At 39.0% G+C, this 72,089-nt stretch overlaps 1 long non-coding RNA gene across 1 annotated transcript; it reads right to left on the reverse strand.

Moving 5' to 3' along the window:
* Positions 1–5,437: 5,437 nt before the first annotated feature.
* LOC141415014 (uncharacterized) lies at positions 5,438–36,140 on the reverse strand. Its single transcript, XR_012440033.1, has 3 exons — positions 35,836–36,140; positions 14,126–14,249; positions 5,438–5,730 (listed from the first exon to the last, which is right to left on the reverse strand). It is a non-coding gene; the product is annotated as an uncharacterized lncRNA (long non-coding RNA).
* Between the last annotated feature and the right edge of the window lie 35,949 nt (positions 36,141–72,089).

Genomic DNA, 72,089 nt, shown 5'->3' on the forward strand with positions numbered 1-72,089 from the left:
CTTTCTCTTCATCATCATCAAGCCAGTCTTTCTCATCATTCAGCTAAGCATCGCCTCAGCACAGCCTTCTGTGGCCACACCTCCTAACATAGTCACAGCATCCACATTTCATTACGTTCTGGATTTTAATCTTCTGTACAACTCTTACCATATTGAATTTTTCATGTTTACTTACTTCTATATTCCCTATATAATTTTATTGCTGCAAAACAAACTATCATAAATTTAGCAGCTGAGAACAATACTCGCTTATTAGATCACAGTTCTGTAAGTCAGAAGTCTGGTCACAGAGTTGTTGAGTTCTCTGCTCAGAATTCACAAGGCTGAAATTGAGGCACTGAATGACTATATTCTCATCAAGAGGTTGGAATCCCCTTCCAAGTTCATGAAGTTGTAGATGTTTTAGTCTGTCTTCTGTTGCTAATAACAAAGTACCACAAGTTAGGTAAGTCATAAAGAAAAGATGTTTATTTTGGCACAAAATTCTGGTCCAAGGTCAAGGGACCACAGCAGGTGATGACCTTCTTGCTGGCAGAGACCCAAGTGGCACAAAGCATCATGTAAGAGATAGGGAGTACCTACTATCTCTTCTAGTTTCTCTCTCAATCTCTCTCTCTCAATCTCTCTCTCTCTCTCTCTCTCTCTCTCTCTCTCTCTCTCTCTCTCCTTATAAAGAATTCAATCATGGAGGCTCCACCCCAATGGCCTTATATAATGCTAATCACCTCCCAAAGTCTCCACCTCTTAGTGGATTAAGTTTCCGTTCTCTTAATACTTCACAATGGGGATTAAATCTTGAAATGCATTTTTGGAGGGAACAAATCATATTTAAACCGTAGCAGGCAGGTTTTCATTCCTTGTGGTCATAGGACTAAGATTTCCATGAGCTGCAAGGTCTTCCTTGCCTCAGGGCCCCTCCAACTTCAAAGCTAGAAACACAGAATCTTCTTCACATGGAATCCCTCTCACATTTTTAATATTTTCCTCAGGAAGGGGTCACTCCCTTTAAAGGAATCACCTGATTATGTCAGGCAAACCCAGGAAAATCACCTTTAAAGACAATCTTGCCATACAACATAGCCTAATCACAGAGTGACTATCCTCTCATATTCCCAGTTCATGACCACACTAAACGGAGAGGGTTAGATGTACACTATTTTGCAGAAATGTTGGAGTCCATCTTAGAATTCCGTTTGTTATACACCACTTAAGTACAACTTTGCCTGACTTATTATCTGTGCAACCAATGTCTAGAATAGTGCTTCTAACCACACAGAAGATGTGTAGAAAATGAAACTATTACACAGCACAGTGAGATAAGCCAAAAAGATTGCTCAGCAGTTAGAGATGACCAAGGCCCAGGAAGTACTTGGGCTAGCCAGTCCAGCTCAGGGATCAAGGAAATCAAAGTCTGGAAGCCTCTGGATTGAAATAATCCCAACACATAAAGATGCTCATTAGATACATTTTATTGTTTATTAATGAAATGAAAAGGAAGAGAGCAATCTCTTCTGGAAACTAGAGATCTAAATAATTGGAAGGACTGGGTTGTGGATGGAGCAAATAAGAGCTGTGAGCCAATCAAGTGCCTCTTGTCCCCTTTGCTCAGAACCCACCCAACATCCACCTGTGCCCAAGACCCAGGTCACCTACAACTCGATCTCTTGCAGGAAGCTTCCTCTAATGCCCCAACCAAGATCCTCTGCACTGAATGCCTCCCTAACTCATGTGGCTTTTTTTAAGGGCTGGCTTTTGACATCCATTTCCTATTGTGGAACAATGAGTCAAATTCTATGCCTGTGTCTTAAGTGCCTCTTTCAGCTATATCTCCTTGAAAAAGTTATCCTCACCTAGTGCAGAGGGAGCACATTCTAGCTTTGCAGACCACTCAGGACCTTCTCAGTGCTTCAGAATTGAAAGGTGCTGCAAGCAAGACTGGGAGTTAGTCTGGGTTGGAGTAGTCGTGAGACAAATATGCCAGGGGAGGGAGAATGGAGATAGAGGGATTCCACGGTGCTGTGCAGGAAGCAAGAGTACCATCTGTGGTTCCTGGAACCCAGGAAAAGGAGCGAGAAAGGCCAGACAGTCAATAGAGGACAAAGAAAAGGAGAACAATGAAATCAACCAGACTAAAATGTGATTCTGCCTTAAGCTGATCCCCATTTGAGGGATGTGAGCATCCACATCCAACCAAGATGGCATTTCCATAACTGTAGGTTACTTACTTTGTCAAAGGATGTCAAGGAGCTACAGGCACCAGAATCATCTTTCCTCTCCTTTTCCTTACTTCTGGAGTGGCAGTGGTCAATATTGGTACAAATGAAATGATTCTGGTGGGGATGACACATTTTGCCCTGAACAATCAAGGGGAGTAAAGAAAGGTGACCATTTCCCACAGCAGAACTATCACTAACACCTCAGTCCCACTTGGGTTCTTGAACAGGAAGGTAATGTTCGTGACATGAGTTCCAGGAAGACTCACTATATCTAGTATGGAGCAGGAGCGCACTAGGAGTTTACATGTCTCATCTGGGCTCCCCATGGGGGAAACACACTCAGAGGGAATCAGAAGGCAGCCTCAAATGAGGAAAGCAGAGGGACAGCAGGGCCTGGGAGAAAAGGAAGCTGGGATTATTCATTGGGAAAGACAAGCAGGCAGGATTTCATACAATCTTCAGGTATCAGAAGAGTTCTTAGGCAGTGCAGACTAAGTCTTGGCAGTGGCTACTGAGGATAGAATAAGAAAAGGAGCTTAATCCCCAGCATAAGGGATTTAGGATAGCTATGGGGGAGAATTTCCTGATGGTGAAAGTTGTTAAAAGTTGCAATGAATGGTCTCGAGAGAGATTCAGGACTGCTCTGGAAGCTTTTACAAGTAGAAGAGATTATCCTCTAGCAGGGGCAGCTTATCACTAATCCTGCCTGAAGGCAGGGGAATGGACACAATGACCTCAGGGTCTCCTTCAGACTTGTAAAGCAGGCCTTCCCATCTGCAGGCCAGCCAGCACTGCTGAGCAGGTGATGTGCTTTAAGGAAGGCCCTGAGTGTTCCCAGAAACAAGAAGGAGCCAAACATAGGATATCTCCTCTCCTTTTTTTCTGTTTTTTAATCACAGCTGTCTTGAAGCAAAGGCCAAGGTCCTCTTTAATCTTAGGTCTAGTCAAGGGCACCATAGGCAAGAAAGCCAAGAGCAGCCATAGACCAGAGCAGAGGTAGCTTTCTCCCTGTTCTGCAAAGCAGCCCATGGGGCATGGCTGTGGTCTTCTCCAGAGAGGGCTCTGCATTTAACAATTTTATGGCACTCCAAGCAATACCAATGGGAAATCTGAAGGTGTTCCCAGGCAATCACAGCCTGCTGAGATGGCAAAAAAGGGCTGTGCTAGCTCCAGCAATCTTATGTTGCAATTCTACTGCTTCACAGCCAAGAGACAAGCCTACTGATCACTTCCGTATTCAGCTGTCTACCATACAGTTCAGCAAAGAATAGCACATCATTTCATGCATTATATGAAGAATAGCCACAGAAGCATGGTGCTGACTGAAAGGTTAGCAAGCAGGCAGAGCACTGCCTTGGACACCCTTAGAAGACTTCTGGTCTGGGCAAGGATTGAAGGAAGAGAAAGATTTGAGCAGAGAGGAGACCAGCGGCCACTGAAGCATTTTCAAAAGTGCTGTCTGAGCATGGGAAAGGCTCTAAGAGCTACAATTAAGTCAATGCTTTCAGCAAGTTAAATAATCATATCACTGACTTTCTGGAAACTGGGATCAGCTCTGTATAGTAATCAAAGCTACTGATAAGGTTGGAAGTGGACGTGTCTTTTATCTTCAGGTCTGTCTCCTGATTAATCCCTAACTGCTGTATCTTCACTGGTTCTAGAGAGGTTCTTCCTGATATTTCTTTCTTAAAGAACAGCAAATTGCCCTTCTGGTGCCTTAATCTTGTCCCCTGTATCTCTGGTCAAGTCTTTGGCAGGATTTTCCCAAGCACCATTACTGCAAATCCACTATCCTATACCTTCCCCACAAACAGGGCACTAAGGCCAGTGTCTTCCCTTCAAGGATAGCTTTGCTTCTGAAAGATTAATACCCCAGCCTTCTGAACATTTCTACAAGACTGTACTGCCCTTAGCACAGGTCTAGAGCTGGAGAAGTGAAGATGAATATGGAGGAGAAGGAAGCATGGAAATGTGTTATTCCATCCATTGCATATGCTAGAAACAGATAGGAACTTGTTGCAAAAGCATATCAAGCATGCAATCAGCAGCATTCTCATGCCCAAATAAAGCTATTTTCATTTCATAAAGCAAGAGAGCAAGTCAAGTCATTAGGGAAATAGAAATGGGGAACTTAAATGCCTAATTGGAAGCTCTATTGCACTTGCAAAGTACCTTTGGTTTTTCTAAAAATTCAAGGGAAATACATTGAGCTTATAATTGCAGAGAGATCGATGGCATGTTCCTTCCTGCATTAGCACTGAAGGAGAGTCCCTTCCTGTTGGCTCATGCCAGGGCCATCTATGCCGTGTAAATAGCAGAGAGCCCAGAAGGAAGAGAAGGGCTCTTGGATCAAGGACTATGGAAAGGACAGCAGAAGCCCTTCCCCTTTTCCATGAAGCAAAAAACATCGATGGCACAGTTCCATCTCTTTTAGTATAATTCTTCTACCTCACAGTTAAAAAGACACATTGGCCATTTCCTGTGGATTTATTGTCCATTTCCTACGTGCATGGTACAATGGGAAGCTAAACCATCTTTTTGAGCCTCAGTAACTTCGACTATAACATGCAAGGGTTAAATGCTATCAGTTGTTTTCGTCCTAGGATTGCATAGAACAGCCTGGGGAGCTGCCAAGGGGAGGGGAGCACACGGGCATGGGCAGTCGAGGAGGGAACCAAGTGGCAGGATTCACATTACTCAGCCCTTACCCCTCTTCAGTGAGGTGACCCAACTGGTATCTGCTTAATATTTTTTGTTTCCACATCAAGTATTATTTGAATGGGGAAGGTTTCTGTTGCATACACACACGTAGAATCCATTGAGCTGGACAGTCTCTAAGGTACAGGTGCCTGCCTAATCTGCAGAAAAGAGAGAAGCTCCCATTCAATAATAGCCTGCCAGCTTGGTCAGAGAGCTCAGTTTCTCACGAATTCTCCAAGGTACATATGTTTCCCAAGAGTTTAGAGCATAAAATGTCAAGTATCGTGTGTCCTGGGAGAGTCAGATTTGACCGCTGATTGGTCCTGCATGTGTGACTGCTTTGAGGCAGATCAAGAGCAACTCTTGCATCAAGTGCTTTTCATGGAAAATTCAGTGAAACTCATCTTTCCCTAGCTCATGTAAATCATGGCTCCTGTGAGATAGGGAAAGGAGAGCACACAGATATTCCTAGATTTTCATTGAGATTATGGGCTCCCCTTGTTCAAGAAGTCTCCTTAAGATAATTGAGAGAGGACATTTATTAACATAGGACCCTATAATGAAATCAGCACTGGGAGAATATTCATCTCAGAGCTGACATGATGATGTTTCTGAAATTTTCCAAAGAGACCCCCAAGCCCAAAGGAATGCAACTGTACTGGTTAAATATTGAGTTCTCTGCATGTGGATAAGCAGAACTTCCAAAGCCTCTGTGTGCCCTTGACTTTGTCTTCGGATCCCTAGGATGGATTTAGGGTCCATTCTGGTAAGCATCTTCCCCACATCGTGGAATGTCTGCAGCCTCTTTATCTTACTAGAAGAGAAGACAAGAATATAAAAATTAGACAGTCTATTCTACCCTGGTCCCCAGGAATAAAATGCAGGCCTCAGGTCTGTCATTTACAAGATGATGAGTGATAATGAGTAAATCAGACTGACACGCACAGGTGGACTTTCCTGAGTGTGATTAGGTCCCTAATTGCATTGGAAATGAAAGCACAGGCATGTAATGGATGACCTGAACCCAGTCCCACACAGTCATTTGTGCAACACCACTGGGCTGAATACCAACTTCTCTGTCCTTCAGTGCTGTCTGTTAATGACACTACAGGATATGAAACTCTAGTGCTCCTAGCTTAAGAGATGGTGAGATTTGCAAGGTGGTGAGGACTGGTCTGTCACCACCAGATCCTAAGCTCCCCCAAAGACTATAGCCACAAACGGGGATGCTATGTCCCTGGAGAAATGGAGTGACATTAAGGGAAAAGGGAAAAGCAGAAGTAGCAGAGAGAGTGATAAATGGCAAGTCTTATTTGCCAAACTAGTTATTGCTGAGCAGTTTGCCATTTGACCCCATGTATTTTTAAAGCATCCAGTTAAGGAGCATTTATTAAAATGTTTTCAAGTTGTCTTTCCAAAGTAGAGAACCTGACAGGCCACTCAGTATACTGCAAAGGTGGCTTAAATACTATTATCCCTGCTGCAAAGATAGGGAGACAACATATAATGGATTACCTTAATTTCCTGAAGACGGGCACTGAATTAATTCATTACTACTGGGGGGGGTTGTCAAATTAAAGAGTCCCAAAGCTCAGGCTCTCTTGCCAAGAAGGCCAACTTATTTAAGGGAAGGGGAGACAGGCACCCAACCTCAGAGGGTGCAGTTCCAACACCACAGTCCTCAGGAATACAGACAGCTTCAGGAACTACAAATCAAAACGGGCAGCAAAAACAAATTCACCACACACGAACCCGTGATGGTTTCCAATCAACCATGCCCTGTAGATTGGGAGAGGAGGGAGAAATAATCCAGATCCTAATTTAGTTCAGGAGCTTGTTTTCTTACACTGACAAATCTTTCTAAAAATGATTTTCTGATTAGAGTCAAACTGCTGAGGCCAAAACTCAGGGAAACTGTTGTGCTGTCAGCATGCTAATGGTGTTTCTTAGCAACTCTCCCTCCACTTTTAGGAAGAAACAACACCTCTACTAGGAGCCTTGGCACCTCTGATGATTCATGGATTGGGCAGTAGGAGAAGACATTCTTTTTTTTTTCCCCTTTTATTCATATGTGCATACAATGTTTGGGTCATTTTTCCCCCCTTCCCCCCACACCCTCCCTTACCCCTCCACCCCCTACCCCCCTACCCCCTCACTACCAGGCAGAAACTATTTTGCCCTTATCTCTAATTTTGTTGAAGAGAGAGTATAAGCAATAATAGGAAGGAACAAGGGTTTTTGCTAGTTGAGATAAGGATAGCTATACAGGGAGTTGACTTGCATTGCTTTCCTGTGTATGTGTATTATCTTCTAAATTAATTCTTCTCAAACTAACCTTTTCTCTAGTTCCTGATAGGAGCAAACATTCTGAAACTTGTCTGAAACTGACAAGGGACTGGAGCTCACCAGTGGTGGGACCCAGGTTTCCAAAGCAAAGGTAGTGTTAGCCTGTGTAGGGAAGGGGAAGAGGACAGGGAATCAGGGAGCAAACTTCTATTATGTCCTGGAGTCTCTTTACTACTTGTAGCTGTCATGTGAATTACATAAGTCAAAATGTAAAAGGCATACTTCAATCTCCTAGGATTAACTCAGCATTACAGTCTGCATGGCTCTTTCCTTTATGAAAATACATCCATAGAATCAATCTTTTCCTCGCCAGACTTAAGATGCAAGAAATGGTCAAGAGAGGCCAAGTCATTGAAAAACAAGAAAAGAGTTTTCTGAACTGATCTCATTTTTTTTTTTTATTGTAAACTTGGAAAATTGCTTTGAAATTTTCAGAATTGTTTGAAAATAAATGTAAATCATGATTTTGTTCATCCACTGACATCTTGATTAATTACACATTGACAGTATTCCATCTCTTATCCTTTGTGAGCTCACATGAATTCTTTTAGCAATGAATTCTAAAGTTGGAAAAGACCATCACCTTCAACAGTCTTATTTTCCAAATGAGAACACTGAGTCCTCATGAACTTGACTTCCTTGAAGTAATGATTGATTTATTGACAAATGCAGAGCACAAATCCAAATATTTCCACCACAATTACTAATTCTCAGACCAAATGATTAAAAAGTGGATGTGGATATCTCAGTTCAGAAGAGGAGAAGTGACATAGTCACATTCTTGGAGGAAATGATATTCTTTCTAAGCCAAACATATTGGTAAATTCTCTAATTTAGTCAGATGACGTCTCACTTTACATGAGAAATGTTTCTAAAAAGTTGCATGTAAATCAAATTTTTGCAAATTGAATTACTTTCTTAAAAGCACAAGACAGATTGCTTTGTAAAGGAACCCTGGACTGAAAATGAGAAATATTTCTGCAATTTAAATAATAACTACCTCCATAATTTATCTCTTCTATAAATTCATAATTTAATATTCCTTGGTTTTGCTTAGTATCACTTGTTTAAAACAAGAAAGAGCTATATTTATGCAGCTGGTGTCACCAAGGAATTATAGCACATTGTTAATAGCTAACACCTTCTTTCTACATAGACTTGAGAATCAATAAGGAATTAGAATTCCCATTTGGCAGATGGGAAGTCAAGGCATAGAATAAGGACAGATTCAACATCATGGAAAAATTCAGCAATGTAGATAGGATATCCTCATATTTTTGCTTATCAATCTTCCATTTTTATCAACTATTATATTACCTCTAGCTTAGGACACTGTGGACAGCTATTTCATCCTAGAGAGACATTCTGCACATCACAGATGCAGGAACTCCAAAAAAATTCATGAGGTATCTCAAAAGCATAGGCTTTAGGAATCCAGGGAGAAGCCAAAATCCTCCTCTCTATCCAATTACTTGACTCACCTCAGAAACATTGAGAGCAAAAAGAGTGCTTGTCTACTTGTTCCCAGATAAAATACATGACGAATTAACTTTACTGAGTTTCCATTATATATTCAATCCATCCCACTGTGGGGAAGAAAAGGGGTCAATGTGCAGGCTCTGCCCCCAAGTACTCGTAGTCCACTTAAAGAGACAAGGCTCACATAGAAAAGAAGTGAGAGAGGACTGTAGTTGTTGAGGTAGATGACCTGCTTTTCAAGCGCAAAGCCCTGAGTTCAAACTCCAATCCCACCCAAAAAAGGGGGGGTGGGAGGCTCTGCAAAAGAAAGTGAGAGTTCAAGGTCACTGAGTATTCCCACTAGATTGCAGTCCTTAAGAAAAGATTCATTATTTTTGGAAAGTTAGCACCTGGCCTTGGAAAAGCCAATACCTGGTATTTTTTTATCATATTAAATTATGAAAACTTAGAGGGATTGAGAAGGAAATTTTCTGCAAATTTCTGAAGAGATAGTATAGAATAAACACATTACTTCTGTCTCCAGAATGAAATGATATTATCTGGAAAGAAGGAATAATAGTGATACCAATCTCCAGGAGCTGTGGTGGTATCTGAGTGGCACACCAGATCTAAAGCATTTGGCAGTCTCCAGAATACAGTGAACCTTGGTAGGCAATGCCTATCACTAACCTCACAAGCATCACAAGGAATGGATGGCACATAAATGGGAGGAAAAATTTTCCAGACTTATATAGGGCAAACCACTAATGGCAGGTATGGTAGTGTTCCCTACTCCAGAGGCTGGATGCCATCTCCCAAAGAAGATTTTCAAGAAAAGTCCTATGCCAGTTCATTAACCAGGCTAACAATCAGAATAATATAGCGAGTTTTAAAAATACAGAGTTCTGGGTTAACCTAGGCTTCTTTTAAAATTGTGCAAAAACTCAGGAATCTGTATTTAATAAACACTCAAGTGGTTTTTATGTAGTTGATCAATCAGACATCTATTAGCCTAAGTTCAAGAACTACCTGTGTAGAGAAAGTTTATGGTTTTGCTGTGGTTCAGACATGATTTGAGCATGTCCCAAGGGACTTATGTCTTGAAGTTTAACCCCTACTGTAAAGTAGGAGGAGGCTGGAAACTGATCCCAATGATGGTATTCAGCAGTAGAGCCTTGCAGGGTGGGGTCACTGGAGCTCTCATGATTGAGTATGGGTGACTTTATAAGAGGGAGAGAGGCTAAAAGTGACACACATCATGAATGCCCCTGTCTCTTGCCATGTGATACTGTGTACCTCCTTGGGACTTTGCCAACAAGAGACTTTGCCAACAAGAAGATTCAGACCCTCAAACACTGACCAGAACCATGAACCAAAAGAAAACTTTTTTCTACTTACAACTTAACTTGCCACAGGTATATTGATACATTAATGCAAAATGAACCAATACAAGTTTCTTCCAAATTTTGAGGCTCTAGGAGTTCCTTCATCTGTCCTTGGTTATCTTCAGGAATAGTGTCATGGAAAAATAATACAAATTCATAAAGTTAAAAAGACTGGGCTCAAATCCTTGCTCTCTCATTTACTATCTGTATGACTTAAAACATATTGGCTACCCTCTCAGAGCCTCAGCTTCCTCATCTATGAAATAGAAATAAAAGTAACTACTTTTATGGAAGTTCTTGGAGCTTTTCTGGTACATAATAAAATACTCAATAAATATTTATGAATTTAATAAGAAAAGTGTCTCTCATTTTGTGTGACAAATAATTAGGACTTAAATATAAGTACTCTTTCCCATCACCCTCCCAAACTTGTGCATTACATAGAGAAAAGTAAGTTTACCTAAACTAATGAGATGGACAAAAGATGAGAAGGTAAGAACAGTAAACCACACACAGAAGGAGGCAGCAGAAAAGCAGGAAAATAGCTTAGGGGCTCCAAAAATGAAAGAGGATTTCCACAATCTAAAATAGAACAAGCAAAGAAAAAACACAATGCATAACATTTCAGTGTAAAAGAGTATGAAAGTATCATAGATCTTTCTGGATTTCATTGGGTACTCTTAATCATTAAATCTTCATTTAGAAATACTTATGTTTTCTGAAAACCAAGAGCCTTGGCACACAGGGAGAATGAAAAGAGCAAGGGACAGGATCTAATCCATCATCAAGGAGCTGTCACATTGACAACTAGAAGAATTGGAAAGTTACAAAGTACCAGCACCAAACAGCATCAATCACCCAACGATGGTAAATAAATTAATCAAAAATCATTGGGTACCAAAAGGTCTGGGGGAAAAATAAAAGGCAGAAGAGAAAAATGATCAGGAGCAGCAAGCGAGCAAAATAGCAGAGCCTGACCCTATTAAAGCTGAAGCCACATACCCTGGCTTCAGCCTCCCTGTCTTCAGAGCCCCCTGCACCCCAAGCAGGGTGCCAAGGACAACTAGGTGAAAAACAACTGCAGATACTGCAGTGTTTACACCTATTACCCTTCCAGTACTGGATGCAAGAGCCAAGTAGTGTCTATCCCACGCTGACCCCTAATGAGAGAAGAAAGCACCATCCTTGACATACAGGTCATCCTAAATATCACTTTGCTTGAAACCACTCCTTTACACATTTCTAAGCTGCCATATTTGTGAGCTTGAGCTAAACTCCTCAGTTCCCCTCCTGACCTGCTGGGGACCACTCATGACCAGCTTCAGGTCTTGCTTGAATACTTGATTTTCTCCTTACTGATACCAGGGATTCTTTGCTGACCAAGAATTGTGAACACCTGGACCTACCCTCCTCAACCTAGCCTCTGTTTCCTCAATTACTTACCTCTTTCTTTGTTTAGCAAAAAGGCAATTATGGAGGATATTAACTAGTCATCAATTTCCTCATTCTTTTCCCATTGGGATCCACATATCTGTCCCTCTGGATTCCCGTAGGACCCAGCAATGAATTTAAAATATTGCATAGCTGGATTTTCTATGGAGCCACACATCATGAAAACTCCAATAAAGTTTAATGTATGGCTCAAGTCCTACCTTTTGTATTTAATATGTTTTTGGCATACTAAATCATATATCATTTACATTTCACCTACAAATGGCAATCTGTCATTGAATTCTATTTAGTATATGTTCCCTGAGCACCCACAAGGATGATGTAGAAATAAGCAAAGCCATATCTCTGTATCTGACACCTCATAGGCTAATAAGAGAGACAGAAGCCATCACAAATGACAAGATCCATGATCAAGGAGACCACACAGAGACATAAACAATGCATAGTAGAACTAAGAACAGAACTAAGTCTCATGTGAGATATTGGGAAAGGCTTCTGGGTTGGAGGGAACGGAGAGGAATTTGATATGACTTGGGAGCAAGTCAGAACTTGGACCAAGGACATAGGAGAAAGTTGTTTAAGACCCAGAAATCAGCTTGAGAACTGCCTTGCACATCAGTAAGTGCAGGAAATATCAGGGGAATCATGGGGACGCTGGTTTTGCTACACAGAGCAGGATCATGAGTGGGGGACAATGACAATAAGAATTAGGGAGTGCCCTGTAAGTATGAAAGCATTCCTCTGCCCTAAAGAGTTCTGACTGACTGGGTCTAGGAATACAGAGAGGTCACACAAGGTGAGCTTCCACAGCACCAGAAACCCTCCCCAAGTGTGTCCTATATCTGCTGGTAGCCAGGATCCACCATACATGAGGGTATCAGGATAAAGCACAGTGATTTTTTGAAGGTAGGCTCAGATAGCAGTTGCCATATTTAAGTCCCAACAAGAGAAAGCATATAAATGACATTTGATCTCAAAGATGTTCACATGATGTATGTACAACCAGGTGATAGGTAGCTATTAATACCTACGGATAAACTTTTTAAAGTGAGTTACTGTATGCATGTAGCTTATTAATTGAACAAGGGTACAAGCAAAAAGAACTGAATTCTTAACCACAGAAGCCCCCCTTCAACCCATTCTATCAAATAATTCCTCTCTCATCTTGAGTGAATATCCAACAAGTATCCTTTTTGCTAACTCTCAGACTAAAAGCAAATAACTTCATTGAGGGAGGCAGTAAAAAGTCCAATCTCAGGTAATATCAAAATTCTAAAATTTCCTTCAATGTACAATTGTATTTGTCATCCCCACTGCTGATCAGTCTTGAAAGTTGGTATTTCCTTTTGCTATCTTCTCTGATTTGTGTCACCATAAGTGAGTGCAGAGGGAAAGGTTTTGTCAAAGAACTCCTGGGATGATACAGTTCTAATTCAGCACTGATATTCTTTGAATATGGGGAATGTGCAAAGCTAATCCTTTCCTTCATGAGATATTTTGAAGGCACCTCAATCCTACAGACCCTTGCAAGAGCAATGCTTCCTTTCAGCCACTCACATTTTGCAGTCCACTCTTGCATCTCCCCGCCCCTCACCTCCCCAGTGAGGCTTCTTAGGCTGCTGGACCCTGTGCAGATCCCTTCTGCTTCAGAACTTCCTTTGCTTACAATAAATGCATATCCTGGTCTGGGTCACATTCTGGAGGGAGAGGCCATTCCTACAGCAGTTCAGATTCTTTCTTCTCTGCTGCCTCCACCCAAGCTGACGGAGAGAGTTTAGACTCTTGTCCACACATAAAGCTGCTGAGAGGTCCCCTTGTTAACGGGGGAAAGCCTCAGTGAGGAGGGAACAATTCAGGTTTTAGAATATTTACATGTACATAACGAGGTACCTTTTACAAGTAATACAAATCTAAACACAAAATTCATTAATGCTTCATATATACCATAGATACATGGTCTGAAGGTAATTTGATACAACATACATCTTTCCCCAAAGATATCCTTAATTGTGGCCTCCTTTTTCTACCTCTTTTTCTTTATTCCCCAGAGGTGGGTGAAGAGCCAATGCTGACAAAATAGTTTGAGGTTACCTCCTTAAAGTACTTTGTAGATGGGTTGCACATTACTTTAAAATGTGAGGGCACTTGACATATATTTTTCTTATACGCCAGGCATCCACCGAAATTCAAAGAAACCAAAAAATGTCTTACTTCACCTCCCAACATATAACACAAGTCACAGACTGATAAAGATTCATAAGCACCCAAAGATCACACAATACTGCCCTGTCATTTTAAATATTTTAGTACACATGTATGTAAATGAAAAAATGACCTGTTGAAACTATTCCAGGAATAGAGGAGGGATAAAGGATGAATTAAAGGGGGTGAATTCAAGAATGATATATCTGATATATTATAAGATCTTTTATAAATGCCATAATGTACCTCCACCCAGCACAACAATAAAAATAGAGACTAAGATACCTACCTACCACCACCACCTTGTACTTTTGTTTCCTAAAAGCTGGAAAGTCTACTAAAAGCTGGATAAAGACTAGACAATACCTGAAAGATAATGATTCCTCTCAGCTGCTTAGGTGACATGTTTCTTTCTGAGACCCCAGTAGTCCTCTCTTTCCAAAGACGGTCTTTGAACAGAAAGGGCCACCAAACCCCTGGGCAGTCATCCCTGGAAATTAAGCAGAGAAGGTTCATTCTTTATGTGATAATAAATAAATTGAAATACCAGTGGAGTAAAGCAGTAGAAGTTTGTTTCTTCTTTACTCTTCATCAGCTTGGACTACTATAACAAAATACCATAGACCAGATGGCTTAACAACAGAGATTATTTTTTCATACTTCTGAAGGCTGGATTTCCAAATCTAGGCCCAAAAACATTGTATTCTGATGAGGCTGTCTTCCTGGCTACCTTCTCAACCTTCTTGCTATGTCCTTTCCTCAGTTCATGCACATGAGGAGAAGGAGAGAGAGCACTCTGGTGCCTCTTTTTATAAGGACATTAATCCTATCGATCAAGGCCCCCCCACCTTTATGACCTTATCTAATCTTAATTATTTCTCTATAGGCCCTAGCTCCAAATACAGTGGTGTTGGGCTCCAACACAGGAATTTGGAGGAACAATTTAGTTCATAACAATTTCCAACTTCTTCTGGGTTAGTGAGCATCTCTGCTCCAAGCAGTGATTCAGGGCTCCAGGTTACTCTTCTGATTCCACCTCATTGTGACTTTGAGGTAATCCTTAAAGGTTGTCAACAAGCTAGTAATGGGAGGAGAGAAATATGGGAAATACACGATTACTTATCCAACTTGGCCCATATTATTTTTGGCCACAATGTGATTAATATTGTGAGCCTAAATCAAGGGAGGCTGGAAAAAGAAGAGAACCCCACAGAAATTCCAATATGACCAATTCTGTACCATTTCCTAAACACTTGGCCTTCTCTGGAAAAAAGTATTTCTTCTCCATACTCTGATACTGAAATGCGTCCTCTCCTTGCCTGAATCCTCACTTCTCTGCATGTTGTGATTTGATTTGACGAGAGGACCTTTATATTCTTGCACACAGGTAGTACGGCATTAAGACATTAAGAACAAAGACTCCAGGGTCAGAATGACAGCATTCTAACCCCACATTCACCACTTGCTAATTAAAAACCTATTTGTCCTCTATCATTTGTAATGCAGATAGTAATAGTACTTACCTCAAAGACTGTTGTAAGTCTACAATAATATAATAAAGATTAAGCACACAAAATGCTTAGGACAAGAACTTTTTTCATAATGAGATATCTTGTGCATGAAATCCAAGTCTAAACATAAATTCTTTTGTTTAATGCCTACCTTATCCACAGCACCTAAAGGTAACTTTAGACAATATTTTCACTGTGCCTGCTTTTTGACTGCAACCCATCACACTTGGTCAGGAGTGGCATGTGAAGCATCATATCAGTCACTCAAAAAGATTTTTGGAGTATTTTGGATTTTGGCTTTTTGGATTAATAATGTTCAACCTGCATAAGAGTTGGGACTGACCCATGGCAAACCCTGTAAAAATGTTTGTTATTAATATCAATGTTAGTATTATCTTCCATATCAATCCTTTTGTCCAATTAATTAAAGTCTATCTTGATTATACAGAACTCCCTATAATAGACAGAACATTAAAAGATGTGAAAGCACTGTAGCTCTCTGCTTTGCGGAGGAAGACAGACCTTACTATCTGGTAAGCTTTCAGGTCATTTTTCCAAATCAATTTCCTAAGACCAGGCATGGTCATAATAAAACCTTCACAGTCACATTCTGGGCTGGTAAAAATGTTCCATGCTTCAATTGCTCAGTGGCCTCACACTAGCTCTCAGTGGCCTGCAGCTCTCTGAAGAAGGAACTATGTCCTAAGGGTAAGAGTTATTTAGTTTCCCTGCCTGACATTCTAGCTCCTGGCCTTCTAGAAACAGAGACACTGTTGTCATTGTGGCAGGACATGACAAATGATGTAGAGGGAGTGTTATGATACAGCTATCCATCCACCGTCAGGCCAGGACCACAAGGGAATGGAAAATGAACAGGGAAATTGTTAATTGTGTAGCTTTAAAGCTTGCCCAGAGAAACATCAGAAGGAAATGTTTTCTCCTCACCCAGAAAGGCAGAATACATGGAAAGCCTTAAGGAGCCTTAAAAAGGCATGCCACCAACTAGTCAGAAGACAAGAAAATCTGGGGTGGGGGGACTATCTTTGGAACAGTACAGGGAACATGAGAAGAAATGCTGAAAACAATCATTGCTAAAGAAGCTGTCTTACATACTTGGAGATAGAATTAAGACTTTTATGTGTCCTATATAAGTCCCTTAACACTCAAAGTTGACAAAATATGTAAAATTAAGATAAGATTATCTTACTTTCTTAAAAGCAGGGTATTATTCTGAGCATCCTTTAGCATCTAAGACTATATGATTCTTTAAAAATTCAATCTTCTTTGTAGTTGTTTATTTAGTAAATGTAAAATATGGGGTTTTAAGATCCTAGATTTAGTCTCATTCACAAAGAGATACGAATGGAATGAAAAGTAAGTACACATTTAACAAAATCCCTTTGTACAAATTACAAATTTGCTGTGTGGGCTCTACCATCCATGTACACACCATACCATAAAGTTCCAGTGCCTAGGGTGGATATTTCTGAAAGGAAAAGCATAACACACACTGTACAAATTTGTTGCTTTAATTTTCTCTGGACCACAACAGAGACTTTCTTGACAGTATTAACACTTAACTCTGACATGAAGCCTGCAAAGTTCATATCAACACAACAGTGTAAGACTCTGCTTCTTCCCAATATAAAGTAAGGAGAAACTTTATCCTCCTACCTAAAACAAAACAAAGCAAATAAAGCAAGAAGTAAGCATGGAACAATCATTTGCAAGCCACAGTACATCAATCAAGGAAGGATATTGCTCTCTGACAGAGGAGAAGCAAGTGAGAAGAGCCTTATTGCTCTAGCTTACTGTCTTGAGTCTCTGATTATGACCCAAAGAGAGGGAAACTGGGCAGAGCCTAGCAGATACCTTAAGGTAAACAAGTTGAGTTGAAAGTCCAGGTAGTCTGGACTTAACTATTTTAAGGATTTCTACCAAACCTAAAGTAATTCAACATCACTTGAATGTAGATTGTGATACTTAAAGATGTGTCCTATGAACTGTAAAGAAACCACTCAAATAAATGGATGTATAGCTATCAGTGAAAAAAGGAGATAAAATAGAATAACTTTTATATAACTAAATTCAAAATAAGGTAGAAGAGACCAAAAATAGGTAGAACAAACAGAAAACAAATTATTAAGATGGTAAACTTAAACTTACCCATATTGATAATCTCATTAAATGTAAGCTATTTGGGAGAAGGGACAAAATGGTAGATTGCTGACATCCCTATAGCCCAGCAGTGACTAACTACCCTGAAAAAGGAAGATCAAATGATCCCAAAAGGCACCCATGGGGTCCTATAAACAGCAAGAAGCAAAGCCCTCTCTGAATCCACAAAAAGAGAAGCAACTAATCAAGGGAAGAATGGGAAGAACAACTCAGTTCAGTGCCACTGAACTGCACTCCCAGAAGCCCATGCCAGCAATCAGGCCCCAGAACTCCTGCTCCCACAAGTTCGGTTCCCCCTGTACCAGCAGCAGCTACTGTGGCTCCTGGTAGCCTGCACTGGCAATTAGGCCTCAGAGCTCCCACTACGCGAAGCCTTGGTTTTCTTGCCTGCAGCGCTAATGCACTGCTCTCTTGGAGCCCATGCCTGGATAGCAGGCCCCAGAACTCCCACTGCTTGAAGGCTTGGTTTGCCCATGCCTACAGTAGTTGCTGTGGCTCATGATAGCCAGGCACAAGCAAGTAGGACTCAGGGCTCTCACTGCCTATAGACTTGGGTCTCCTATCCCTGCAGCAGTTCCCGTGGCTCCTGGAAGCCCATGCCCCAACACAAGTAGATCTCAAGGTCTCTGCTGCCTTGTGACCACCAGCTGATTTAAGCCTGCTGGCTTTGCTGTCCCACGGGTACCCTCAACTTGCTACTCAGTGCCAGGACCCCACTACCACACACCTAAGTGTACCCCAGGCTCCAGGCTTTGCTATTTTACCAGTGCAAGAGGCTTCCCTTCCCACAGAACATGGAGGCCCAAAACTCCCCACTGTCCCTGACAGCAAGAGAGCACTCACTTCTCATCAAAGAGCAAGAAAGCCAGGTTCCCCGCTGAGAGGAGGAAAGCTATAACCCACTAATCTTCAGGCAGCACCAGAAGCCCTGTTTCCCCAAGGTACACAGAAGCCCAGTGCTTCACCCTGCGCCTCCCTGCAGGTAAGCCACATGTCTCCTGCCCAAGAGCTGGAATCCTAGCTCCTCCACTGAGTAGCAGCCTGCTACTCTTCTGATGCTAAGAGGCATCATAAGTGCAGAGACACAGTGCTACACACTGTGACTACAGGAGAGCCCCTGTTCCCCCAACAAAGAGCAAGAACTCCAGCCCCTTCACTGAAGGGGGGGAAAGAGTTAGTCTGCAACACAACAAGAACCCTGAAAGGGATAACATAATCAGCATACCCCTCTTACTGGACCTCCAGGAGAAAGAACTCAAAACCCCAAGTACAGAAGCACAGGGGATTAAAACCTTAACCAAAACCAATTCCAGATGTGTAAATCTCAATGCAGAATAAAACAGCAAGACAACCACTCTCCATCAAAAGCCAATTCCACCACTAAGGATCCAAACACCTGCATAGAGGAACAGCTATCAAATAATGAATTCCAAAAAACAATAGTAAAAATGAATAATGACCTCAAAGAAGAAAAACAAAAGTTAGTACTTGACCTCAAAGAGAACATGAATAAACAGTTAAATGTGTTCAAAGAAAATACAAACAAACAGATGAATGAAATTTAGAAGACTATCCAAGACATGAAAGAGGAAATCAATAAAGATATGGAAACTCTGAAAAATAATCAATCTGAAATAAAAAACTTAATATCCCAAATAAATACTTCAATCAAAAGCTTGGTGAACAGAGTGGAGCAGTTGAAAATAGAGTATCAGAAATGGAAGACAAAGTAGAGAAATCTATAGAGTATTTCACCCAACAACTAGGCAAAACACAATCTTTTCTGCAGCTCATGGAACTTTCTCCAAAATACATCATATTTTAGGACACAAAGCAAGACTCAACAAATTCAAGAAAATCAAAATAAACCCCCTGCATATCAGATCACAATGGAATAAAACTAGACCTCAACAACAAAAGAATCTCCAGAAAATATTCAAACACATGGAGACTGAACAACATACTACTGAAAAACCAATGGGTGACCAAAGTAATAAGGGAAGAAATCAAAAAGTTCCTAGAACCCAATGAAAATGAAAATATAACCTACCAGAATCTGTAGGACACAGCAAAGGCCATGCTAAGGAGAAAGTTTATAGCTATAAGTGCCTACATTGAAAAAAAAGGACCTCACAAATGAACAATCTAATGATGTACCTTAAGCTCCTAGAAAAACATGAACAAACCAAACCCCAAACAGGCAGACAGGGAGAAATAATAAAGATCGGGGCCAGGTAAAATAAACAACAGGGGAATAAAAATGACTGGAAAAAAACAGGCATCAATTCAATTTTAACACTGAATGTAAATGTCCTCAATGCCCCAGTCAAAAGACATAGAATAGCAAATTGAGTTAAAAAACAAGACCCAACCATAGGTTGCTTACAAGAGACTCATCTCACGAAAAAAATAAACACTGGTTTAGAGTTAAAAGGTGGAAAAAGTTTTCCAAGCAAATGGACCCCATCAACAGGCAGGAGTAGCTATACTCATATCTGACAAAGTAGACTTCACACGAAAGTCAATCAGAAGAGACAATGAAGGTCACGTCATATTAATAAGAGGAATAATTCATCAAGAGGAATATCAACCCTCAACATATATGCACGAAACACAGGGGCACCCATCTACATTATAAATACTCTAATGGCCCTAAGAGCAAAGATAAATGATAACACAGTGATAGTGGGAGACCTGAATACTACACTGCCACCAATAGATAGGTCATCCAGACAAAAGAATAACAAAGAAACTTCAGAGCTACTCCACACATTAGACCAAATAGACAAGGTTGATATCTACAGAGTATTTCACCCAATAACTAGGCAATGCACATTCTTTTCTGCAGCTCATCAAACTTTCTCCAAAATAGATCATATTTTAGGACTCAAAGAAAGTCTCAATAAATTCAAGAAAATCAAAATAACTCCTTGCATCATATCAGATCCCAGTGGAATAAAACTAGACCTCAACAACAAGAGAAACCCTAGAAAAAATTCAAACACATGGAGACTGAACAACATATTACTGAAAAAACAATGGGTGACCAAAGTAATAAGGGAAGAAATCTTTGAAAAGATTAACAAGATCAACAAACCCTTAGATCACATGACAAAATGGAGAAGGGAGAAGACCCAAATTAATAAAATCAGAGATGAAAAAGGGGACATAAAAACAAATATAACGAAATCCAGACAATCATTAGAGTACTTGGAAAACTTATATTCAAATAAACTGGAAAATCTAGATGAAATGGATAAATTCCTAGATGCATATATCCAACCAAAATTGAACCAAGAAGATATTAACCACCTAAATAGTCCTATTAAATGCAGTGAAATTAAAGCAAAAAATAAAGAGTCTCCTTACAAAGAAGAGCCCAGAACCTGATGGATTCACAGCCAAATTTTACCAAATCTTTAAAGAAGAATTAACACCCACACTACTCAAACACTTCCAGGAAATAGAAGGGGAAGGAACACTACCAAACTCATTCTGTTAAGCCAGCATTACACTCATTCTGAAAGCCAATAAAGACATAACCAGAAAAGAGAATTATAGACCAATATCTTTAATGAATATAGATGCAAAGGTTCTCAACGAAACACTGGCAAACAGAATTCAACAACACATCAAAAAGAGCATACACCATGTAACTAAGTTGGTTACATTCCAGGGATGCAAAGATGGTTCAACATACATAAATCCATAAATATAATACAACATATAAACAGAAGCAAGGACAAAAACCACATGATCCTCTCAATAGGTGCAAAAAAAAATCTTTGACAAAACCCAATACTCTTTCATAATAAAAGCTCTGAAGAAACTAGAAATAGATGGAATGTTCCTCAACACAATAAAGGCTTTATATGACAAATTTAGAGCCAACATCATATTAAAAGGAGAAGAACTGAAACCATTTCCCTTAAAGTCAGGAATAAGACAGGGCTGTCTGCTTTCTCCACTCCTGTTCAATATAGTTTTGAAATTCCTAGCCAGAGTAATAAGACAAGAGCAAGAAATAAAAGGGATTCAAATAGGAAAAGAAGTCAACCTATCCCTATTTGCAGATGACATGATTCTATACCTAAGAGACCCCAAATATTCTATCAAAAAACTATTAGAAATCATAAACTCTTTTGGCAAAGTAGCAGGATACAAAATTAACATACAGGAGTCAATAGCTTTTCTATATACAACAATGCACAGACTGAGAAAGAAGTCAGAGAAACAATTCCATTTACAATAGCCTCAAAAACAATAAAGTACCTTGGAATAAATTTAACAAAAGAAACCAAAGACCTTTTTAACCACTGAGGAGAAGTAGCGAAGAAGACATCAGAATATGGAAAGACCTTTGATGCTCATGGATTGGTAGATCAACATTATGAAAATGGCCACACTACCAAAAGCAATCTGCATGTTCAAAACAAACCTTATCAAAATTCCAATAACATTCTGCACAGAAGTAGGAAAAAAAATCATGAAATACATATGGAAACACAAAAGACCTCAAATAGTCAAAGCAATTCTGAGCAAAAAGGCCAATACTAGAGGCATCACAATACCTGACTTCAAACTATACTACAAAGCCATAACAATAACAGCATGGTATTGGCACAAAAGCAGACAGGAAGAACAATATATTAGAATAGAAGACCCAGACATAAACTCATGCATCTATAGCCAACTGATCTTTGACAAAAGAGCCCAAAACACACAATGGAGAAAGGACAGTCTCTTCAACAAATGCTTCTGGGAAAACTGGATATCCACATCTAGAAGACTCAAATTAGATCCCTGTCTTTCACCCTGTACCAAAATCAACTCAAAGTGGATCAAAGACCTTAATATAAGGCCCAAAACTTTGAAACAACTCCAAGAAGCAGTAGGAAATACACTGGAATAGATAGGTATAGAGAACAACTTCCTAAACAGAGCTCAAAAGGCTCAGCATCTAAAAGAAACAATGAACAAATGGAACTGCATCAAACTAAAGAGCTTCTGCACAGCAAAGCAAACAGTCACCAGAATCAAGAGACAACCCACAGAATGGGAGAAAATCTTTGCCAGCTACAAATGTGATGAGGGACTAAAATCCAAAATCTACAGGGAACTCAACAAACTCAGCCCCCAAAGAATCAACACTCCGATGAAGAAATGGGCACATGAATTAAACAGGGAATTCTTGAAGGAAGAGGTACAAATGGCCAGTAAATACATGAAGAAGTGTTCAACTCCCTGGTTATGAAAGAGATGGAAATCAAAACAACACTTAGATTTCATCTCACCCCTATTAGAATGGCCAGAATCAAGGGTAATAACGACAAACGCTGGTGAGGATGTGGTGAAACAGGAACCCTTATACACTGCTGGTGGGAATGCAAATTAGTACAACCACTATGGAAAGCAGTACAGAAATTCCTCAAAAAACTAGAGATAGAACTGCCATATGATCCAGTGATACAACTCTTGGGCATCCACCCAAAAGAACGTAAGATAGGATACAATAAAGACACTGTACACTGATGTTCATCACAGCACTATTCACAATACCCAAGATCTGGAAATACCCCAGATATCCTACAACTGATGACTGAATAGAGAAATTGTGGTATGTATACACATTGGAGTATTATTCAGCCACAAGGAATAATAACATGGGGTTAGAAGGTTAATAGATACAATTGGAGGTCATCATGTTAAGTGAAGTTAGCCAGGATCAGAAACACAAAAGTTGCATGTTTTCTCTCATACGTGGAAGAGATCCAAAGATAAACATATACAAAAAACAAACATACATACAAACTCAGAATCAGAACATGTCTATAATAGTGGAACTACTCTATGGAACTCAGGAAAAGAGAATGATAGAACATAACATAAGATGTGAAGGTAGAGGATATAAAGATGTGTACTGAAAGCTGTTGAAAAATGAGGATGGAGGGGGGTGGACAGTAAAGGGTAAGGGAGAGCAATTGAAAGGATTAAACAGCCCAAAGTGAAGCATACCCACAGTAGGCATACATTGAGACACCTTTGAATGTCAACTCAAATATTAATAACAAAAACCAGAACTATAAAATAGGCATAGTGTGTGTGACAGGTACTAGTGGGAGGGGGAAGGGTGAAGGAAGGAGATTAAGGTGATGGTATATGGTTGATGAACTTCATATACCTATATAAAATAGAACTGAAAAACCTCTTGCAATTGCTTTGGGTGGGGAGGGAGCTGAGGGGGAGAGATAATAGGGGAAATGTAAATAATGTACAATGTAAGTCTGGTCAGAATAGTCACTTCAAATCCCCCTGTATAATGAATATATCCTAATAAAACATTATAATAAAATAGTAAGTTATCTAAATGCTATAATTAAAAGGCAAATATTATAAAAATCAGAAAAAGACAATATTTAAAAAAACCTGCAGACCAGTATCTCATATGAACTTAGACACAAAAACCCTTGATAAAGACTAGTAAAGCAAATCCAAGGATGCATAAAAGTAATTACGTACAATGACAAAGTGGGTATGCATATCTGGTGTGATAGGTATTCAAGACTGACTCAATATTCAAAAATCAAGCAATGAAATCCATAATATTGACATGCTAAGAAAAAATTATATGATAATATTTAATGATAAAGAAAAAGCATTTTACAAAATCTAATACCCAGATGCAGGGGCTTACATCTATAATCCCCATAATCAGAAGGCAACAATCAGGTGGATCACAGTTTGAGGACAACCCAGGTGAAAGTTAGCAAGAATCCTGGTCCACAAACCAGTGTGTTGGTGTGCAACTGTGATACCAGCAAAGCAGGAGGATCAGAATCCAAGGCAGGCTAAGACAAGAATGGGAGACCCTATCAAAAAAACAAACTAAAACAAAAAAGGTCTAGAGGTATGGCTCAAGTGGTAGAGCACCTGCCTAGCAAGCACGAGGCCTTGAATTCAAACCCTAATATTGTCAAAAACAAATAAATATATTAATTAATTTAGTTAATTAAGTAAGATAAGAACAAAATTTCAATAAGTTAGAAACTGAAGAAAATTACCTCAAGTTAATAAATAATATCTATAGAGAACTCACGCTAAGATCATACTTAATTATGAAAGACTGAATGTCAAAAAGAACATACTGTGATCACCAGGAGTTTAAGGCAGATGGGATGGAGGGGAACGGACAGCCCACAAACTTTGTTTGTGATGGAACTATTCCATATCTTGATTATGGCAGCAGATACATGAAACTACACATGTGACCAAATTGCATGGAACTAAACATATATAGGCATGGATGAGTTCAAGGAAAAATTGGGAAATCTGAATAAATTGTATGAATTGTATCAATGCCAATATCCTGGTTAGGATACTGCCCTACAGTTTTAAACATGTTATTGGGGGAAATTGGACAAAGGTGACACAGGATCTTTCTGTCTTATTCCTTACAACTGTGTGTGACTCCCCAATTATCTCAAAAGTAAAAGTATTTTATGGCAGAGATTTGAGATTTGATGAAAAATATAAGACCAAACTTGTGCTTTCTATATGAAACATTTTAAAGGTAGAAAGTTTAAGTATATTTATATGTACATTAATATATGTTGTATATGTATTTTATATATAAATATATATTATATACTATTATATAATGTATAATTATATAATATATAATATATTATTATACATTATATAATAACATTATGTTGTATATGTGATATATATATATATATATATATACACACACACATACATCTTAAATCCTATTCTTCAAAGGTAAGAACAAATCCTACCTCTTGCAGAAAGCCTGTCATGACTTCTCTCACCCCGACTCTCTGGTTTACAGTCTACACCAGTTCCATATGACAGCTTCTTCATCACCTAATTAGAATGTGAACTCCCCAAGTCTAGGAACCCTGACATCAGAATTACTCCTCTACCTACTGGAACATGGCCCCAAGAAGCCTTAATTAATATCTGTTGATTATTTTGTTGATGAGTCTCCCATTGAGACATCTTTCTCCTGACTACTTTGTACTCTATGATGACATATCTTTAACTTTTAAAAAGGAAGCGCATCTCACTCATCTTTGGCCTTTGCCCTTCCAGGGAACTCTGTATTTCCAACCACAGAGTGCTTCAGGGAAGGTCCCACATGCTTGCTTACATAAAAACTCCCTGAAGCTGTCCATAGCACAAATCTTGCAGCAGAAAACCAGACACCAAGGGCTGCCATGGTTTTCTTTGTGCTTCACATACTCTAGGTGCTCAGCAGACCATGCACTGCTCTGTTGTTACTGCAGCCTCAAACATAAGACAGTGCCTAGTGTCCACTAACTCCTCACCCAGATGAGTGACAGGGAAGACACATGGCTAGTTGTAAATCTTACTTTCTTCATTCTTATCTTTTGGATTGTTGTTGTTTGGTATTTACTCAAAAGAATAAATTATAAGACTAACATGCCTCGGTTGGTCTTGACAGAGCCATGACAAGTTTTCCATGCTTTTCTGCAATTGGTCCCATGATCAAATTTCTCATTATTTGGTTAGAAGTAATTTCTTCTGCACCTCACATTCCAATCAACTGGTTAAAAAAAAAAAAACAAGTCAATAGGCTGACAGCCTTGGAAGTGGGTAAAGATATTAGCAGGAGGCCTGCTGTTTCCAACGAGCATCAGACAAATAATGATCAATAGTTTTTATCTCCTAATGACTAGATGGTGATTGGGTAGCCTACAGCTAAGAACTTCACTGACAACCCCACTGTTGTTTCTAGGAGGGAGGGGAAGCCAATTTTTATTAAGCCTCTAGAGAAGTGTGCCCTTCAGAAACACCCAGATCCCAGTCACTAGGATCCTAGCAGCTGAATGGAGCTAAATTCTTCTCTCCACACCTTGTGATCACCAAGTTCTTCTCTCAAACCCTACCAACCCTCTCTCCCTGCAGCCTCTGCTCATGCCAGGAATCACCTCAAATATGTCTGACAGTAGAAAGGGACCTTGGTCCATGAACACTATTTGCATCCTATGACATCCTCCTTGGATATCTTTAAGAAGATCCCTAACACCATTCATGAATGTTTCTAACTCTGCAGTAAGGTTGAGCATCCTTTATTAGCTGTCTTCCAAGTGACTCCCTTGGTAACAGTCTCCTTTCTTCTTTATCAGCAGTACCTCCCTTATGTACCAGCCAAGACATTGGCTATTTGCATTTCTCCCACTTTAATTCATTAGCTGCTTCCTCCTTCCTTTTGATGAATTAACTGCCTCCTGCCACCCATACCAGTCATTTTCATGTATGCTCACATGAAAGCTCCACCATATAGCATTATGACTAACTTCACCTCATTTTTTTAATTATTTTATTATTCATATGTGCATACAAGGCTTGGGTCGTTTCTCCCCCCTGCCCCCACCCACTCTGCCCCCTCCCTCTCCCCCCCACCCCCTCAATACCCAGCAGAAACTATTTTGCCCTTATTTCTAATTTTGTTGTAGAGAGAGTATAAGCAATAATAGGAAGGAACAAGGGTTTTTGCTGGTTGTAACTCCACCTCATTTTAATGACAGCTTTCCTTCATGCTCTTTCCCACTTCCTAAACAAACTTCCTGATGCCATCTTGGTGACCACACTACTATGGGGGTGGGGAGGTCCTCTGTACAATGAACTGTCAAATTAATTTTCCAGCAAGAGATGCACAAATGCTTCTTAGTCCCCTGGACTACAGAGGCACACAACAGGTAGCCCTCATACTTGTGGATGAACACACGCCTTACAATATGGGAATGCCACACATTAGCAAAGCATTGCCCATATTGTGTCAATTGGAATGTTAATTTTCCAGAGTGTTGGTACTGTAGTCTTCTTTTCAAAGAATTGCATGCCCATACAATAAAGATATCTGTACACCTTTGTTCATCACAGCACTATTCACAATAGGCAAGCTATAGAAACAACCCAGACACCGTAAGACTGATGAATGGATCAGGAAAATGTGGTGTATCTATACACAATGGAGTTTTACTCAGCCATAAGGAATAATGACAACATATGGTTTGAAGGTAAATGGGTGCAATTGGAGGACACCACGGTAAGTGAAGTAAACCAGGCTCAGAAAGACAAAGGCTGCATGTTTTCTCTCATACATGAAAGATAGATCCAAAGGATAAGCATATACACAAAAACAAACATGATCATATACAAACTCACATGCAGAACATGTTCTAATAGTGAACTACTCTATAGAACTCAGAGAAGGAAGGAAAGAAAAAGAAAATGGTAGAGCATCAACAAAATCATAAATCATAACATCTGTGAATGTTGAGAATATAAGAGTATGAATTGAAAGCTGTTGAAAAATGAGGGGTGGGAGATAAAAGGGTAAGGGAGCATAATCAAAGGGGTTGAAGCAGGGATACATTGAGAAACCCCTTTGAACATTGACTTAGAAATTAATAACAAAAGACAAGACTATAAAATAGGTACAGTGTGGGGGAAGGGTACCTGTGGGAGGAGAGAAGGTGAATGAAGGAGATTAAAGTGAAGGTATATGGTTGATGGACTTCATATACTTATATGAAATAGAACAAAAAATCTCTTGCAATTGCTTTAAGTGGGGTAGGGAGGGGGTTGAGAGGGAGAGTCAGTGGGGGTGATCTAAACAATGTACAATATAAGCCTATTTGGAATTGTCACAATGAATCCCCCTGTATGATGAATATATTCTAATAAACTTTAAAAAAGAATTCCATGACCAAATAAGCATGGTAAATGTTAAATAAGAAAATTTAACAAGGTTTTTTTTTTACCTTCTAGCAGTCTCAAGACCTTCCATATGATCAGATGAAAAGTTCCAAAAAGGAGATATGTAATGTGTGATTTCCACAATCCATGATCATTGAGCCCTTTATTCTACAGAATATCTCACAAAGTGATGGCATTCCATGAAGCACTGTTTGAAAAACATTTTCTTGAAACATTCAGCACAAACCAATGCACACAAGCTCACTTAGTTCCCCCCGATGTGAATCTATTCTCTCAATACATCCAGTTTAGCAAATCACCTCACCGTTTTCCTTTGCCTAATCTTCACACCACCCTAGAGTACCATATCAGTCCATGAAAAAAAAGAAAAAAAAAACAATAAAAGTCAAAATGACTGGCAAGTATTAAAATCAAAATTATCCCATAATGAAACTACAACATAAGACACCTTTCAGCAATAAGCCAAAATGCAAAAAAACAAAATTATATCTAAAAATCAAACTGTACCCGTACCACCTGTTCAACAATCAATACACCATTACCCTGTGTATGGAAGTGGTTTACAAGGACAAAGGAAGGACTGGAGAATTACACTGAATTGCTTACCAGCCCCAACTAGAAACTTAGGATTCTGAACACATGCCTGGGGAAGCATGGGCTGCATGACCCACGCTGTAAGCAAATGTAATTGCTCCATCCTATTAGACCGTGAAGCCAGTCATGGAGCCAACTGAGTCCTTTCTGCAGCTTCAGAGAGCTGGAAACAAGACACCAAGCTAGACCTTCCTCTCTTATCCTTTCAACATTATAAAATTCTCTATTGCTTTGCATATACACTGTATGTCCCCTCCACAATAAAAAGTAAAAAGAAAGGAAAAGTGGTAAGAAAACACAGAACACCATCAAGAGGTAGCAACAAGGGTAATGAAGAATTTGAGTTACAGGGGCCAGCACTGAAGAAAATAGGAAGATTTCGGCAAAGAAAATAAAACTCAAAGGTACAAAACAGTATCTTCCCATGTCTGAACAGCTCTCAAATCAGAGGGTCATTTATGTCATGATCATAGCAGTTAAAAGAAAGCATAATTTGGACCTAATAGTAAGAAAACATTCTAACTGTGCAAATGTCAGCAAGAGTCATATTGCCCATTAGGATCTAAAAAGAATGTCCTGGGCAACCATATAGGTTTTGAAAGATCCAATTGCCTCACCAAGAATCACAAATATGCATGCTCTTTGTGGAGGGATGCTGCTAAAATTAGATGTGTGTTGCTTGTGCCCTTCATTCTGCACCAAATGAGGAAATACACCAGAGAAGGTTTTTCAAACTGTGAACCACAATGAAAGACATCCAGAGACATCAACTTGCCATGAAAAAGTTCCCCAGCTAAGAAATAAGCAAGATTCAACTTAGTGGTGTGTTTGCAGACTGTGATTAAGTAAAAGACGGAGACAAATTCTTCCAAAGCTGTAACCTGAGAATATGTGTCAGCACTTCTAGAAGTTAATACTTATGTTCTTCTCTATAAGAATGGTACCTCTGCTTAATGGAAATAAGAAATAGGAAATTTTCAATCAAAATAGCTCTGTAAGTCTACATTTTGACATTGTCATCATGGCTCAAACATGTCGCAATAATATATTCAAAACAAACAGAACAAAAAAAATATAGCTAGGCTCAGAAACAAATAAATGTCTTAATGGAACAAAAACAGAACAGCAACTCCAAACCATAAACAACCCTGATGTCATAGACTGCTGGACTCCATAGTCACACCAAGGCAGTGGGAACTTAGAGTTCAATACCTCTAGAATCACAGGGACCAGAAGCAGACTCAGTGCTTAAGACTGAGGGATGGATGTCCCTACACACACACACACACACACACACACACACACAAACATATATATTATATTATATTATATTTATATTTTATATATTATAATATTTTATTATATTATATATTATATAATATTATAATATATATATATATAATTCAAGAAAAGAGGCAGAAAAGATTGTCTCCCAAGTGCTCCAAGGGGCTATGACCTACAAGAGGTTATGGGCCTCTGTACTAATGCAATTTCAGCCCAAGATCACAAACCAACCAAGGCAACTAGTGGCTCAAGGACAGAGTCAATAAGCTATTTAATTAGACAATTGGTCAGGTCACTAAAACAACCATTACAGGATCTATTTAGGCTTAGGAATTAGGATCACACAGTGACAGCCCCATACACACTCATATAGGAGTAGATATTCACCAGAGAAGAAAGAGAGAGAATACAAAATATTAAGAAATTACCACTGCCATATATCAAAATTCCAAGCTATTTGACGAAATACAATGGTAAAAGTGAAAGCGAACAAAATGAGCAACAGAAACACAATCAATCTGGATCCCTTTGTAGGAGTACTTGGGCACAGTGATAAATGCCTATAATCCCAGCACTCAGGAAGTAGAAGCAGGAAAATCATGAGTATAGGGCCAGCCTGGGCTATACAGTGAGGCTCTGCTTCAAAAAGAACTATAGAAGTAACTATGGTCAGGAGATTAGTGGAAGAATAACCTTTAAATAAGCAAAAGTGTGTGTTAAAAAGACAAAAATGAAACAAGAAAATAATACAAAAATGAAGCAGTAAGAAATCTTAAGCCAGTCAAGGTGGCTCACACTCAGGAGGATAATGGTTCAAAGCCAGCCTTGGCAAAATAGTTCAGAAGACTCCATTGCAACAAATATGCTGGCAGAGGTGGTACTGTCTATAATCCCAGCCATGTGGGAGGCATAGGTATGAGGCCTTGGCCAAACACTGGAGACCCTGTCTCAAAAATAACTAAAGCAAAAAAAAAAAAATAAGGCTGGAGGTGTGACTTAAGTGATAGAATGCTTGCCTAGCAAGCACAAGTCTCGGAAATCAAACCCCCCTCTACTGAGTGACAGAGAAGAAATCTTAGAAATGGAAAGTGTAGTAATGGATATAAATAATTTTTAAATCAATAATGGGATAAACTCTATCCTAAAAATAGAGCTGGAAGCAAATGAAAAGCCCAGGAGAATACTGGCCACATTGAAAGAAAAAGATTAAACATAGAATATCCTTCAGAAATGATATAAAATAAACTGAGAGGCACAACATAAGTTGAGTGTGAGTTCCAGAAGAAGAGAGCAAATGGAATGGTACAGAAACAACACTCAAAGAGAAAAAAGAGGGTTATAAAACCTAGATTGAAAGTAAAGTCCCCATAGTCAGCCTTGGATACCAGAAGAAAAAGGAGTAACATACTCAAAATACTGCAGGAAAAACTCTGTGCAGTGTTCATATTCATCAAAACTATTACTCTAGTGCTTGCCTAGCTAGCAGGAAACCCTGAGTTCAAACCTCAATACCATCAAAAAAATCCTACTTTTCTAGAAAAAAAGCAAAGTAAATTTATTTTTCAGTCATAAAAAGTGAAACCAGATGGAAGATATGATATATAAGAAATAGTTATGAAGTAGGAACAGAAAAAATTGATAAGATATGTAATTAGGATGTATATTTATTTAGCCAGGTGATCTATGCCTGTAATTCCAGCACTTGGGAGGCTGAGGGAGAAGGATTCCAAGTCTGAGGCCATGGGCTATATGGTAGACCCTGACTCAAAAAAAAAATGCATATTTATTTAATATTGATTATTATAAAAGTACTTGCCCTATTACCCTGAAATGAAATTTACAGATAATGGATTAGTTTCTTTATATATAGTCTCGAGATCATTAGTGTAGGGAAAAATCACAGTGGAGCAGTGTTATTTGACAGTCCTTGATCAAGGAGAGGGCTCCTGGTGGTCAGAACATTAGCTACATGCAAGATAACTGAGAAAATAAGTAAACTGGGGGTATACAAGGCAAGTTTCTCACTTTTGAGACTGGAGGTATCAATATAGACAGGAGAAAAACTAAAATAAACCATATTTAGAAATATTGGTGTGTACTTCTGGTTTCTAATAGATAGACAAATGTACACAGATGTAGATAGAGCTAGGTAGAGATCTGTACATGCAAATATTCTAGCCTGTCTGTTGAGAAGCCCTGAAGCAAGACAAACAAGGAGCAGTGAGCATATCTATCACCTGATCTTGGTTCCTATTAATCAGGGATTCCTGGAACAATGGTTGATTCCAAGGCAGAAGCAAGGAAGGTCTACCTTTTGATGGAATTACAGGAGCAATTTCCAAAAGACACATGTTCTAGCTAGACATGGGTCTCACAAACCAAACTGAGGACAACTTAAGCATCAAAGTAAATGATGTTCGCAAAAGACTACAGTACACTGAATAAACTAAGAATCCATACTGAAATACATGGGGAAACAGGTATCACATGTCTTCTGAACTGAGGCACTGAGAGGAAGACACCATGACCTGTGTGACATTCCTGCCACAAATGCACAACCTGACCTATTTATACGGTAACATCAGAAAACTTCAAACTATGAAACAGACTTCCCTTGAGTCTGTACTCACATATCATAATCATGAAAGACAGTGAGAACTAAAGAGAAGAAGGAAAGAGACTAAAAAGAGGTGATAAGTAAATGCAATGAGTTACCCTGAACTGGTTCCTGCCATGGTAAAAAGCATGAGGACAAGCAGGTTTGTGAATGGCATGTGTGGTAGTGTGTATATGATGGTAAGTGATGGTAGGCACTTACTTTCCTAAGTGCCTGAGGTATATTTTGCCTTTATAAGTGATTGTCCTTGTTTTTGGGAAATACACACTTAAGTACTCAGGGACACTGGAGTACTACTGTGCACTTCATCTCAAAACATATGAGAAAAATGTGTACGCACGTGTGTGTGCACATGTACCTGTATGCACTCTCACTCTCATACCACTAGCCCTTGGTATCCAAGGACTCTGTAGTCTTAGACTTTCAACCAAACACAGATCAAAAATACTTGAAAAAAAATTGCATCTATACTGACTTATCATTATCTTCTAAACTATAACAGCTGTTTATATAGTACTTTCATTGTATTCAGTAATATAATATTGGTAATATAATCTAGTGATGATTTAAAATATACAGGAAGACATGCTAGGTTTTATATGCTAACTACTATGGAACTTGAGCATCCACAGATTTTGGGTTCTGCTTGGAGTTCTAGAATCAATTCCCTGCAGATACCAAAAGACAACCATGTACAGAATGAGAACAAAAGAGACAGAGAAGGATGAGGCAAATGTGGCATTGTGTTTTAGAGAAAAAAATGCAAAGCGGTTATGGAACACTTGCATAGAAGACAAAACACTTAGAAGGAGGTTGAATCTTAGATCAACTGATCAATTGACAAATTGTCAACTGCTTTTTAGCAAATAGACCTGGACCAAGCCAGATGACTGTCTAGGGAAAGAATATGACACAGAAGGTGGGACACTCTTGCTGCCCATGAAGAGTTTGAGTTAGATGACTCTGTGCTTTGCACTTGCAAGGTATTCCCTGCACAAAGTTTTCCCTCGGTGCCTCTCATCTGAGCCCTACTAGAGCCATTATTGCATTTATAGTAAGTTTTCAGTAATGCCCCCTTGCTAACCTTGTGTGACAGCCATATATAATATAGCCTACCATGTAATTTTTAAAAATTGAAATATCATGTCCTAACTCTATGTTAAAGAAGAGATAGAAGGAACTAATGTGCAATAAAATTTACCACTCAATATATAACTGGACATGACTATGCTAGAAGACAATAAAGTCATTAGATGTTTACACCTGTGTTTGAAATAATCATGATGAACGAGACACAGAAAAATGCAGGCTGATCCAAATGTCTTATGTTTGTGGTGGGAATTATCATGTCTCCATCAGGCAGCTGATTTTCCAAAATGGTAAGCAACTCTCAGTAAAATTTTGAACAAACAAAGTACAGTCTTACCTCACTTAACAATATAGCTACATTCTTAGGTAAAAGAAGCATCAATCAAAAATATACAAAAACCAAACAATACAATTTCCTAAACATAATGCAGTGGAGAAACACATGGTAAAGAATATATAAAATAATACAATTTCAATTTGTAAGTGCTCAAGAGGTAAGCTAACATAGAAGACATGATGAAGTGGCCACACACTTTCTGTCTTCACATATGTGATCCCACACAGAGGAATGAGAGTAAGAGGTGCAGATTGTCACAGGTATGTTGTAGGGAAACTCCAACACCATGAGAGACGTTGCCATTGGTGATAACGATTTTCCATGGTCAGAATGATATGAGAAATTCTTGGGAAACTCTTGAACATAAGGAAACACGATGTTCTCTCAACTTACACAGTGGATACTTTCCCTGGAGAAGTCAATACATATCAGAATTGTCTATAAGACACTTTGTGTTATATGTAGCACAGCTAGGTGCCACCAATTATTAATTAAAGGGTTTGTTCATTGAGACATCTTGAGATTCATGCAGGATAAGGGGTAATTTTTTATGTACAAGACCCATCCCTGCCTCTCCTGCTCAGATCATTATGTTAACCAAAGGTCCCTTGTGCATTTCCAAACACCCTCTCAGAGCTGGAGCTTCTCTAGATATCTGGGAGTGGCAAGGGAGATATCCAAAACAACTGATTAGATGGGGAAACCGTATCATCAGGACATTGTCCACGGATCTTCAGGCCCTGACAGACAGTGTCCCATGCCTATCCCAGAAGACCTCAGTCCTAAAAGTTAGACATTTCATCTCAAAGCACTTGTTTTAAGCCCGTCTATAATGATACTCCCACCACAGGCAACTGAAAAAACTATGAATAAATGAACTGGTCACTTTTTTTATTTGCTCTAACAAAGAATACAGATGTTGTCTGGAAAGAGGTCAGCAAGTTCACGTAATGGGAAGTGTAAACAGAAAAAGGAAACATGCCCTTAGATGCACACTTAGAAGCAGTCAAGCATCACAGCTGGGGCACAGAGCCAAGTTTCAAAGGCCTTCTTTTTGGCAGCTGCTATGGTCATTTCTCTGCTAGTTGGCAGCTCCAACTTTCTGAGGTTTGAGGATCTGTGACAGTTCTGCTCATGTGCTGGACAAGAGGTCCCCATAACCTCTCTGGTTCAGCTCCCTCCTCAGCTGTGGCCATGAATGATAACTAGAAATCCTACAGAGTTCTCAATTCTCCTTAACTCATGTGGATGGATATGGATGGACACCAGAGGGGTCATAAGAGCCTGTGAAACCACAGAGTCCTCAGGAGCCGAATCACAGATTTGTCCATCTTTGTTCAATTTGATGTAAAATTCTGAATGTTTAACACATTGTAGGTGTTCAAAACTGCATATCTGTGATTGTTATTGTTTCTATAATTCTCTTTCTGTAGACAAATGAAAAAAAATCAATAGCCTTTCAGCTATTTTTTAAGCCTCCAAATTCAGTATTTATAAGATGGAAGTAGGTGTATGAATCTTGTGAAGATTCTTTTAACCCAATAAACATTTTACTGTCAATCATTTCATGTCTTTTACAAAATTCTCTAAAAATGCAGCAAATCCACAGCAATCTCAACAATTAGGTGCACTAAATAAAAGTAATTTCCTCAGATAGAGCCAAACAGATTATATACATAAATGAAAGATCACATACTGGATGGATACTTCTTAGACCCACTTCACAGTGGGTTAGGAGATGTTCCTCTCTTTCTCTTCCAGAACACTCAGGTCTCGTGATAATGCAGGGGCCATGTCAATCTCGCCTGTGCTCACGCAGTTCCAGTGTCCAGGCTGCCAAAGCAAGCACATTTCCAGAAGTCTGGGATCCATCCAAAGGTAGATGAAGACACTGGCCAGCTAATTCCTATGTACCCAGTAACCTCCTATAACTGATAGGAGAGGGGACGAAGGCCAGAGAGAAAAACCACTGAGCAAAGTCCCTTTTGCCTGGTATCCTGGTATAGCTTAACTTCAGCTTGGTTCCACTCAGACCTCTGCCCCTCACATCAAGCAGAGATGTTTACATGAGTCAATAATTGACCTAAATCTCAATTCACCAAGTGAATTGCTCCTCCTTCACATCTCTCTGCCTATTAGTGTCCCTGTCTGGCACCATTTCAGATGGAGTTGAGGCCTCTTAAAGATCCCTCAAAGGGCTGGAGTCACATGGTATTGGATAAATGAAGCTATTGCTTTTATTTTTACTTGTAGCAAATGCATCTTTTTTTCAGGGCCAGAGCCCCCAGAAGCCATAGGATGATTCAAAACACGTTCAACAAAGTTATAGCTGAGGGCTGGAGAGGTGGCTCAGTGGTAAGGCATTTGCCTAGCATGTGCAAGGCCTTGGGTTCAATCCCTAGCACCACAGGAGAAGAAAAAGAGATACAGTCAAGTCTTGCAATACTGATGCAAAACAGACGGACCTCTGTTTTCTCCATTCTCAGATTCCAGTATTCAACATAAATGTGAATATGTTTTTTCCTTCTTTGTGCTGATTTTAGGTTCAGCCTGTGAATGAATATAAGGATGAAGACTTAATCATGGCAGCATCCAGGGGTTCAGCTCTCCAGACTGCAAACCCCCTTTGCCCAGCCTAATGAGCATGGTACTGAGTTCTCACTCATGTTGTGTGTGTGTGTGTGTGTGTGTGTGTGTGTGTGTGTGTGTTCTTCCCAGATTTGAAGGAAGAGATGTGGTATAGGTCTCTGTCTTCCCTACATCCCATAGCTCTCCAAACAAGGAAAGATACACACTAGTAACCTAAATCGTATTGAACAAAGGAATGAATGAAATAAAGTGCTTCTGGCTCTGTTCTCAAGTCTGAGAAAATAACTCCCAACATATGTCTTCCCAGCACACTTGCTGAAACATCTCTGAGAGACTCAGATGCTTGCTGCTGAGCCCACAGACTCACGCCTCTCCCTCTGTGCCAAGCAGGAATAAACCAGGTGTCCTCCACAAATTCAGTGCCAGGAAACAAGGGGTGCAGTCTCTGCAGATGTGCCAACTGACCCTGAGAGAGGGAGGAGAAATTTCTGAAATAAATGAATTTTGAAAAGCATCCCACAAATGCAAAAATGTTTTCATGCCACCTCTTATGCTTCTAGGATGTGCCAGGTGGCATATACTGTAATTACTGCAGACCACATATATTCATGCACATGTGTAATGTCAGGGCAAATGAAGATTCTCAATATAAGTGCTCTGGCAGCCCAAAATCTTCAAGTCACAGAAAGACTGGGAAACCATAGCTGGGACATCTTCACCACACCAAGAAATTTTTGTCTAAACCACTCTACCGGCTTATTAATCATAGATGATATGTTTGAATTCCACTGGTGAACATAGATTGGACTCAACTATGACACATTACAAACCACAGTACCATTTTCACCATTGAATCCTGATCTCAAGTCTTCAAAAATCAAGCACTCAGTAGATATAAAGTGGCCAGGATATGAGACAAGGCAAGACATTTGTGGCAGGTACTATTGACATTCTAAGCTGCCTTAGTCACAGTTAACAATGAGCCTGTCAAGTCAAGCCTTCTATTGAGTTTATGCCAAATGACTGATTAGGAGTGAGATTTAAAGAGTGATAGGTAAGGGTGGATATGAAGTACAGTGGACAGCCTGGGGTTTTTGTATCTGTGAGAAGATACTAAATGGTCAGTAGCAGCAGTACAATGCAATCAAGGTAGTTGTCTCAATGGCCTGAAGCAAAATTTCTATGTGCAACCCAGAAAGGCCAGGCATACCCTGGATAGAAGCTAAATACAACAGATATTCAAGAAGACATTAGAAAAGCAGAAGACCTGGTATATAATGGTTGTAATTCATACAAAAGAACAACAGAAATGAAATAGGAGCATTCCATTAACACTGCAAACCAACTGAAGCTGCCCAGAGCTGGTTAAGCTGATTACCATAACAAGAACAACCTCCATGGAGCAGGGGCACAGGGAGGGAAGTGGGTATATAATCACTTATGTGCAGTGTCTCTTTATGTGCATATGTGAGTGGTGTCTGAGAAATAAGTGTAATTGTGAATATATCTATTGAAAATAGGAATTCCACTATGGAGCTTTCAGTGCCTGCTACTTTCCTTCCACAATTGAAACCACCAAGCCTCCAGAAAAAGTTGAGAAAACTCTGAATAAGCTTCCTGGTGGGAAAGAGCTGAGCAGTGGCCTGGAAGCATGAGGGAGGTTCAGTGAGTTCTGTTTAATGAAATGTGACATGTGGTATTATCACTAAGACACTTTCTTAGGTACCCAAGCCCCAAACTTATGAATTCACCAGAAAATGTACTTTTCTAATGTTAAAATCCTTAACTATTTCCTCCTAATGTCAGTTCTAAATGCTTGGTTCTAAATATTTACTTCTGTTGCTATCTGACTCTCACAAGCACAAAATGAATCCTGTCCCAAGAAAGAAGCAGGTAGGCTACTCCAACAAAGGGATTCCTTGTTCATGTCTTTCACCAGTCCAACAAACATATATGATGCCTTTGAATTCCACTGGTAAACACAAATGAGACTCAAGCAATAGCCTATCCCACAAGCTTGACTAAAGTTTACTGAGTTCAGACTTAGAGGCCAGAGGAAGGAAATGGACAGATGAATGTGTTCTGAAGCAAATTTGATAAGAAACATAGCTAGTTTCTACATAGCTAGTTTCTACAGGCTAGAAACTAGCTATGTCCTGGAAAGACAAAAATCACAACAGAAGAAAGGAGAAGGAAATGGAGCAGGGCCTCTTTCCTATGGAAAATTCAAAGCAATTGTGGGAAAAGGTACACTCATGAAGCCCAAACATTCAGGGATAAATGTAAGGTGTGAATGAATTACATTAGACTCCTTTAGAGATCTTTTAGAAAACACAACTTAAGGTAATTTTTTTCAATTCAGTTGAAGTTGGATGATGTGCAGGCAACAATATCATTAAAAGGCTCTCTGGGTTCTTTAATGTGCAGTCACAATTGAATCATTTATTCCAACTCCAGAACTTATGAGAGCTCATATGAGAAGGAGATCACTGAAAGTAAAAGTCATCAGGCAAGGCACCATAGGATGACAGGTAGGGAAGGGAAAGAGAACCAGGATTGTGGGGAAAGAAGCAAGAAACATGTCTGGAGCACACCTACTTATGGAGGCCTTACACACCAAGCCCAATAGCACATACTTGATTTGTTAGAAAATAGGAAGAAGGAGGGTACCACCCCAAAGATGGATTCATACACCTCGCCATACACAATATGTTTCTGTTTATGGGACACTTTTCCATCATGGTCTTTTTTTTTTTAATCCTTTCCACAACAATGTGAGATAGGCAAGCAGAGAAAACACAAACATGTCCATTTTTCAATGAGGAAATGGAGACTCAGAGAGTTTGAGTGACTCAGTAAGACTGGTGTTTTCAGAACATTAGTCTGGTGATAGCATGCAGTGTGAATTACAGTGTGGGAGAGAGAATTCCAGGAGGCCCCTTAGAAGACTGATACCTTCCTAAAAATGGGAGGTAATATCAGACCTTGGCATGACAAAGGAAACACAGCAGACAGAAGAGCTAAGAGCCACCTTCCTGCTATGTATCCCTCTATTTGCCTTTGGTACATGAGCACCAATGTTTAACACAGTAGGCTAAAGATGGAGCAGCTCTGTGTGCATTAAGAATTGAGGAGGCTGCAAAACGGGATGAATTCATGAAGCAGATGTGGATGAGAACTTGGCCTTCCAACAAGAGGAGTTCTCTCCACAAATTGATTTTAGGGATAAAGGAAGCTTTTTCTTCAAGTCTCAGGAAATTCATGGTTGAAATGCATTAGTCCTTCTCCTTCTCCCACCACTCATTTTATTTGTAAATATGAGAAAACATAACTGAGGATGCTCTTCATTAATTATGGGAGTCAGCCAGTCTGTGGAGAGTGAGAGTTTTCCAAAAACACTGACCTGAGAAGTCTGCCTCTGTGCAAGGTTTGCCCCCTCCAGTGCCACCTGAACCTGGGAGGATGATTCTGCCTAATGCTGGAGTTTTAATAGTATTGTACCCCGGGCCTCCAACTTAGCTGTTAACAGTGATGCATTTGGGATCCATTCTTACTCTTCAACTTGTAACTTACTCAGAGATTGGGCAACTAGAGGAGCCCTATTCGTAAGGATTGTCCTCAGAGACCCCAAGAGTTGGCAACATGATTAGAGCAGGGAAACGAAGAGATTCCTGGCAAAACCCCATGACACTGGCTGTTCCCAAACGAGTTTTCATCCTTCTACAGCCATGCAAGGGAAGGGCCTGGTAACCATCCTCCTAGGAGCCCAATTATTTAATTAGTCCACCCACAAGCCTGGTGAGTAGGGCTTCCTCTAAGTCAGCTCTGGGATCCACTCTGGGAAATCCCGTCAGACACAAAGTTTAGATTTTGCAGGTATCTTGCTTCGTTACAGACTGCTGCCTCCATCAAACACCTTCATCCAGGGAGCCCAATAAAGGATTGGCAGGCTCTATTCTGTGATGTTTACAACGCTGAGAAAGTGCAGAACCCAGACAAATATTTTAATATTCTTTACCTTGTTAAACAGCCTAACAAGCCAGCTGATTACATAGTGTACCTTTAAAAGGCCAAGATGGTATAAAGGATCATTATTTTTTAAAAACATGATTTTATTATTCAGGTTCCATCAATAAGGCTAAAATCTATTCCTTTTAGGAAGCAAGGGCCAATATTCATTCTCTGTTTTCTACTGATCTTGAGATTAAATGATTAAGTTTCATATATACTTTGAAAAACAAGCTTTTCACAAGATCTTGGATTAATTTGACCAACTTTGGCCATCCAGAGGATATAGCTTCCTGCTGGTACTAGATTAAATGTCCTCTTGACATTGGATCTTAAGTTCACTTGACAATACCATTCACCACTATTCAAGACTCTTAGTTCACTTTCTGATTTAAGAACATGTAGAGTGACATTCTGCACCACTAACCTGTGGAAAGCCTCCCTACGCTATGCTGAACTAAGAGAAGAGACATGCCACTTCTCCCCACCAGCTGGCTCCAAAGCTGCTTGAGTGAACCTGCAGAACAAACAGGTGAGCATCATGCACCACACGTGACTCCCCTACCTATCCCCTTGGGAACATAATCCAGCACAGCCCCTGGACAAATGGAATCCCTACCCCCAACAAAACTGAAAAGCACAAACAGTGAATTGTATTCTAATACCAACAGCAGAGATGGAGGTGGAACACTTAACCTGCCCCCAGAGAATGGGGATGGGGCAAGGAGCTGAACTCTCAGTGCCGAACTCTCAGTGAACAAATGTGGGAAAAGCAACAAAGGCTGAGAGCAGGAGAGGGACGACAAGCCAGCCTCCCAAAGCAGGGCAAGTGGTGGATCCCAGAGCTGTCTCGTGGCATGGAGGGCAATACTCAAAACTGAATTGCTCCACCTTGCTTGGGGAGGAGCTGACCAGAGTTGTAGCTATAGGGCAATATAGCTGCCACCTAGTGAAAACAACAACAGCCCTGACCATCCTGCATGAACTGGCAGTGAGTTACCTCAGCTCCCAATTGCAACTTGCCCTGTGGACAGAAGGAACCAAAAAGTACTCACAAGTCAGTCACCTGGTGAGACCACATTAGAGCTCCCACTTGCATGCCAATACCAAGATTGGACACTAAAGGAATAACTCCAGAACTTTTTTTGGAAATTTTAGCTGCTGCATTCAGGGACAGAAAAAGCACATCAACCTAGCTAACAACCAAGTCAGTCACAACACAAAAATTAAGTCAAGGGAAAGAAAACAGGTAATTAAAACCACCAACTAGACTATCAAGAACATACCTGCACAGCACCAAGTGCAGCTTGGGAAGAAGAAGAGATGGAAACCACACTCCTCAAAAAAATAATTCAGTACAGGATTCAATGGGAAATGAAGGAAATAGATACCAAATTCCTGACCTCAACAAAACATTAATAAATGTCACTAAAGAGCCCAGTGATGTTAACAAAAAAATCCCTCAAAGAGGAAATATTGGGGAAAAAAAAAAACACAGAGAAACTCATGGAGAAGATATACAGTTAACCAGAATGTAAAAGACGCACTCAAGAAATTTCAAGACACTAAAAATAAAGAATAGGAGAAGACACAGAAACAAATAAATGAATGCAGAGAGGACTTCTACAAACACCAAAGTGAAACAAAAGACACTATAAAAAAGAGATAGATGAATTAAAGAAGACAACACAAAATATAAATGAAGAGTTGAACAAATATATGGAAAACCTCAGAAAAAAGAATCAAATGGAAACCCTGGAAATAAAAAGTACCTTGAACCAAACAAAAAACACAGTGGAAGGCCATTCCAGCAGATTCAAGTGGAAGACTTGAATCTCAGAACTCGAAGATAAATAGAAATTAAAGAAGAAAATTTAGTCAAACAACTCAAGAGCTGTGAAAGGAATATGCAAGAACTCAGTGACTCCATCAAAAGATCAAACCTGAGATTTGTGGGCATTGAAGAAGGAGAAAAGATACAAGCCAGAGGGATATGCAATATATTCAATAAAATAATAACAAAAAATTTCCCAAATCTTGAGAAAGTTTTGCCCATTCAGATATAGGAAGCCTCCAAGAAACCAGACTTGACCAAAATAGGACCTCTCCATAGCATATAATCATTAAAATAAGCACAGAGAACAGAGAAAGAATATTGAAGGCTATAAAAGAGAAAAAATAAATAATGTATAAAGGTAAACCCATCAAAATAACAGCAGATTTCTCAACAGAAAACTTAAAAGTAAGAAGGGCATGGAGTGAAGTATTTCAGGCGCTGAATGAAAATAATTTCAGCTCTAAGATACTCTACCCAGCAAAACTATCATTCAAAATTGATGAAGCAATAAAAGTCTTCCATGATAAACAGAAACTAAAACAATATATGACCACCAAGCCACCACTACAGAAGATTCTTCAAGGAATTCTGCACACAGAAGATGAAAGCAAACAAAACCACAAGAAGAAGGGAAGTGTTACTGCAGGAGAAGAAAAGACAAGTAATCAGAGAGCAGCAGTAACTTGATTGCACACAATCAAATCTTTAAACAACAAAAACAGCTAAATGGCAGGAATTACCACATACCTATCAATATTAACACTGAGTGTCAATGGACTCAACTTCCCTGTCAAAAGACACTGTTTGGCAAACTGGATTAAAAAGGAAGATCTGGTAATCTGTTGTTCACAAGAGACTAATTTTCTTGACAGAAATAAACACTGGCTTAGGGTAAATGGCTGGAAGAATATTTACTAAGCTAATGGCCCCCCAAAACAGGCAAGGGTAGCAATACTTATATCAGACAAAGTAGACTTCAAACTTACATTGATCAAACATGACAATCAATGACACTTCATACTAATAAAAGAAGCAATACATCAAAAGGAAATAACAATTATCAACCTACATTCACCCAATGTCAGTGCACCCAATTTCATCAAACAGACACTAAAGGACTTAAAAGCACATGTAGACTCCAACACAGTGGCAGTGGAAGACTTTAATACCCCTCTATCACCAAGAATTGGTCATCCAAACAAAAAATCAACAAAGAAATCTTAGAACTAAATGACACCATAGATCAAATGGACCTAGCTGATGTCTACAGAATATTTCGTCCAACAATAGCACAATATACATTCTTCTTAGCAGCCCATGGAACTTTCTCCAAAATATCTTTCTCCTTCATATCTCAGAGCACAAAGAAAGCTTTAGCAAATATAAGAAAATCACACTATCTGATCACAATGCAATAAAACTAGAACTCAATCACAAAAGCAACAGCAAAAAATACACAAAAAAATGGAAACTACATACTCAACAATCAGTGGGTCATAGAAGAAATAAGAGAGGAAATCAAAAGGTTCTTGGAAGTTAATGAAAATGAAAACACCACCTACCAGAACCTATGGGACACAGCAAAGGCAGTCCTAAGACGAAAGTTTATAGCCATGAGTGCATATATTGAAAGTGCAGAAAGACCTCAAATAAATGACCTAATGCTACATCTCAAACTCCTAGAAAAACAAGAACAAGCAAAACCCAAAACAAGCAGAAGGAGAGAAATAATAAAAATAAGGGCCAAAATTAATAAAATAGAGACCAAAAAAAATACAAAGAATCAACAAAACAAAAAGCTGGTTTGTTGAAAAAATAAACAAGATTGACAAGCCCCTGGCAAATCTGACTAAAATGAGGCAGGAAAAGACCCAAATTAATAAAATCAGAAACAAAAAAGTGGAGATAACAAAAAACACCAAGGAAATCCAGGGAATCATCAGAGACTACTTTGAGAACCTATATTCCAATAAACTGGAAAAATCTTAAGAAATGGTAAATTTCCAAATACTTAATGACCATCCAAAACTGAACCAAGAGGATATCAAGCCCCTAAACAGATCTATAACACATAATGAAATTGAAGCAGCAACAAAGAGTCTCCCAAAAAAGAAAAGTCCAGGACCTGATGAATTTTCTGCTGATACTACCAAACCTTTAAAGAAGAACTAATACCAACACCCCTTTTTCCTCAAAATAAAAAGGAAAGGAACACTGCCTAACTCATTCTATGGAGCCAGTATTACACACAACTCAAAACTGGACAAGGACACATCCAAAAAGGAGAACTATAGGCCAATCTTCTTAATGAACATCAATGCAAAAATCCTCAATAATTTAATAGCAAACCAAATCTGACAACATATCAGAAAGATCATTCACCATAACCAAGTTGGCTTCATCCCAGGGATGCAGGAGTGAATATAGTTATCTTAAACTGGCAAAGGACCAAGACATAGTGAAGAGGTCTGGTAGAGGTGAACCAATGTTGGGTGTAATACACATATGCATGGAAGCAATGCTAGGATTCTCTCTGTGTGGCTATTTTATCTCAAACTAGCAAAAACGCTATGTTGCTCTTATTATCTCTTATGTTTTCCCCTCAACAAAATCAGAAAACAAGAGGGCAGAACAAGTTCTGTGGGGTGGGGGTGGGGGGAAAGTTGACCCAAATAATGTATACACATGTAAGTAAATGGAAAAACAATAATAAAAAAAAAGAACATGTAAAATAAGTGCACATGTTCAATCCAAAATAGTTAAGTGATGTGATAGGTGGAGAAAGCAGAAATGTACATTTTTGACTATTTTGACTTTTTAAAACAATTTCTACTGTAAACATTTTTTCAATAATTTGGTCCCAACTTACCCCAGCTGCCTTTCCAAGATCCCCCTTTATTAGTTTTCTTCTGTGCAAATGGAAACAAACTTTGCTGCAGTTCACATTTATAAAACTTTTCTGCTTTTGTGTGTTTCCCCTGTCCTGCTCCTTATGGCCCAAGGGCAGAGGTGAAAGGGAACAGACAGGACTTTCACAGTTCAGGACATTTGAATCATGGCAGATGTTAGTGTTCACTGGACATGTGTCTCCAAAAGTGTGACACCAGAACCTAAGTGACTGCACCCTTAAATGGAGAGATTCCCCTGGAAGCTCTGGTGCTAGGAGAAGGAGCTATGCCCTGTTTCCCACTTCCTTACACTTAGTGGTGCCTGACAGAGTGGACTTTCTCCCACAGCAAGAAAGGTAGGTGGGGAACTGTTGTCACTTTTGGGATTCAGAGACTTTTGCTGGCAATATTATATCTACTTTTCCTCCCTCCCTCTCTTTCTTTCCAAGTAGACATCTGCCAATGTCAAGTGACAAGTTCGAGTCCTGTCTTTACCCCGAGGAAGACTTCCCTGACTTTGGCTATGCTTTCTAGAATCAAACCATCCCTTCAAGAATAAAATCCAACCAACCAAGAAGCATCTACCATCTGGCCAGCCCTATGGATGAAGCAATATCTGATTTTGCTGTTTGAAGAGTTTTTCCAGACACAAATAATACAAGACAGAGCATAGGAAATATAATTTAATTTTAAAAAATCAGGATTAATAGGAAGCTCAAAGTATGATGCTTTCAAGTGAAATGAGGGGCTGGAAATGGCAGAGAATCATGAAGGGTTCCCAGGGTTCATATAGTGCTGACTCTATTAGATGGATAAGTTCTCTTAAAAAGAAATCTCCAAGAAGCCCTACATATAAGTCCTACTTGAAGCCTTATAGAGGCACAGATGTAGTTTTTCTCCCCAACTTACTTTTACAATATTTCTAAAGTCAAAAACAATTCTTCTTTTGGCCTGTAGTCTATTTCTTTGTATGATAAGTAGAAAGATATTTTGAAGACAAATTTTTCCATTCATTGTCTCTTAGCATCTATCTCTGCATAATATCAGTTCTATCCATATTTTTGTCTGTCTAGTGTAAGTGTTCAGCCTGCATAATGAAATTTCAACAAACCAAGTACTCACTAACACACGTAGTCTTTAGCTTTATTTTAGGGTTTGTTTCTTAAATATTCCCCCAAAAGCTCATGTGTTGCTCCCAATTGATGATGCTTTGGGGAGGTAGTGGAAATGTTAGGGGGTAGGGCCTACTTAGAGAAAGTAAGTCATTGGCTCATGCCTTGAAAGGGATACTGGGAATCCTTTCTATCTCTTTGCTTTTTTGCAACATAAGGTGAGCAACGTCTTCTGCCACTCACTCCTGCCACCATGTTCTATCTCACCATAGGCCCAAAAATGACTGGGCCAACCATGGACTGAAACCTCAGAAACTGAACCAAAATAAACCTTTCCTCTTTTGGTATCTTAAGAATCTTGCCATACCAAAAGAAAACTACCTAACACAACTTACAACCAGATAATGAAGCCATTTGTTCATCATTCAATTCTCTAATGTACCAGGCATTATTTCTGAGACTGGGTATACATCAGGGAACAAAACAATCAAACTACCTACCCTCAAGGAGCTTATGTTCTAATGAGGAAGACAGCTTAAGAAGAAACAAGTATATACACAATATGAGGCAATAATACTGCCTTTGAAGAAAGGCAGTATTAGAAGAAAAATAAAGTCACATAAGGGTTAGACGGTGGTTGATGGTCTGAATTGGGCAGATACCTGCATAAAGTAGAAGAGGGAGAGCAATATTAGTATTTCAAAGAGAAGCTTCCATGGGTAGAGAATTTCATGCCAGCGTTAAAGCAAGTGTCTGCTTTATGCATTAAGTGAACAAAGCCATGATCTGAGCAGTTGGAAAACAGTGAACACAAGAGGCAGGGAGGAAATGAGGTCAGAGACAAGACAGAGGTTTACGGAGCAGGGCCTGCAGACGATGGAGAAAATGTTGGCTTTGTTCTCAGTGGGATAGGAAGCTGTTGAAGACCTTTGAGGATAGCCATGGTCTGGTTTATGTTTTTTCAGTGTTCACAGTGGCTGTTCTGAAGAACAGATTGTGCAGTGCTAGTAGTGGGGGCTGGGAGCCCAGGCAACAGTCCCTCTTGCTGGTTCCTGCTGCTTCCTGTGTCTCATCTTCCCAGCTCAATTGCAATCTGTTCCAGGGCAGACTGTTCTGGTCTATCTGGAAACCCTGATGCTTGGCTCCAAGGAAACTTTGAGAGCCCAAAACAGCTCTATATATCCCCGCTGCTGTATTCCCCTTTCCTCTGCAACCCAACCAAAATGCCTGCAGCATCATTTTCCTGGTTGCATCCCCTTTCCCAAACACTCAGTTTACCTGCTTACATGGTCAAATACTGTTCAGATGGTGCTAGTTAACTAATATTACACACTAGTTTTCACTAACTGTAAATGGCAGGTGTAATCTCAATGCCTGTTCTGGAAGCTAATCGTCAGTGCCTATTACAAAACAATGGGTATCTAGCAAAATCCTTTCAGAAGCCACAACAGATGTCATGCAAGGTATTGGCAAGTGTCAGGCTCTTCCCAAAATTACAGGAGAAAAACAAGACCATAGATTTCAACTTTGACATTATTTCAAATTCCCCCAGTGCCCAGGCTGGCTGGCAAGCCCTAAAGGTAACCCATTTTAGAGATGAAAGAACTGAAAACATAGAAGACTTTGGCAAAGAAACCACTGGACTGCTTTGTCCTATGCTGCAAAGATTTTAAAATACACTAGTAATGATTGGAATGATATTAATAACTTTTATCATTAGAATTATTTTTGCTAATTATACTTTAGGAACCTCTTCTTTGTCTGTTTCGACCTATTTCTCTCTCTGTGTGGAATCTACATCCACACATCCTGGTTTAGAACTAACATGGCTTCTACCTGGAGCATGACTTGATACAGCCCTACAAATCCACATTTTGATCTCCCCATCCAATGGACCCAGCCCAAAAAAGGAAAGGTGATCTAGCTTGAAGAAAAAATTCTGAGCAGTGGTCTCTACCATCAAATCATTGAGCATCAATGTCATGTTACCTGGGGACATTTAAGAAAGCATAATATTGGCCACAAACAGCAGTTGAAAGAAGTGAAGCTTCTTTGCTTGCTATTCATAGGCACAGATACAGTTTGGGTACTAGCTTTCAAAGGACCTTGGTCACCTCCAAAAATCTTGTCCTTCCAGTGTGCACAGAAGGAGAAAGCAGGATCCTATGGTCTGCAGCCTGAATAATGGTGACACCAGTGAAGCAGCAGATTAAATATTGTGTGATTCCATAAGCAGAAAATAAACTGTTCAATGAATGACAGGCACTGCACAGATGCCACCTATTAAATAATTAAAATAAAGTAAAAATTAAAAACAAACAGTAGGAAATGATTTGAAACACACGCAACCAAAGGAAGCAGAAAAAGTAACTTGGGAATGAAGAAGTGAGTAAAATTAGATTTGAGTCATTTCTAAATTCAATTGTGTCTAGATTAACTGCCTGTCTTTCTCCCATTGTCAGCATGAAATAAACAATATCTGAAGCTGAGAAATCCTAGAAGCAAGTACAATACTAAAGCAGCAGTAATAGTGCCACTTCAGATGGACAGGTAAGTGCCCAACATTTGCTGATAAAGACAAGATAGACAGGTATAAAGTGAGATGCAATGAAAATAGAATTTGTAGTGGTCAGCAAATGCTGTGTAATGAAAGATCAGAGTCTTAGTAACACAGTACAATAAATATTTCTCTTTCATATTTGTGGGTCATTTACTGGGCTTGGTTAGGTGACTCTACTTCAAGCTGCAGATCAGGTTGTGCTTGACATATCACAATTGAACTTTGGATTCTGGTATGTTTAAGTTGTGCTTATAGAGGAATCAAGTTAAAATGACAACAGCAATTCAGAGGACACTTGCTTTGTTGTAATGACAGAGACTTCAAAGAGGTGAATAGAAACACAAAATTTCTCTGAAGCCTCAAACTGAACCTGGCACACTGCCACTTCTACCTGATTCCATTATTCCATTAGCCAATATTAAGTCCATAACAAGGCCAGTATCAGTAAGATGGAAAAATATACTCCACCCATTCTGCTAGCTGGTACTGCAAAGTCACTGGGAAAGTGTTTATATGTAAATATAATGCAAGATATAATAAAGAACTATAAGCAATAATTCTGCCTACCAGAGGTTTATTTAACATGATGCTTTCCAAAGAAAATTGTTTCTGGGTCCTTCAAAATAATGGTCTAGACCACAGTGCAACAAACAATGGCATGCAGGTCAAATCCAGCCTCCCAGCTTATTTGTCACAGCCTGCAAACTAAAAATGGTTTAAATGTTTTTTAAATCATTGGAGGAGAAGAAAAGTTAAATATACATGGAAATGTCACAAGGAAAACCCCTGTATAGCTATCTTAAACAAACAAAAAATATCATTTTGTTTTTTAGACACATGGAGAACAAGAGGACAGAACAGGTTCTGCTTGGGAGGTTGGTATCAGAGGGAGAGGGAGGATGTGAAGATGGGGTGTAGGAGGGTTAATATAATGCCAATATTGTGTACAAATGAATGTAAATGAAAAAAATGAGACTTACTGAAACTATTCCAGGAATGAGGGGAAAGGGGATAAAGGAGAATGATGGAGGAGGTAAATTCAGTTATGATATATTGTAAGAACTTTTGTAAATGTCACCTAGCACAACAATAATAAAAAGATAAAAAAGAAACAGGTAAAATTGCAATAATGTCACTATTCAACCAAATATATTCAAAATAATACATTTCATAAAAGTACATTTCATATGAATAGAGTATTTTACATTCTTTTTCATACTAAATCTAAAATCTGGGGTATATTTTATAATTACAGCACATCTCACTTCAGACTAATCACATTTCAAGTGCTCAATAGCCATATGTGGCTGCTGGGACCATATTTGGAAGAGCAAATGCAGGCTACTTTTATCCTGTCTTTGAGAAACCTAATTCTGGTTTTTGGTTTTAGTTTTTCTTTTTCAAATCCCTTCTGAAGTCAATTTATCCCAAATTATGTCTTAGTTCAAATGGCTATAGAATATATATGTACAGCCAACATTATGTTATCTTGTGCCTTGCAAAGAGCCTTACACATAACAGATGTTCAAAAAAGGATTTTTTGATACATAAATTCATGAATAAGTTGGACCTTTGTTTGTGTCATACTTCTGAGGTCATTTTTTGTTTCCTCCTTGTATTTGATTCTTGTGCCTCCAAAAGTCTATTCCAAGCAAGATAACCAAGTGTCTCCCATTGGACCATTGCTTCTAAATACAAAACTGTAAATGGTGAGATATATTTTTACTATAACTACAAAAGGTACTGAGAAAGAATCAAAAATAAGAAACTTGGGGAGTCCTATATTCTACATAAAAAATCTGCCCAAGTCTCTAGCTATCTCCTAAACTACACATGTGTGAAACAGACCTGAAGGAACCCAGATGAGCCTAAGAGAATTTTGCTGCTGCCTCCAATGCTGGAGACAAAGTTCAGAATATTAGTCCAGCAAATTAAATTTCCTCTTTTAAAAAATATATCCATAGCCAGGTGTGGTGCCTCAAGTCTGAAATCCTAACTAATTGGGAGGCAGAGATCAGGAGGATCACAGTTCATGGTCAGTTCTGGCAAAAAGTTCATGAGACCACCCATCCCAACCAACAATGCTGGGCATGGTGGCACCAGCTTGTCATCCCCAGCCAGGGAAAGCATAAATAGGACAATTGCAGTCCAAGCAAGCCTCAGCATAAATGTGAGACACTATCTGAAAATAACTAAAATAACTAAATAACTAAAGCAAAAAGGGATGGCGCCATGCTCAATGATAGTGTACCTGCCTAACAAGCATGAGACCATGAATTCAAATCCTAGTATCACCAAAAGAAAAAATACATATGCATACATACACACACAACAAAAACAAGTTTCTTGAGGGGATAGAGGCATGGCTCGAGTGGTGGAGTGTTTACCTAACAAGCACAAGGCCCTGACTTCAATTCCCAGTACCTCTAATATTAATTAATTAATTTTAAAAACTTTCCTGAGGAATATAAAAGAATAATTCAAAGAATCTACAATGTATAATTTAAATGTGTTGGATATAATCTGAAAAAACTAGACATATTTAAAAGTAGAAAAATGGAAACTGACCCTAAAATAACCTAGTTAGCACTAGGGGAAAAAATTATTTTAAATCATCTGTTATAACTATACTCAAGAATATAAATAAAAATGTTCATCAATTAAAAACATAGAAAATCCCAGCAGAGAAACAGAAACTATCAAAAAGAATCAAACGAAATTATAGAATTGAAAATGAAAATCACATTAAATAAAATACAGATGCTCCCTGGCTTTTGATAGGGTTATGTTCTGATAAAGCCATTGTGCATTGAAAATATCATAAACTGAAATACAGTTCATATACCTAACCCACCCAACGTCACACTTAGCAACACAACACAGTGTAAAGTGCTGGTTGTTTACCCATGTGATCAGATGCGTGACTGAGATCTGTGGCTTGCAGAAATGCCAAGCTTCACAGGCAAGTGTGGTACTGAAAATCCCCATTCTGGGAAAAGAGAAGAATTCAAACCTTCAAGTCCAATTTCTAAGGAATAAACATGTATGGATTTCATACTGTCAAAAAGTAAAAAAATTATGTTAAACCATTATGAGTCAGATACTGTCTGTTTTCACTAAACGGAGATAACGTAATTGTGTAGAAAATCCTACAGAATCTACCAAAAAAAGCTGCTAAAATGAGTATGCTGTAGGTAATAAGCTAAGTATTTTTTAAATTATTTGGATTTTCTAGCAATAAATAATCATATTTTTAAACTTAAAAACAATATAATTTACAGTAGCAAAACTATGAAACTCATTAAAATATATGCAAATGCCTACACTCTAAAGGCTGCAAAACATGACTGAAAGAAATTTAAAAAGACCTAAAAAAATGAAGAGATACACTATTTCATGGGTGGGAAGACTCAATGTTGTTGAAAAGTCAATTCTTTTAAAACTTATCTATAGATTAAACATAATCCCAATCAAAATTATAGCAAGTTTAAATTGACAATTTAATTCTAAAATTTGGCAGAAATAACTCAGTTGGGAGAACATTACACTGAAGATCCAAAATTCACGTAAGAAATTAAAGAACATAGAACACCAAAATAACTTTGAGAGAAACAAAGTTGAAGAATTTATACTACCAGAATTCAAGGTTTATTATAAAGTGTATTAGTCAGTTTTCCATTTCTGTAATAATATATCTGATAAATCAGCTTTTAAAGAGGAAAAGTTTATTTTGGCTTACAGTACTGTTTCCAGTCTATAATCAACTAGAGCCATTGCTTTTGGGTCTGTGACAAGGTAACACATAACGACAGAGCAAAGCTGCTCATCTCATGATGGCCAAAAGCAAAAAGAGAAAGGAAAAGACCAGCATCCCACAATCCCTTCAAGGCATGCCCCCACTGACCTTAAACCTCTCATCAGGCCCCACCACTTAAAGGTTTCCATTACGTTCCAATAGCAACAAGCTGAGGACCAAGCCTTTAACACATGGGCCTTTGGGAGACATTCCAGTCCCAAACTATAGGATAAGGCTACAATAATCAAGATAATACAGAATTAGAAACAAGATAGACAAATAGATACATGTAATAGAAAACAGAATCCAGAAAAAGATCTACACATTGATTTTCAGTTGATTTGTAACAAAAATTTAAAGGCAATTCAGTGGAGAAAAGATAGTATTTCCAAAAAATGGCTAGAACAATTAGCTATCATATGCAATAATTAATTAAATAATTAATTTTCATCCATAAATCATAGACTTACTCATATGGATTATATTATATACAAAAGTGGTCATAAGAAAAATATAAAATCTGAAATTTAATATTCAAAAAACTAGAAAAATTTCTTTTTTAACTTAGGTTAAGCAAAGATAGCTTAGATATGACACAAAAATAAGAACTCATAAAAGAAAAAAATTGATGAATATGGGAGGGAGAGGATAAATGGAGAGGGTGAAGAGGATGAATATGGTGGATGTGCTTTGTATACGTGTATGAAAACAGAACAATGAAACCTGTTGAAATTGTTCTAAAAATGAGGGAAGGGAAAATGAGAGTGAATGATGGAGGAGGAAAATCTAATTAAGATACATTATAAGCCCATATGTAAATGTCACAATGAAACCTCCCTACACAATTAATATGTACTAAAAAAAATTAAAAATAAATAAAATTAATTTTAAAGAATTTAAAGCTGTCTTTCAAAGAGACTATAAAGACAAATGATAGGGTGTGAGAAAAATATCTGCAATACAAATTTTGATAAACCGCTTGTATCAGAATGCATAATAAACTCTCAAAACTCAGTAAGAAGCAACCAAATGAAAAATGGCAAAAAATGGAGCAAACAATTCATCAAAATGATATATGGATGGCACAGAATACTTGCAAAGATATTCAAAATCATTAGTTGTTAAAGAAATGCAAAACCAATCCGCAATGAGATACTGTTACATATTCACTAGGATGGGTAAAATTAAAAATAATGACCATCCCATAACAAATGATAGGATAGAGAGCAACTGGAACTCTCAGATGCTGTTGGTGGGCATAAAATAATATCAACACTTTGGCAAACAGTTCCCTATTTCTGAAAACATTAACCGCACACCTACTATATATGTGTTAAACATTCACTCCCCTTTTAGGCATATTTCCATGAAAAATGAAGGCATGTTTTCATTCAAGGACTTTTACATGGATGTTCATAGCAACTTCATGAGGAATAGCCCAAAATGGAAACAATCAAATGTTTAAAAGATGAATGCATAAACAAATTATGATTATCTTCTTTTAATGGAATATTATTGTTTTAAAAAATGAATGAAATATTCCACATACAAAAAAGGATGAGCTTCATAATAAGTATATGAGTGAATGATACACGTCACAAAAGAATAGATAACTGTCTTATTCCACTTGAAATGCTAGAAAATGCAAACTCATCAGTGGTTTCCTGGTGAAATGGTGGAGGGACAAAAAAGAGATATTGTAAAAGAGTCTGAGGAAGCTTTTAGGATTGATTTATATGCTCATTATCTTGACTGTGGTGATGGTTTCATGGGTGTGTTTGGATGCAAAACTTAGCAAATTATACACTTTAAATATATGCAGTTCATTGTGTTTCAGTTATACCCCAATAAAGGTTAGAAACAAAGAAAGCATCTACTGGATGCACTTAAGAGTATAATGAAAGCAAGAGTAAGTAAATAAATCAACAGAAATGTTCCAGTTTAAAGAACAGAGAAAATCTTATTAAAATAATTGAAAAACCTCATTGATCTATAGAACAACATCAGAAAATCATTCTCATAATTGAAGTGCCCAAGGAGGAAAGAATTAAAGAAGGAAGTACAAAATTTAAAGAAATAATTACTGAAAATCTCCCCCATAGTCAGAAACTCAAATTTGACCTTTCAGGGTTAAGAAACTATACCAAAAACAAAGTTTCTGCACAGCAAAAGAAACAATCAATATGAAGAAAATGCCAACTACAGAATGAGAGAAAATATTTGCAAGCCATATAATCTGAGAAGGGGTTAACTTCCAAAATAACTGAGCCTGCTGCTCAGTAGCTTAAATTAAAAAAAAAAAAAAACTAAAAATGGGTATAGGATGTGAATTGACATTTCTAAAGAAGACATATATGTAGTCAATACATATTTGAAAATGGAGCTCAACATCACCAACCAAAAGGAAAATGCATATCTTGACCACAATGAGGTATTGCTTAACACCTGCTATGATAGTTACTTAAAAGAAAAAAGATAGGAAGTGCTGGCAAATTTTGAAGGAATTGGAGTTTGTGCATGTTGGGGAGGATGTAAAATGTACACTTCCATGTTCACTGCAGCATTATTCACAGTAGCTAATATATGGGAACATCCCAAATGTCCATAAACAGATGAATGGATAAAGAAAGTGTGAATACAATAAAACAAATATCATTCAACTTTTTGTTGTTGTTGTTGTTGCAGTACTGGGTTTGAACTCAGAGTTTCATTCTTTTTAGGCACATGCTCTACTGATTGTGTTAATACCTCTAGCCCTTTTTTTTTCTGGTTATTTTGGTGACAGAGTCTTGGTTTTTTTTTTCCCCCAGGCCAGTCTGGACAGTGATCCTCTTATTTTAGGATTCCCAATGTTGCTGGGATGACAGGCACCCACCACCACACTCAGATTTTTTCCATTGAGATGTGGTCTCAAGAACTTTTTTGCCCAGGTTGACTTGGAACCATGATCCTCCAGATCTCAACTTCCCAGGTAGCTTAGGATGACAGGTGCCAGTTAATGCTCCTAGCTATTAGTTGAGATGGGGTTGTGCTAACTTTTTGCCCTGGCTGGCCTAGAGCCAGCATTCTTCTGATCTCAGGCTCCCAAGTAACTAAGATTATAGGCATGAGCCACTAAAGCTGGCTATTCTCCAATTTTTTAAAAAGTAAGAAATTATACCATTTATAACACCATGGATGGAACTGGGAGATATTTCGCTAACTGAAAAAAATACTACATGATTTCACTTATTTGAGATATCAAAATAGTTAAACTTATAGAGGCAGAAATTAGAATAGTGGTTTCCAGGAGATAGAGGGAAAAGAAAATGAAGTGATGTTCAGTGGGGATAAAGTTGTACTTATAGAAAATGCAAATCAAAAAGACATTGATATTCCATCTCATCCCAGTCAGAATGGCTATCACAGAAAATAAGCAACAGGTTGGCATGGTGGCTCACACCTGTAATCTCACCTTTGGGAGGTAGAGATTAGGAGGATCACAGTTCAAGGCCAACCCCTGACAACACACAAGACCCTATCTTCTAAAAAATAACTAAAAATAGGGCCAGGGGCATGTCTCAAATGGCAGAGCACCTGCCTAGCAAATGTGAAGCCCAAGGGGTTCAAATATCCTGATTCCACCAAATAAAAGAAAAGAAAAGAAACCAAGAACAATAAATGCTGCTAAGGCTACAGGGGAAAGAAACCCTTATATACTGTATGGCAGGAAGGTAGGCTAGTGCAGCCACTATGGAAATCAATATTAGGGTTTCTTAAAAAATTAAAAATGGAACTGCCATATGATCTTTCTATACCTGTCCTAGAAATATACCTGAAGGAATGTAAGTCAGAACACAATAGAGACACCTGCACACCAATAGTGCACTGAGCACTATTCACAATAGTCATGTTATGGAATCAGCCTAAGCACTCATCAACTGATGAATGGATAAAGAAAATGTGATATAGATACACAATGGAGTTTTAGTTAGCCATAAAGAAGAACAAAATTATGTCTCATGCACAAAAATGAATAGAACTGGAGATCATCATGTTAAGCAAAATAAGCCAAACTCAGAAAATATTGCATGTTTTCTCTCATATGCAGAATCTAGGTTTGAAACAATGAAATAAATGTAAAATGGGGACAATTGGGGAGGACCAGTAGAAAGCAGAATGATGGGGCTGGGGGTGAATGTTATCAAAGTATGTTATATGCATGTGTAAAGATAGAAATATTAAACCATTAAAATCATAAGAAAGAGTAATAAGGGGAGTAAATATGATCAAAGTATATCATATGCACAATGGAAATAACAAAATGAAGTCCCTTTGCAAAACTAATATACACTAATAAGAAATAAAATTACGCTTATACAGGATGAATAAACTCTAGAAATCTGCTAGACAACATAGCATAAATAGAGAGTAGCTCTTATCGCAAATGAAAAAGGGAAAGACACAATGAAACTTTGGAAGGTGATGGATGTATTCACACCTTGATCATAGTGGTGGCATTATGGGTCTATGCAAGTGTCCAAGTCCATCAAATTGAGTACAGTAAAATGTATACACATCAATAAAGCTGGGGGGAAGAAGAGGTTCAGCAAGTCTCAAGCAGAATAAATATCATGAAAATCATATCCAAGCACATCGTGGTTAAACTTTTGAGAACCAAAGAAAAAGAAAAAAGTATTGAAACTACTCAGAAAACCAAGAGGCATTACACATAGGCAAACCGAATTTCATAAATGCTAGTGCTTTGTGAGAACAAATTCAAGCCACAGTGATACACCATCCTTAAAATGTTAAAAGAAAAAGCTGTTGGGCTTGCAGAGTGGATCAAGCAGGTAAGAGTGCCTGACTAGCAAGCGTGGGATGAGTGCAAACCCCAGTGCCACCAAAAAAAAAAAAAAAAACTAAATTTTTAAAAACTAAATAAATTGAAAAAGCTGTTGATTCAGAATTCTATGTCCAGCAAAAAATATCCTTCAAGAATAAAGTCAAATAAACACCTTTTAGATAAACAAAAACTAAGACCACTCAGCACCAGGAAACCTTCACCAAAGGTATTCTTAAAATGTCTCTCAGACCCAAGAGAAATAATACCAGATGCAAACTTCGACTTTTAAGAAAGAGAGAAGAGAAATTGGAATGGTTAAAACCTGAAAATATAACGACTCTTCTTTTTTATTTTGTTAACAGGAGTATAACTAACTATGTAAAGCAAAAATTACAACATAAAGAATTACAGGGGGAAGTAAATGTATCTCTTTAGTTTCAAGGTTCTTTACACACATACACAATAGTAACTTCCAGGAACTTGTGAAAATCAAAAAATGTATATTGTAATTCATAAGACAATGTTTCTCAGCCTGAATAGTGTTGACATTTGGGAGCAGATCATTCTTTGTCCTGGGGTCTGCACATTGTTTGATGTTTAGCAGTATCTCTGGCCTGTACCCTCAGCACTCTCCTGTTGCCACCACCAAGAATGTCCCCAGACATTGCCAAATTCCCCTGTGGAACAAAATTGGTTCGTAAACCACCACCAGGAAAAAAAATAAAAAGAACCAAAAAGTAATGTTAAAGTGGTATAGCTAAAAAAACCAATGAAATCAACTAAAATTGAGTTCTATAAGACAGTATGTTAACCAAAAATCATTCAGGAAAGGAGGAAACAGAACAAAAAGACAATAAAACAAATATAGAAAAATATTAAAAAGTTATCTGTAAATCCAACCAAATCGATAATTACATTAAATTTAAGTGAACTAAACATATCAATTAATGGACAAAATTTTTTCAGGATGGTTATAAAAAGCAATACCATCTGATGTCTGTAAGAGATGGTCTCTAAAGGTAAAGGCACAGATGGGCAGAAAATAAATGGCTAACAAAATACCCCATATGCAGTCACTGAGCATAAGAGTCTGGAGTGGTTATATTAATATCAGACACTGATTTTAAGACTCAGATTATTAAAGAATTCATTTTATGAAAGTAGAGGTTTAACTCATCAAGAGACATAACGATCATCAGTGTATATAATAAGTCAAATAACAGAGCCACAAAATACAAGGGGCAAAAGGTTGTCATAACTGAAGGGAGAAATAAACAAGCCACAATTATGTTGGAAATTTTAACATACTATCTCGGCAACTGATAGGAAATTCAGCTCCTCCCCATCTGATGAAGTGGTTCCCATAAGGAAGCAGCTCACATGGTCTAGCATGTACAGATTGGGATGAGTAGTTGCCACTTCATTTTGGGCAGTGACATATTAATAATAGAGAGTTGACAATTTTGAACTTCTGTGGGCAGGTACTATCGTGTTAGTCACATTCGCTGTATAACAATAACTGTCTATCATGGCTTATAATACATGTGAGAAAAAACTTTTAACAAGACCCTTCCTTGGACAAACACTACTAAAAACTTTGATTTGATTGATCTTGGAATGGCACCAAGCATCTATTGTTCTCTTAGCTATTCTGACAGTAATGGAACTCGTTGCTATGTTATCTGTGACTTGTGAGAGCAAATTAGACTTTTAAGTTACATCATTATATTGGGGGAAGTATTGGATTTTTTCAGTACATACCTCTGCTTGGCACTCTCTCCTCCACCTTGTTCTTGGCAGTTCAGGTCTTGGATACAAGTGCTGATATTTATATGTTTCTGTGCTGAATCCCATTTTGTTACAATCAACACTTCTCACTGTCAAGATCCTCAAAGATCCCACTTCTCACTTCAGTCCTGTCATCCTGTTTGATATGAAGAATCCAAGTGCACAATGATCTTTCCCAGCCCAGAGAACTAAAATTGATTTTAAAAAGTCTGTCTATTCTCCAAGACTAAAATCATAACCAACCTCTTCCATACACAAGTTCTTCCTTTAATCTGAACCAAGGATCCTCTGTCTCTTCCAGCAAAAATACCTTCACTACACCATATCTTCCTGGAAAAGTACTTCAAGAGCCAGCATAAGTATCATTCTTACCAAGAAGTCCTTCCCACTGCATCATTGATAATTCCCTCCTTGCCCAATCTCTGAACCCAGGGGATTCCTCTATCACAGAACATATCACAATTTAGAATCATTTATTGCTTTAGTAATCTGTCTTCCTCACTAGGCTGTGAGTTATATGAAAGTAAGGACCTAGTCTGGCTCCTCTTATTACCCCCAGTGCCAAGCCCCATACTAAACATGCAATAAATGTCTCTTATATAAAGGGCAGAAAAGAAGGAGAGCTACAGATGTTTTTTCTGGAAATTAAAAGTCCAAAATAGTTTATGAAATCCTTATAAATCAGATGTTAGCTTTCTTATTGTTTTTTCAAAGCTTGATTTTTAAGTAACAGTAACAACTCTTCACGTTTGTATAATATGTATCATCTATATAGCACTGACAATAATCTTACTTTGTCATTTTGGCAGCCCCATTATGTACTATCACCCTAACATTACAGGTGAAAAACCTGATGACCAAAAATGTTGACTTGTCCAAGATCTCTGAAACAAGGCTAAAAAGGAATATAACTTTGACAACCTAAACCTAAGTGTTTGCATTTAAGAGTTTTTTTCTACTTTGTTGGTTTGTTTGTTTTCAAAACAATAAAATCCCTGAGGTTTAAATTAAGGTTGCTGCTTCCTAGTATGGGTGAAGCATCATGGCCTCCCTCTGATGGACATGTGATTCTGCAGTTATAAACAGGCTGTCCTACTAGGTGTGCTGGTGTGGGGGCCCCCAGTGGCCCAGACACCACCAGGTCCTAAAGCCAAGGTCCCACACTAGGACTTAGTTCCCAACTCATAAGGCTACCACTAGTCTCAGGCTTTCAGCTGTACAGAAGTTAATAATGCTTATCCCCTGATTTCTTTGTCCACTCAACTTTACACTTCATATGGCTGCACAAACAGACTTCGTGAAAGTTTCAGATGAGTTTCACGGATGGTTAAGTGAAAACATGGCAAGGACTGTGCCAAGAGCTTGAGTAAGAAAGAAAGATTTTCTGGAACAAAATTATCAACACAAAAAAAGGCCAGAGTTTACTTCCAGGGCTGAGAGAACAGCACAAGTGGAGTTATTACAGGCTAAAGAAGACCCAACTACCACCACCTCCTCCACTGTGACCTCTTCCTCTCCAACCAATCGTGTCTTCCAACCACTTTTCACATGAACCTGACCATGGCTTTACATCAGACATGCTGTTTGCATTCAGCTACGGATGCAAAGACAGAAGCGGTCTCTGAGATCATCCAGTCAAGATGAGGTGTCACCTGTACAGATGTCTGCTTGAGTCTTCTAGTGAGTGACAGGATGCTCTTTTCCTAAGCCTTTATAGAGAGCATCTGGAAATAGCCAGTCAACTTTGGAAAATCCTGTGGTAATTCTCATTCCTTACCTATAGAATGGAGTCTAGAAAAACACAGATTCCCAGACCCTATACCAGATAAGTTAAATCAGTATCACCTAGGTAGTATCATTCTCACCAAGAAGAGCCAGGGGCCTGTATCGTCAATTGATGGAACTGGGAACTGGGTCTTTTTAAAAATTCCCAAATGGTTCTATTGTGCAGCATGGCTGGGAACCTCTGAATTGGAATAGTCTATTTTTCAACCCAAATCTCCATCTGCCTCCTCTGCTCCCTGCTCTGCCCCCTGCAGCCACCAAAGAATGCAGCAATTCCTCCTGAAGGCACCTGTCCAATGTTTGAAGAATAAAAACCGTCATCTTTCCCTAAGTTGTTTCTTTTTAAGACTAAAAAGAAATCACAGCAAGAAAAAAGAGTGATTTACCTGCTAGGAGCCTCTGGAAATTAGTCTCAACATAGTATTTGCTTCAGGGACTTTTTTATCATTATTCAGAAACAAACTGTTGAAAGTGTGGGGAAAATTCAGACTATTTGTTTCACTTATGTATCAATGTATTCGAAATGCTGAGGAATTTCTCCTCTCACAGTCAGTTTTGCTTTGGTAAGAGATTATGTGGAAAATCAGAGATGGAAGTGTCTCAGGCAGATCCATGGATTTGCCCTCTAATGAGGACATCAGTTGATGGTACCGGCTCCTGGCTCTTCTTGGCAGTCTCCCTGCAGAGCCGCACTGACATAGGTGAGATGTCCAACTCCATTAGGTTGGACTTGTGGTCTGAGGAAATGGATGACCCATAGATTCATGTCTCAGAAATTTAATTCAAGTGGAAAGCTGAGAAGGAAAGCCAGGGGCTGCAATGTATGAATCTCTTCTGTGAATCAGAGACCTGACCTGTGAGAACTAATTAACATGGGGATGGAAACATTTAAAAAGTGTAGTCACTGGCCAGCGGGTAAGATTACAAGGGTGTTAAGTAGGGAATTGCACTTTTTCCTGGATTTATCTTTTTATTCATCTAAGATTGGTCCAGTTAGTTCCAGGTGGGTAGGTGAGTGAGTTTTTTCAGCAGGCTTCTCTTGTGTATGCTGACCACATATGTTTGGGAAAAGCTTGATGTTTAGAAGGGGGCTTAATACCTAATGTTGGAGAAATAAAGATGTAAAGTAAATGATCAAACAGTATTAATGTTTATTTATCTTCAGTGAAGATTTCTTTGCTGCCTGAGAGAAGGAAAAGAAAGGCACAGGTTAAGAATTCCTGACACAGATATGCCATCTTTTACCTACTATTTTCACAGTCCTCACACTCCTTATCATGTTTTATTCCAATTTAGACTCAAAAAATAGTTTTTTTGGCAAGGGAAATATTATAATCCCATTTTGCAGATAAGAACTTTGAGGAAGAAATGACCAAAACAATGTATGCACATGTGAATAAATAAATAATAATAATAATAATAAAGAAATTCAGCATGAAAAAAAAAAAGAACTTCGAGATTCAAAATGTATTTCACTGTACCAAAGGTGACACAAGTGGAAAATAGCCATGCCAGGACTCAAACTCTAGCTCTTCTGCTCTTAGTGGAAGGGTCTTTTCCAAAGATGAGGCTAAAGGCACACTAAGTACCAGGGAAAACCAGGATCCAAGAGTGCCAATTCTAACAACAATCCCTTCCTGTGATAACCGTGGTTTTGTTTCTGAGAACCACATGGGTCATAGCCTAAATGGATAAGCAAAGTCCTAAGGAGACATCCTTAGGCCTAGCACCTCTTCTTCCCACCAATAAATCTCATCCAAGACTTTGAGATCCACAGACCTGACATTATGACTTGCACATAGGAGGGCATCCTCTCTCTTCTGGAGTCGATGGCAAGAGACATTATAATGCATACCGAGGATAGAGCAGTTCTTCTGGAAGAGATAAAGGACAGAGATCCTTCAACCACGGGAATATTTGACAGGAAAGACCAAATGAGAAAGAAGTGATGTCATCTTAGGAAACCATAAAGGGGAGATGTCAGAAATGAAATCTGCAAGGGGCTGACTCAGCCTCATCACATCCTTCCAACTCAGAGGGAAACTGCACCTGCGAGCATGTTACAGTTTCTTGTAGTTGTGCACCTACTCCTAGGCGGTTAATTTCATCTGTCTGATCCACATAGTTTCTAAGTGAAAATCTCAGAAGTAAACAAAGAGAGTAAAGTGACAGGGGACCCGGAAGAAGGGACCACAGAGAAGGCTGAAGAGCAATGGGGGAAGCAGACCTGACCTGAGTGTGCAGCAGGAGGTCATGCAGTCTTACAGGCCCCTTACTGGCCAACCTGGTGACCTCATCCAAATTAGAAATGAAAAATTAGGCCTTTTTTTCTCAAGACCCTTTATGGTCATCTGCTGGAAATTCTTATAATGATGATAAACTTAGGATGACTATGAAGGTATTAGTCCCTGAGGTTGCAAAGGCACATTCATAATCAAGAATGGGTCACAGCTTCTTGGGCCTACAGTAGTACCAGTCTGCTCCACTATCACTTATTTATTATTTAAGTTCTATCATTCAGAACCTGAGAAAGCTCATATTCTCACTCTAAGATCCCCTCCAGTCCTTGAACAGATGAAGGCACCTTAACCCACAATGAAGGAGATGAAGGTATATCAGGGCAATGAGCCAGAACTTGGAATTCTGAAGTTCTTATTTTTGTCTCTGTACAAGTTGGTTCTTACCAGTCTCTTCTTCTCCCAGCCTGTTGCAGACACTGGCTCCCAGACTCACTCTGAAATTCAGTTTCTGTTGCAATGGCAGAGCAAAGAGATGCTCAGCAAACAGGACATGCTTCATCTAGAAAGAAGATTGGGGAGGAGAATCTGGGGCTCATCTGGTCCAGCCCCTTCTTTTCAGATGATGAAGTTAATGAACACTGGCAAGGGACATTGCCCCATTCCTTCTCTTCCATTGACAGGGAGCTAGGATTGCTTCAGGTCACTTAAGCCCCTGACCAAAGCAGGGAGCTGAGAACTGCATTTGGGGGCTTTAACACACACCATGCCTCTCCATTCCAGGAGATAGGTAAGCTGTGCTCAAACACTCATGGAAGACATGAGCAGTACCTGACTAATTAAGACTCAGGGTTCCAGTCACAGGCGCCTCACTTACATACCTACTTGCGCACACACACACACACACACACACACACACACACACACATACACACACACACACCAAAAACTCACCATTCAGACCCAAATAGCACACAGGCTCACACAAATACTGCACAACACATGATTTTACAGGCTGGTTAAAATACTAACAGCTCTCTTTTATTGAGTTCCTTCAGTGTGCAATCTTTGTACTGGAAAATTTATATTTATTATGTCATTATCCTCCCTGTAATAACACTTGCTAGCTCCACTTCAAGGATAGGAGACCAAGGTTTGGAAAGATAAATAGCACACCAAAAATCACACAAATGATGTGTCAGAGTGAGGTCCCAAATGGTCTGATCCCAAATCCCATGTACCGTGTCTCCTCACGTTACCATGACAATAATACATCACATTAGTGTAGATAATGACAATAATAATATAGATGCGAAATAACTGTGATGATAACAGCTAACTTTTTAAGATACTGTTCTAAGCCACTCATTGTTATAAGACGTTTCCATGAATTAATTCATCTTTTCCTCCCAACAACACTATGAATTAGGGACCATGTTATAGGTGAGAAAACAGTCACCTGAAGAAGCTAGAAAATTTTCTCCAGGCCTCCCACAGTTGGTAGGTGGCAGAGTCTGGGAATGAACTTCATGTTAATCTGAATCAGGAAGAAGCTGTGCCATCCCAGTCCGAGTTCTGGATTCAACCTTGAGAGTGAACCTTTCCGTATTTCCAAGTGAGCTCTCTTGGGAGGGGTGGCCTTTAGAGGCTTCTGTCTTTGAACCCTGTTCACGCTTGCTGAATGTGCAGCAACTATCGGCCAGTTCAAAGGCAGAGCTGTGGCTCTCCTGGGAAAGGAGCAGCAAAGACAGCCAGCAGTGCTGGCCCCAGCATCTCAGTGTCCCCAGAGAAGAGAGGGGAGTCAGCATTGCTTGTTATACACCTGAGAGTTTTGCCTCTCCAGGGCACAAAGGACAAGGCCATTTTCCAGGCAACTGAACTCGAAGACTAGAGCAAGTGAGGCTGCTGACTGGGCTGTCCCCAGAACCACACAGAGCGGCTGGATCCTCCTCCCCACCCCATCCTCACACCTGGCCTCCCAGGCTTTTTGTCTTTGTACCCTCCCCTTTCCTCAGGAGACAGCCCCTCTCCTAGTCCCTCTTTTTCAGCAGATCAATCCATTTTGTATGAGCAGGAGAGTGAGGAAGAGATCAAGCTTCAGAGACTGAATGCATGGCCCCGATAAGAGAAGCAAGAAGAACCATCTGTGGCACAAGGGGCTGAGGAGGGGATAATAGCCCAGACCCTCTGCTCTGTTCGGCCACACAATGGGCTGCGTTCAGCAGGCGCCCTCCTGGTCTCTAATCTAGCGGGAAGGGCATATGTGCCGTCTATTAGCATTTATTTTCTCTTTCTGCATTGTACTGATAACCCAGTTTCTGACCCAACCTCTCGCTTTTCTTTTCACTCCACATTATAATTCTGCTTTCTTAAAATCCTATTCAGCTATATTAAAAAAAAAAAAACTCAAACTCTCTCTACCTTTTCAAAGCACATCAGTAATTTTTTTTTCCAAACTGAACCAAGGTGACTCCTACAAAGAATCCACCATTCTGGATCAAAATGATAGTTCAAGAGCTGAGGGACAAGTAGCATTCCTCAGGCCGTATTTATAAATTCACTAATAGAAATCAACATTTGGGATGAGCCTCGGCTGCCAAACACACAGCTGTGGCGGAAACCAGGTACATAGGACGGGTAAATTGCCCTCCATCAACTCTGCTTTCCAAAGAATGGGAAATTGAGCATTAGCAGAATGATTCAGGCCTACCACCCTGTGCTTGCCTGGTGATCAGCGCTGTTATTCACCCTGTTATATATTTTTAACAGAATTTGACCAATGGAAAATGGGAGTTTAATCAACAGTTAATGATTCTGACAGCAGACATTTCATGAAACTTTCTTTAGCTCTTCTTTCTGAGAAAACTAGCAAATTACTAGAAATCATGGAAACTGGAGTCCTCTGCAGTCAACTTCTTGTGTTCATTACCAAAGCCTCCCAGACAGAAGTTAAACAACTAATCATCAATATGTCTTAAAACAGCAATTGGATAAAGGAGAAGCTGGCTGAAATGTGACCACTGAGTAGGATGGAGGGGTTGCCATCTGAGCCTGAACTTCATGCAATGCATGTACTGGTTTTGTGTTGTCTATTTGTATTCCTTCTGTGACTTAAAAATCACCTAACAACACAGCAAAATGAATAGGCATTTCTAACCCAAGGGAAATCTCCCAGACTCCACAGCTATGCAGTATGGCTGTGAAACATTAAGAGAAATTCTGATTCACAACTTCATATTTTGGAGTAATTTCTCACAGAAGCCTGGCCTCCTGCCACCCTTGAGAAACATAAAATCTCTAGGAAATTGGTCATATGTATATGTAAAAGAGAACAAGAACATGAGATGAGTGACATCCTAGTTCTGATCCACATAGGTTTTTTTTTTTTCTTATCCTGGAAGAGTTCTAGCTTCCTAAGCACAAAAGCATGGTGGGATAAAGGATTGATTCCAAAGACTTACCTACCTGGCCTTAGTGTTATGTTTGTCCAGAAAAGCAGAGAAGAAAATGTTCTGGTTATAGGTGACAAAAAAGAGCAGGACACTTTTGCCAGTCCATGGGTCTCAGCCAATGACCCTAAAGCAGGACTTGGATTTTGAATTATACCTCTAAGAGTGGAGACTATGGTTAGTTGACATTAGCCTTTCACTCTCTCTTCAACATGATTCTTTGAGACTGTCTAGGACATAGACTAAGAATACAAAATCTACCAGGTTGTGGTTTGACATGGCCAGGCACAAGTAGGGACCAGACGCAGGCCTTCAAATCTTCATGTGCCTATGTGGAGCTGTAGACTGACCCCAGGCAAAGGGTGAATGGAGTGCCTGCCTGCTCCTAAGTATGATCTACAGAAATCCAGATTGACTCTGGAGGCAGAGATCATGAGGATCTTTATCTGAGGTCAAACAGAGCAAAAGGTTAGTGTGACTCTATTTCAGCAAACAAGCCAGATATGGTGATGCAGCCCTGTGATCCCAGCTGTATAGGAGGCATAGGTAGGAGGATTGTGGTCTGAGGCAGGCCCCAGGTCAAAAGCGAGAGACACTATCTAAAAAATAACTAAAACAAAAAGGGGCTGAGAGTGTGATTCAAGTGGAAGGCCTGAGTTCAAACCCCATGACTGCCAAAAAATAAAAATAAAGAAATCCAGATTGGCCAGGCCTGGAAGCCCACAGAGCCAGGCAGGCAATATAAAGAAGTGAAACAGGCTGAGAAAGGACTTTCCTTGGCCAACAGAAAGAAGGGAAGCCCTGGCCCAACAGCAGCAACTGATGACAGGAATGCAAATTCTGTGTTGCTAGACAAACCAGACTTTCAGGAGATACAGGAAATCTATTTTGTTTCATGTTTCAAGTAATTCAAAAAATTTAAAATACTGTACAGGCCCGATAAGGACCTCAGGTTATCAGTAAGCAAACTTGGTCTAAAGAACATTAAATTCACGATCCTTATCACAAGCAGGCATCTCTCCAGTATCTGTCTGAACCAAGAACTTGTTTCTTCAGTGGAATTAAGTAAATAATTCTGCCTCTCTTGGACATGGTGTCCCAGGGTAGAAGATATTTAATTCCCACATGCAATCAGATGTCTTCTTCAAGATTCATTCAGATATTCAGAATTTCTTAAGCACTAGGAATACAAAAGTGACAATCAAGTTCCTTGCTGCCTTGGCACTCACATTCCAGTAGGGCAGGTAAGGAGAGAGGCATAAAATATGTACCCATGCATACAGACGTGCCACTGTAGTTTGGATCTAGAGCATTCTCCAAATCCATGTAGTTAAGGCTTTTTTTTGGGAGATTATGGAACCTTTAGAGGTGGGGTCTAGTAGGAGGTCTTAAGTCACTGGAAGCATATCCTTGAAGGTGACAGTGGGACCTGTCACTCCTTCTTTTCTTCTTTTACATCCTGGCCATAAGGTCCTGCTTTGACATAGGCCCAAAGCAATAGGACCAACTGATCATGAACCACAACCTCAAAACTGTGAGGCAAAGTAAAGCTTTTCTCTCAGCAAGTTGATTATCTCAGATATTTGTTATAGTGACAGTAAGTGGACTAATACACATACATGTGGACACACACACAGCTGCACATCATACACGAGAGGTTGGGGTATGTGATATAGGTAAAGCCAACATGATCTCCAAATTTTATGTGGAAAATAAAATAAAGAAGAAGATAATAAAGATGGTGCTTAGATTTGTGTCTTTAAAATGGTTGAATGAGGATGGTGGAGGCATGAAAAGGTTTAAGGAAAAATCAATAACTCTGTATTAGAATGGGGTAATTGCCAGCTATATATTTGACAAGAGATTAATAACCAGAATATACAGGGAGCTCAAAAACCTAAACTCCCCAAAAACATCAATGACACAATGAAGAAATGGGCAAATGACTGAACGGAGCTTTTTGAAAGGATGAAGTCCAAATGGTCAAATGACACATGAAGAAATGTTCAACATCCCTGGCCATAAAGGAAACCAAAACCACGTTAAGATTCCACCTCACTCCTGTTAAAATGGCTACCATCAAGAACACAAACAACAACAAATGTTGGCAAGGGTGTGGGGAAAAAGAAACCCTCATACACTGTTGATGGGAATGTAAATTAGTAAAACCATTATATACCAACAATATGGAGGCTCCTCAAAAATCTAAAAATAGAACTGCCATATGACCCAGCAATACCAGTCCTAGGAATATACTTGAAGGAATGTCAGTCAGATTACAATAAAGACACCTGCACTCCCATGTTTACTGCAGCGTATTCACAATAGCTAAGCTATGGAAAGAGCCAAGATGCCCCACAACTGAAGAATGGATTAAGAAAATGTGGTATCTATATACAATGGAATTTTATTTAGTCATAAAGAAGAATGAAATTTTGTCATTTGCAGGTAAATGGATGGAATTGGAGAACATCATCTTTAGTGAAGTTAGCCAGGTTTAGAAAGCCAAAGGCTGCATGCTTTCTCTCATATGTGGAATACAGGCCCAATACAAACACAAACAATATCATGAGAAAACAGGTCATGCTAAAGGGGGGTCACTAAGGAGAGAGGGAGGGTAAAAGAAAGTTAAGAAGGTGAATATGGGTGATGTATTTTCTATACAAGAATGAATATAGAATTTTAAACCTATTGAAAGCACCACAAGAAGGGACTAAGGTAGAAAGGAGAAAAATAGAAGGGATGAATCAATTTGGGTTATAATACATATATACGAGGAAATGTCACAATAAAATTCCCTATATAGCTATCTTAAACAAACAAAATTTCTTTTTTCAAAAACAGAGAAGAGGAAGGTAAAACAGGTCCTGTGTGGAGACTGGCACCAGTGAGAGGAAGGAGGATGTAAGTAAAGGATGTAGTAGGTGAATATAGTGAAAATATTATGTGCTCGTGTATGAAAATAGAAAAATGAGACCTGATGAAACTAGTCCAAGAATGAGGGGAAGGAGCATAAAAGAGAATGATGGAGGGGGTGAATTCAACTATGATATGTTGTAAGATTTTTATAAAATTTATAATGTATCCCAATACAAAAAACAGCTCTGTATTAAACTTGTTAAGACTTGGTTATGCCCAGCAGCACAGCAACTAAGAGATAGCGTAGATAAATGGGACCTCATAAAACTAGAAAGCTTCTGTTCATCAAAAGAAATGGTCTCTAAACTGAAGAGAACACCCACAGAGTGGGAGAAAATATTTGCCAACTATACATCAGACAAAGGACTGATAACCAGAATATACAGGGAACTTAAAAAACTAAATTCTCCCAAAACTAATGAACCAATAAAGAAATGGGCACATGAACTAAACAGAACTTTCTCAAAAGAAGAAATTCAAATGGCCAGAAAACACATGAAAAAATGCTCACCATCTCTAGCAATAAAGGAAATGCAAATTAAAACCACGCTAAGATTCCACCTCACCCCTGTTAGAATAGCCATCATCAGCAACACCACCAACAACAGGTGTTGGCGAGGATGTGGGGAAAAAGGAACCCTCTTACACTGTTGGTGGGAATGTAGACTAGTACAACCGCTCTGGAAAAAAATTTGGAGGCTACTTAAAAAGCTGGACATGGATCTACCATTTGATCCAGCAATACCACTCTTGGGGATATACCCAAAAGACTGTTACTCCAGAGGCACCTGCACATCCATGTTTATTGCGGCACTATTCACAATAGCCAAGTTATGGAAACAGCCAAGATGCCCCACCACTGACGAATGGATTAAGAAAATGTGGTATCTATACACAATGGAATTTTATGCAGCCATGAAGAAGAATGAAATGTTATCATTCGCTGGTAAATGGATGGAATTAGAGAACATCATTCTGAGTGAGGTTAGCCTGGCTCAAAAAACCAAAAATCGTATGTTCTCCCTCATATGTGGACATTAGATCAAGGGCAAACACAACAAGGGGATTGGACTTTGAGCACATGATAAAAGCGAGAGCACACAAGGGAGGGGTGAGGATAGGTAAGACACCTAAAAAACTAGCTAGCATTTGTTGCCCTTAACGCAGAGAAACTAAAGCAGATACCTTAAAGCAACTGAGGCCAATAGGAAAAGGGGAACAGGTACTAGAGAAAAGGTTAGATCAAAAAGAATTAACCTAGAAGGTAACACCCACGCACAGGAAATCAATGTGAGTCAATGCCCTGTATAGCTATCCTTATCTCAACCAGCAAAAACCCTTGTTCCTTCCTATTATTGCTTATACTCTCTCTTCAACAAAATTAGAGATAAGGGCAAAATAGTTTCTGCTGGGTATTGGGGGGGGAGAGGTAGGGGGCAGAGTGGGTGGTAAGGGAGGGGGAGGCAGGGGGGAGAAATGAACCAAGCCTTGTATGCACATATGAATAATAAAAGAAAAATGAAAAAACAAAAAGACTTGGTTATGTGTCAGAGTGACAACATCAATTAGAACTTTGAAGACCATACCTATGACAGTAGAAACATACTGGATGGTTTCCTCAAGACTTCCTACAAAGTCAGGAAAAATAGAATAAAAACTCTACACCTCTTGTAATAATGCCAACAATTATATCTAGTGACAAAATTAACACAGGATTCAGGGTTCGTTCTATGATCAGCAATATCTCAATAATGTTATACTAATAATTCCAGAACAATTGTGATTTTATGACAAAGGTATAGTAAACACAACTCTTTAAGCTTTTATAGATCTGTTTAGACATCTTACTAAAGAGTTGCTGTCCTTTATTACAAATGGGAGCTGGAGTTAGCTTGCCCTGCTTCATCAATACAGGACAAATCCAAGTCACAGGCAGTGGCTTTGACATCCTGAGTCATAGAACAAGACCATGCAAAGGGGTAGCCTCCTCAGCCTGCTTTTGTCCAGACACCAATCCTCCAGAGCACATCCTAGGTGAATGGTCACATCTGTGAGTGTGAGGAGCTATACACTGATATTGATTAATTAAAATTATTACTACCATCCTAAGAAAAGTGGCTTGTTAGCTCTGGCATTGTAACCATGCTTACTTCCAGT

The sequence above is a fragment of the Castor canadensis genome, chromosome 12 (assembly GCF_047511655.1).
Source record: "Castor canadensis chromosome 12, mCasCan1.hap1v2, whole genome shotgun sequence".
NCBI classification, from domain to species: Eukaryota; Metazoa; Chordata; class Mammalia; order Rodentia; family Castoridae; genus Castor; species Castor canadensis.